This window comes from Pleurodeles waltl, chromosome 4_1 (genome assembly GCF_031143425.1).
Source record: "Pleurodeles waltl isolate 20211129_DDA chromosome 4_1, aPleWal1.hap1.20221129, whole genome shotgun sequence".
In the NCBI taxonomy this organism is placed as follows: domain Eukaryota; kingdom Metazoa; phylum Chordata; class Amphibia; order Caudata; family Salamandridae; genus Pleurodeles; species Pleurodeles waltl.
In genome coordinates this window covers 497,954,222-498,026,310 of record NC_090442.1, presented here as the reverse complement: position 1 = coordinate 498,026,310, position 72,089 = coordinate 497,954,222, and the positions used below count along the sequence as shown (strand labels likewise).

Genomic DNA, 72,089 nt, shown 5'->3' with positions numbered 1-72,089 from the left:
ACACAGCTTGTTTTGCATTGGAGTGGGCCAGATTGGAGTGGGGTAGATTGTTTTGGATTGGAGTGGGCCAGATTGAAGTAGGGTAATTGTAATTGTAATAGTATTTATATAGCGCTTATTACCCCTGATGAGGCATTGAAGCGCTTTTCAGAAAGTAGCACGCTACTCCAGAACCCAAGAGGAATTAGTGGTGGATAATTATATAGAAATATGAGTTCAGTTTTAGTATTCTTTTTATGAGTTAATTTTAGCAGACGATATGTGAGTTTTTTAGTTGGATTTACTGGAGTAATGGAGGGATAGAGAAGGGAAGATTCCAGAAGTGTAAATTGGGAGTTTATAGTAATAGAATGAGGCTTGGGATGAATAAAGGAGTGATGGAGGAGGGAAGAGTCTGTGGAAAGGGTTAGGGAGATCATAGTAGCAGGAGAGGATTTGGATGAGTCAAGGTGAGATAAATGATGGATAATTTATTAGGGTTGTTTGGGAGATCATGGTAGTAAAGTGAGGTTTGGGTGAGCTAGATGTGGAAGAGGATCAATCAATCAATCAATCAATGACACTTATAGAGCGCGCTACATACCCGTAGGGTCTCAAGGCGCTGGGGGGGGGGGTGCCGCTACGGCTCGAATAGCCAGGTCTTCAGCTTCTTCCTGAAGGAGAGGTGGTCTTGGGTCAGGCGCAGATCGGTCGGGAGGGAGTTCCAGTTCTTGGCGGCCAGGTAGGAGAAGGACCTTCCTCCTGTAGTCGCTCTTCGGATGCGGGGGACGGCGGCGAGGGCGTGGTTGGCTGATCGGAGGTGGCGCGTGGGAGCGTAGAAGTTGACTCGGCTGTTGAGGTAGCTCGGGCCTTGGTCGTGTAGGGCTTTGTGTGCGTGGGTGAGGAGGCGGAAGGTGATTCTCTTGTTGACGGGGAGCCAGTGCAGGTCTCTCAGATGTCCGGAGATGTGGCTGGATCGTGGGATGTCGAGGATGAGTCTGGCTGAGGCGTTCTGGATCCGCTGGAGTCTCTTCTGGAGCTTGGCGGTGGTACCGGCGTAGAGGGCGTTACCGTAGTCCAGTCGGCTGGTGACGAGGGCCTGGGTGACGGTCCTCCTGGTCTCGGTGGGGATCCACCAGAAGATCTTCCGAAGTGTGCGTAGGATGTTGAAGCACGCCGAGGAAACGTTGTTGACCTGCCTGGTCATGGAGAGGGAGGAGTCCAGGATGAAGCCCAGGTTGCGTGCATGGTCTGTCGGTTTGGGTGCGGTGCCCAGGGCGGGAGGCCACCAGGAGTCGTCCCAGGCGGAGGGTGAAGAGCCCAGGATGAGAACCTCCGTCTTGTCCGAGTTCAGTTTCAGGCGGCTGGTCGTCATCCACTCGGCTACCTCTTTCATCCCTTCGTGCAGGTTGGCTCTGGCGGCGGCGGGGTCGTTGGTCAGGGAGAGGATCAGCTGGGTGTCGTCGGCGTAGGAGATTATGCTGAGGTTGTGTTTGCGTACGATGGCCGCGAGGGGGCTCATGTAGACGTTGAAGAGGGTGGGGCTCAGAGATGATCCTTGTGGGACGCCGCAGATGACTTCGGAGGCCTCTGACTTGTACGGTGGTAGGCGGACTCTCTGTGTTCTTCCGTCGAGGAAGGAGATGATCCATTCCAGCGCCTTGTCCTTGATTCCGATGTTGCTGAGGCGCCGTACTAGGGTGCGGTGGCAGACCGTGTCGAATGCCGCGGAGAGGTCTAGGAGGATGAGGGCCGCTGTTTCTCCATTGTCCATCAGGGCTCGGATGTCATCGGTGGCGGCGATGAGGGCGGTCTTGGTGCTGTGGTTGGCTCGGAAGCCGGACTGTGAGGGGTCGAGGGATCCGTTCGTCTCGAGGAAGGCGGCCATCTGCTTGTTGACGGTCTTCTCGATGACTTTGGCTGGAAACGGGAGAAGCGAGATGGGGCGGTGATTCTTGAGGTCGGTGGGGTCCGCTGTTGGTTTCTTGAGTAGAGCGCTGAGTTCGGCGTGTTTCCAGCTCTCGGGGAAGATGGTGGTGTCGAAGGATGTGTTGATGATGTCTCGCAGGTGGGGTGCGATGACAGCGTCGGCCTTGTTGAAGACGTGGTGAGGGCAGGGGTCGGTCGGTGATCCGGAGTGGATGGAGTTCATCGTGCGGATGGTGTCTTCGGTGCTGATCGGGGTCCAGGCGTGGAGGGTGGTGGTGGGGGGTGGTTGTTCGGTCATGGTGTGCGTTGGTTGGTTGTTGAAGCTGTTGTGTATGTCCGCGATCTTGTTGTGGAAGTATGAAGCGAGGGAGTTGCAGAGGTCTTGTGATGGGGTGATTTCGTTGTTTCCTGCGCTGGGGTTGGAGAGCTCATTCACGATGTTGAAGAGTTCCTTGCTGTTGTGTGCGTTGTTGTCCAACCGGTCCTTGAATGCTGTTTTCTTGGCGGCGCGGATCAGCTGGTGGTGTTTCCGGGTGGCAAGTTTGTAGGAGGTCCTGTTGTCCGGTGTTGGTTCCCTTTTCCAGACTTTCTCGAGGGCTCGGAGGTTCTTCTTGGAGCACTTGAGTTCGTCGGTGAACCATGAGGCCTTCTTGCTGCCGGGTCTGCTAGGCGGGGTCCTCAGCGGGGCGAGCTCGTCCGCGCAGTTGCTGATCCACTTCGTGAGGTTATCGGCGGCCTGGCTGGGGTTCGCTGAGCTGGCAGGAGGGTGCTGGCTCAGGGAGGTGGCGAGCTGGTCTGCTGTGATCTTGTTCCAGCTTCTGTGGGCGGCTTGTTGCTGGTGTTGGTGGGTCGTCGTTCTCTTGAAGGTGAAGTGGACGCAGCTGTGGTCCGTCCATTGAAGCTCTGTGGCGTGGCTGAAGAGGATGTCTGTGCTGGATGAGAAGACGGCGTCGAGTGTGTGTCCGGCGAGGTGGGTGGGGGTGGACACCAGTTGCTTGAGTCCCAGGTTGGCGAGGTTGTCGAGCAGGGTGCTGGTGTTGTGGTCGTTGTTGTTCTCCAGATGGTAGTTGAGGTCTCCCAGGAGGATGTAGTCAGCGGAGGGGAGGGCATGCGGGCTGACGAAGTCGGCGATGTCCTCGCTGAATTGCGAAGAGGAGGGAAGAGCTTAGGCAGAGTTATTTTAGAGATAAAAGTAGTAGAATGGGTTTGGGATGAGTCAGAGTGGGAATGGAGGATAGATTGATAGAGACATGAAATATGGTGATGGGTAGACACAGTAAAGCTTACAAGAGAGTAAATGTATACATATACATTTTTATTCGTGAGTAAATATACATTTGGTAAACAGGTTTAAAGAGTATGGGGGTCATTCCGACCCCGGCGGGCGGCAGAAGCCGCCCGCCTGGCGGGAACCGCCAAAAGACCATACTGTGGTCAAATGACCGCGGCGGTCATTCTGACTTTCCCGCTGGGCCGGCGGGCGACTGCCAGAAGGCCGCCCGCCGGCCCAGCGGGAAAGCCCCTTCAACAATGAAGCCGGCTCCGAATGGAGCCGGCGGAGTTGAAGGGGTGCGACGGGTGCAGTGGCACCCGTCGCGATTTTCAGTGTCTGCTTTGCAGACACTGAAAATCATTATGGGGCCCTGTGAGGGGGCCCATGCCAGTGGCATGGGCAGTGCAGGGGCCCCCAGGGGCCCCACGACACCCGTTCCCGCCATCCTGTTCCTGGCGGTATTTACCGCCAGGACCAGGATGGCAGGAAGGGGGTCGGAATCCCCATGGCGGTGCTGCCCTTTTCTGACCGCGGCTTTACCGCCGCGGTCAGAATGGCCCAGGAAGCACCACCAGCCTGTTGGAGGTGCTTCCGCGGTCCCCGGCCCTGGCGGTCATGGACCGCCAGGGTCGGAATGACCCCCTATGTGTGTAATGTATTGTTATGACATAGTAGCAATACATATTTACTAAAGAGCTATACATATCTAGAATATACACATATTCAGATTAAGAATATTTATCAACACTGACATATGCAGTCCATTGCTGTTTGAGTATGGTGGTTATGAAGGAAAGAGCCAACTCGTGAGTAATCTTCTGAAGACAAGATAGTTATCTGTGGATCTTATATTTGGGGTAATGAATTCCATAGTTTGGTGCTTGAAAGGAGAAGGATGTACCACCTATAGTCTTTTTCTTTTATTGTGGTTGTAGGAGGCTGGCCTAGTTTGTAGTGGGTACCTTGGGTACCTCCACCTTATACCAGGTCCAGTTATCCCTTCTTAGTAAATTAGTAGTGTTCTAGCAGCTTAGGCTGATAGAGGTAGCTATAGCAGAGCAGCTTAGGCTGAACTAGGAAACATGCAAAGCTCGTGACATACCACTTATAGTTACACACTACTTATACACAAGTAAAGACAATACTCAGTGTTACCAAAAATAAAAGTAGTTTATTTGAGTGACACAGTACCAAAAACATATTAGAGGAAATACTCCTTCTGGAGGTAAGTATTATACACAATATATACACTAGACACCAAAATAAGGCAAGTAATTAGACATAGGATAGTGCAAACAATTGCAAATGCTATAGAATGCAATGGGAGAAAATAGGTCTAGGGGCAACACAAACCACATACTAACAAAGTGAAATGCGAATCACAAATTCTCCCCTAGACAAGTGTAGTGTGTGCAGAATCGCTGGGAGAGTAGGAATACAGTAAAGGTAAGTAAATTACCCCAACCCAGAGCCCAGAAAAGCAGGAGTAAAGTACTGAATGTTTCCTTAGGACATACTACACCTCATGATTTAAATTCTTGCAAGAACTAACCAAGTCTGCAAACAACAAACCATAGATTCCTGGACCTGAAGACCTGCAAAAGAAGAAGACCAAGTCCAGAAGTCGAAAGAAGTTCCAGGAAGGACAGGAGCCCCTGCCAACTCTGATGAGGGTTCAAAAGAAGAGTCCCTGGTTGGACGAAGACTGCAGAAATGCACCCTAGGAAGATGCCAGCAGGTTCCTGCATGATGCAAAGGATGGCCCACGTTGTGAAGTTGGATGCAGGACAGTTTTGGTGCTGGATTCCTCCAACAAACCTTGGTTCCGGCAAAGTCACATTTTGCGTCAACTAGGGGCTATGTGGACCCAGGGGGGACCTGAGGGCCTCAACTCTGTGTGAGGAGGAAGAGGGGGCTCTCAGCACTTCAGAGAGCCCTCAGAGCACCAGATAGCACCCACGGGTGTCCCAGGACATGGGGACAAAGGAGGTGCAAAATGCGGTGGGGGCAGCACTACAAAGGAAGGTCCCACGCCGCTGGAGATCAACTCAGCAAGTTGAGCGTCACAGGATAGAGTGCTGGGGATGTGGGCCAGGCTGTGCATGAAGGAATTTTGCAAACAGTGCACAGAGGCCTCACGAGGTGAAGAAGATGCGGTGCACAGGGGTACTGTTGTTCTGAGGGAAGGAAAGGTCTTACCACCTCCAAATTGCGACAGAAGGACATCAGGGCAGTCTGTGTGGATGGAGTCCACCCTCTGTGTTCCAAGGAGCACGCTCGTCACTGTGAGTGGAGTCCAAGAGAACCGGTCGTTGACTTAGAAGTTGCCTGCTTGAGCAGGGGAGTGACTCCGTCACCCCACAGGAGATCTCTTTGGTCCTTCTGGTGCAGGGTGAAGACAGGGAGTCCTCAGAGCGTGCATACTGTGGAATCTGTTGCAGGTGCTGGCTGGAGATGAAGTTGCAGAAGAAAAGTATCCCTTGTGTATACTTTGTTGCTGTTACAGCGGTTCCTGGAGCAGGCTGCGGTTGATCCGAGGTCAGAGGATGAACTAGTAGTTGCAGAGGATTCCTGCTGGAAACTTGCAAGTAGAATCTGAAGAGAACCCACAGGAGAGACCCTAAATAGCCCTGAGAGGGGTATTGGCTACCTTATCAGGTAAGGACATATCAGGAGGGGTCTCTGATGTCACATGCAAGCACTGGCTACTCAGAGCCCTCCAAAATGCCCCCACACCTTGGAAAACAAGACGACTGAAGTCTGAGACACACTGGAGGAGCTCTGGGTACCACCCCTGGAGATGGGGATGGACAAGGAAGTAGTCACTCCCCTTTCCTTAGTCCAGTTTCATGCCAGAGCAGGGGAGGAAGGGTCCCTGAACCGGTGTAGACTAGTTTATGCAAGGAAGGCACCATCAGTGCCCTTTAAAGCATTTCCAGAGGCTGGGGGAGGCTACCCCTCCCCAGCCTGTAACACCTATTTCCAAATGGAGAGGGTGTAACATTCTCCCAAAGGAAATGCTCCTTATGGGTGGCAAAAGAAATGCTGCAGTCCATAAGGATCTCCTGGAACCCCAATGCCATGGCTATCTAGGTACCATAAACTAGGGACTTATAAGGGGGGTCCAGAGTGCCAATTAGAATTGGTAAATGAAGTCACTAGCCTATAGTGACAAATTTAAAAGCAGAGAGAGCATTAGCACTGAGGTCCTGGTTAGCAGAGCGTCATTGACACAGTCAAGCACTACTGACAACACACACATTAGGCTACAAACTACGAGCACTGGCTAGCTGGATCCCAGTGAGACAGGCAAAACACACTGACATATAGGTTTTTATCTATGAGCACTGGGGTCCTGGCCAGCAGGGTCCCAGTGACACAGTAAACACACACTGACACACACTCACAAACAGGCCAAAAGTGGGGGTAACCATGCTAGAAAGAGGCTACTTTTTCACAGTGGTGTTCTAAGGTGGGGTGCCAATTGTAGGGGGTTAGATGTTTTGGGATTGGAGTGGAGCAGATTGGAGTGTGGTAGATTGTTTGGGACTGGAGTGGGGCATTGGTGGGCTACACTGTATGTTTTGATAAAAGAAAAGAGAACCATGGTCTACCCACTGAGGCAACCGACTTCTAAGTAAGTACTGGGAAGAGGAAGACAAGAGGAGGTAATGCAAGAGTAATGGAAATAAAGAGGAAGCAGAAGCAAAGCATTAATCCATGTGTGTAACAACCAATTGTATTCGTACACGTTTTGTTATTTTTTTGGTCACTTGCTGTAGAAAATGTGCTGTGTGTGCAAAGGAGAGAGATAGCATGTGTCAGAGTATGCGTGTAGGGAATGTCACATAAACATACATAGGAAGTAGTTCTTCTCACTTGGCCACTTTTGAACCCCCCCATGTGAAATCCTTCATATGTGCCTTATAAAGTGCAACCATGTCACTCGAGCCCCTCTAGACCCGCTTTAAGGACACAAGCCTAGAGTAGAATTTGGAAAATACTGATGCAATACAGGGAGAATGCCTTGTGCATCACAGTTTTAGGGAGGACCACAGACTGACACTGTGCATCGCAGTAATCTCAGGTGCGCCTCAATCAAACAGCAGTTCCTTCTAATATGTTACCGCCCTCTCGTGCACAACAGAACAATCGTACAGTCTCCAGATTTTTCCTAGCTATCCTAACTCTTACTCCCCTTCAAGAGTTCCAGGCGTTTTAAAGTTGTTTCTCTCTGGATCTGCACCAAACTCTATTAAAATAGTTAATTGTCAAACTTCACACCTGACTAGTGCTTGCTGTACATGACCACGGCTGGGGAAAAGATTTAACGTGAAGGATAAACTATATTTAGTGGCAGAGAGAGCAGGAAAGGCAACTATGCACATCTGAGACTGCCCAGGGTGGGGGTATATAGGAAGAACACAAGCTGACAGTCTTTGTGCATGATTAATGGCGGTCAGGGTTGAACGTGGTGGCAGCAGGCATCACTGACGTTGAGCCATAGGCCTTCAAAACAAGCAAGGAGATAAATGTTTCCAAAGGCTTCCATAGACATGCCCAGCTTTTGACTAAAGATGCTACCCAGTCCTAGACATCTGCAGTGGCTTTAGGTCATGTTTACCCCATCTCCGTGAACACCGATAACTTTGAGATTCTATTTTCACGGAACCCTTAAACATTTCTAAAGGCTTTCACATAATGTTTACTCCATCGCACACCCTGAAATGAAGAAGCATTACATTAAGCTTTGATGACTTTTAATTATAGACACAAACCAATTATTTACATCTGAAATAATTTTGTAACGCTGTCGCAAGCACACAGCTTTGATATGATGTTTACTTGTAAACATACTCGGAGGCACATGTGCTAGCTTGTCTGCAGTGCATAGCACACAACCTACATATTACAATGCATGGGGCTGCCTGGTAACACTATCTAGCCACGCAAAAAAATTTCCCAGAAGAGGAATTTTCAGAGCGACTAAAGCCGAAAACAGCACAAACACCGGCAACTTACATTTACTGAGGATGGTAATGCGATCACCTGTAAGTTATCCCAAACCTGTGCTTGATGAAGTGCCACAACATGTGTATCTTTCAAAACAAAGAGCTTGCGGTGTCACTTATCACTCGCCAAATACTTCCAGCCCCTTTGAATCACTTGTATGAATCCCAGTGTGAAGTAAACTCTGTTCATTGTCTGGTGAACAGCAAGTGCCCTCATCTTGGGTGATTTCATGGGATAATCTGGGTGTTATTAGGGTGGCTCTTGGTGGCTGCTTCACGCATTTCTCTAAACAGTAAATGCTTCAAACACGTGTGCACTTGCAGGTCTTCGTAGCAGAGTTTGAAAGTCTTCTTGCAGGTCTGCAGAGATTGCCCAGCCACTAACTACAAAAAAACCAGCTGATTTCCTCGGGGGCTTTTTCGCTGACTTTTTATTTCCTGCTTTTCATCTGTTTGTACCCATAAAGTACCTTGGTCATCCCAGTGGCCTCCTGCTGGTGTGCTATAAAGGGGAGTGCTCCTGCCAGGCGCTGAAGAGACCCCCAGACACTCTGACACTCTGACAGTGCAGGTCAACAACAAACCGAGGGTCAGCCCTGACCCACTGCTCCTCTGTCAAGGAGTTAGTGTTTCAAAAGGCGTTGAGAAGACCACAGGGCCCAATGCAGCACTAAACCACATCTACAAGACAGGAAATAGCGGGGTACAACCGAGGTGGAAGAAAAGAGAAGTTAGGTGAAATAAAAACTGGCGATTTTCATGCGATTAGCTTAAAGTTGTAGATACTCACAGATGACTATTGTGTAGTGTTGTATTATGAGCACACACACATTCAGATAACGTACTTGTCAGCAGCCATATACAGACATGCACACGTTGCATACACATTTTCTTTGTAGGGTGTATACTCTGAAAAGTGCTGCAACGTGGTTGTTTCGGTGTACCTTGCTTTGCCAACATTCGTGCACTGTCGATCAGTACACACTTAAAAGTGTCAGACTGTGTAGTGGCTTATGGAATCAGGTAATGGACTAGAGACAGACGGACGCAGTTGGAACCACAAACTCTCACACTTCTCTTTAGTCCTTCTGACAGTAAAGGGTGTTGAAAGGGTTTGTTGCACTTCTGTTTTAGAAATTAGGGGTCCAACATTTATCAGGTGTCTGGTGTGGGGATAGCTGAGGGGAGTGTTGGACACTCACTGGGGTGTGAATACCTCAATGTCCAGATTCACACAAGCGTACACGAGCCCATCCCGGTACGATATGTGCAACAGTGACTTTGTCTGGGTATGTTCGTGCTGTTTCAAATGTAGAACTGCTGCCAGAGGTCAGGCCTCTCTCACTGCCAGATGCCACCCTCGTTCTTTATTTATAATGTGCTGACGGGTTATAAACAGCCAATATTTGGTGTGAGATGCATGGAATAACGCCAGGTAAGGAGTGTATATAATAAAAGATAATATCTGCCTGCAGAGTGGCCAGGTCAGGGAAAGTCTTGTGTGATTTATGTGCAGAGGAGAGAGGGTGGGGCGAGGGGTGTGCGAGGAGCAGTTTTACAGGAGATAGCGGCATGCAGAAGGCCTGTGAACTATTCCTCTGTCCCTGAATGAAAATGACTTCCATGCGCTGCTGTCTTTCCTGAGGCTGCTGCTTCCACTGAAAAGAAAAACCCGATAAAATGAAAATAAATTGCCGACCCTTCCGCAAAGACAAGACTGCACGATGTCTCTTTTGGAGGGCTCTACAGCAGCTGGCAGTGCTAACTCTCTGCTGGATCTATAGCATGCCCTAGGCGACTTAAAGCAGATTTGAGGAGAAAAGAACAATCTTCACAAGCCTGTTTATAGGGGAAGCCTGGAGCAGTGATCCGGTTGACGAGAGCCCTCTTAACAGAAACAGACTGGAGCCACTGAAACATCCAGCGCTCTGGTCAAATGCTATTAGCCTAAGAAAAAAGTAATTCCTAAGCACATGCTACATAGGCACAAGTGGAAGGGTACAAGTACTAGGGCCATGCTCCAGGGGAGTGTACAACTTTGGAAAAGGTGGGACAAAGAGCAAGGATTGACCACTAGCATACAAAGATTTTTTAAGGACACTGAAACAAACCAGTGAAAAAGCAGAGACCCCACAAAGAAGTATAGAAGTATATACCAAAGTATATACAAGAGGTCTCGAATGCTCGACCTAATAATGACGGTTACACCCCGTAATTAAGAAAGATTTCTATTTCTGAAGAGGTCAAAGTAGTGGATGGTTCCTTTCTGTCCTCAGGTCCAACACAGTATTGATTAAGCAGCAAGGGCTGTACATACAACTGGATCCAAATTCTTTTCAGGTTAGTTGTATGAATGTATGTAAATATGTAGAGAGTTGCTCATCTAAAACGCTTGCACTTAATGATGTTTAGTGATGCCTTTGACAAGAAATAAGCAGGTGTGTAACCAGCACACAGATTCTGCAATTTGCATTTGTCAGATTTGAAGCCAGGTACAAAAATATTTTGTAGTCAAGTTTACTGAATCAGAGACAGGATTTCTAAAATACTATTTGGAGGAAAAATGGGATAATTGGTTCAATAGGCCTTAAGCGAGGGAGGTATATTGAAAAAGTGGCTACACTCTGAAACTTACTAAAATTACTGTAAACAAATGTTGTCCTCTGCTATTAATATCTGTTTTGTTAAATAATTTTCAAAGCACAAATATATTCTTAAAACTGGATCTATCGGTGCTTACCGCCTAGTCAGAGTCTGAGTGGCTATTGAGTACAGCATTCCACACAATGTTCAGCTGTTCTAATACCAATGTGTGCTCCTGCAGCGTTTTTTATATACAGGATTTTTGGGTGTGTTCTGTATTGTCTCTCTGATATTTGAAAGTCACATAACACCTGTTAAGGCAGTTCTACAATAAATGAGATAATATTTTTGCTGAGAAGGATAAATGTATTTTCTACACTACTCCTAAAGAGTTTTCAGGATACATAATTACACCAGAGGGCATTCAAGTGGATGGAAAAAAGCAACAATTGTTCAATAGTCCACGCCAACTGTAGTTAAAGCTATTGGTTTTTTGAGCTTTACTAATTTGTACAGGTTTATCCACACATTTTTTACGATATAAGATCTATTATCAAGTTACTATGGAAAAGATCAGTTTTTATTGACCTAGAGCTGGCAGGTTTGGTTCAAATATATAGCAGAGCTGGACCAGACAGGTTTGAAGAAAATCAGGAACTGGAACAGAAACAGGAAAAGAGCAGTAATAAGTCCAAAATTGGAGCAAAGCAGAGGCTGATAGTTCTGAAGCAGACATGGAGAAGCCCAGGACTGGAGCTGCAGCTGGCAGGCCTGGGGTAGATCTAGAGCAGAGCTGGAACAAGCAGGGCTGTAGCAAAGCAGGAGAAGTAGCAGAACCTGGAGTACAGCAGGAGCTGGACGTAGTGCAGAGCAAGGGTAAAGACTCAAACAGAAGGAACAAGCCATAGAAGTTATAATCTGCAAAATAATGTTGCAGAGAATTAAATTATGTGGCAGAGTAGACTCAATTATATGGAAGAAAAGATAAACGAGGCATATTGCAGCACATTTTGTTATAGTATTGCTTATTATTTAGTCACTTTTATGGACAGTAACACTGGGCAAAGATTTCCCCTCATTGTACGTTTAACAACCAAATACAGCAATAATCGCATAAGCCCACTGGCCTGCCCTTAAGGAATGCCCACAATCATCAATTGTTGTTTCGTTGGCAATGTAGCCTCTGGTTTGCTGAATGACAATGAAGTCCCTCTTAAGGGGAATCCGGTGGACTACTGTGACAGAAAAAACACGTCTTGTTATCCACTCATGAAGCATTACTGTTCATAGAGAACCCTGACATTTCTGTTCCCAAGCTGCAGGAGATTTTTTGTAAAAACAAGGCATACTCTGGCTTCAAGATTAACTGCAATTAAACTGTTCCCTGAATGGAAGTGACTAAAGACAGGGAGACATTGCATGAACATAAGCTTCAAAGGCTATTGGAAGTCTTCAGAAAAGATGTAGACCACTGAGGAACATTACCACTCTCATGCCTTGGGCGGTAAGCCATATTTAAAATGATCTTCTTGCCAAAATTATAATACCTAGTGAAGAACACACCATATTCGAATCTGTATTTCTTTTTCCTACAAGCAAATTCCATACTGAGAAAACTGTTATAGGGCAATGAGGTGCCTCGAATGTCCCTAGCCAAACTTGCTGTAGTTGAAGGGGAGATACCACTGCCAATCTGCAGAGATTACTACTAGGCAACACAACTAATGATTTATTATGAATGATTGGTTCTTCAAATCAAGGGGTGTGATGTTAGTAGCGTTAGCCATCAGTTGCATATGCTTGAAGGGAGTACAGATTTGGAAATCCAAGACCAAGTAAATGTCCCACTGTGGCATCAGAAATGGCTTGGCAGAAAACAACAGTCAAACCTTTAATAAATCTCATTGCAACAGCCATTGTTGAGAAAAAGACAAAGCAAGCAAAAGGATCTTTGACAACTTTGTACGCAAGGTGTCAGCATCTCAAGCACTGCATCAGGTTACAAATTTGTCCTAACACCCAGCAGAAATAGACTTCAACGAGGGATGTCTTGGGCAAAGAAGACATCCACCACTTCAGATGCATATCGAACGCAGTAACTTGTTGCTACTTAATCTGCACTCATGGAGATGTACATTGCGTAGATTTGGGTGGAAGCCCCTGTCCTGTTGTTTAGAGAGGGGGTGCTTACCAAGTGGCAGCATCATGGAAAGACAGATGCTCACACCCAGGAGGTCCGGGAACTACAATCTTCTGGCCCCGATCTGGGGCCTCTGGGATGACTTGGGTCCAGTAATTTCTGGCCTTCAGAACTCTGGCAGGAGAGGTAGTTGCAGGAAGGTGGAATGCATCTTTTATCAAGTTTTCTTGCAGAGGCTCCAACACACAAAATTGCAGGCACTACAGTGGCGAAAAGATCTACCTTGGGATGTAGACGCCACTAGTGATTTGAAAGATGTCTGCTCAGTTTTTCTGCTCTTTCATCAGAAAGATGCCCTAATGCTCCAACCAAATCGAGAAGCACAAAGACTCCTGGTGCAGGACCCAGGATCGGACTTTCTCCTGCTTGTTGCAGTACTACATGGAGGTGGTGTTGTCTGTGAGAACTTGCAGTAGCCTTCCCTTGTTGAATGGTAGGAAGGCATTCAGGCCAGACGAATGGCCTTCAGCTCCAGCAGTTTGCTGTACAGCCAGCACTCTACTAGCGACCAGTCCTCTGATGCCCACCTGCCTCAGGTGTCCCTTCCCACTCTCCCCAACCCGAGTGATGCATCAGTCACCGCTGTGGGTTGCAGGAAGAGAGCATGACCCACTGCAAATTGTTGTCACTTAGCTACCACTGCAGATATCAAGTGGTCTCGGAGACATGAATGGTATCAGAAATGCAGCCTTAATGCTGGGCCCACTGAGAATTTAGGTTCCACTGCAGAGTTCTGTGCACCACCTGGCATATTTGGCAAAAAGGATGTACAAGGCTAAGAGACCAATAAGCTTCAGAAACACCCTCGCCTGGCTCCAAAATCGAGCATGAAACATCTGGAACATAGCCTGAAAGCCCTGGAATTGGTGTGGCAGAGAAAAAGCCCTGAACTCCACCATGTCCAGTAATGTGTCAACAAATGGAAGCCTCTGTGAAGGAATCTGGTGGATTTTGTCTCATTCACGGTGAGACCCAACAATGTCAAAAATTCTGCCATCGGTCATAGGTGGTCAATGTGGTGAGCCTGACTTCAGCAGCTGGGTATTCACACAAACACATGAATCCTCAACCTTCAAAGACCCAACCTCCAACGATGGACAGGGACCACCACTGATTTTGTGAGCTATAGAGGAGTGTTTTAAGCACAGCAACGGAAAATGCTCCTGACATGCCTTAAACTGCAGGTAGCATCTGTGTTACAGCAGGATAGATCTATGAAAAAGTGCATCCTGCAAACTTCCAGCCACCCAGAGTCCAGATCAGATAGGATCTAGTCCAATGTAAGGAATTTGAATTTGTCCTTTTGCAGCAAAACGTTAAGTGTTCGACACTCCAAGGTAAGCCTGAGGCCACTGTCTGCCTTCAGCACAAAGAAATAGTAGGAATAGTAACACCAGACTTTTACCGAGTCTGGTACCCTCTCTATGGTATCACTGGATATCCCTAGGCACATCTCCTGCAGCAGAATGGACAAATGGCCAACTGAAGTCCGATGTGGTGAGGAAGGACATTGGGTGGGGAAGAGAAAAAAGTAGAGTGTAGCCTTTTTTGCACAATTTGCAAGACAGACTTCATGTATCATCAATCCGGGAAGAAGTGCTAGATCCTGCCTCCCACTGGGTGGACATTCACCACTAAGGGTAAACTAAAGTAGCTTATTGGCTATGGTAGTAGGAGAAGAGAAGTTAGAGGACTGGTAACCCTGCTACCCTCCATGCTGTCCGCTGGTTCCGTGGCCCCGAAAGGACTGGCTTGTCTATTGTCTCACTGGCTGCAAAAGCTGTCTTCCTATTCACTAGCTCCTAAAATTCCAGAATTGGTGCGAAGTCAGAACCTCTTTCAGAGGGCCACAGGACACGCAATAGCTACTGGGCCCAAATGTTGGGTTGAGGCATTTTACTACTGATGTTCCGGGGCCCAACTTACGATGTATCCTAAGTATCTGGGTCAAGTACTACTCCGTCCAGCACTTGACTGTGGTAGCGTGGGTCGAGTAGTAAAAGGCTCTTTAGGGAGAGGTAGGTGCTAGGCGTACAGAGGCACATAACACAACACACATACAATAAGCAGTGAGATGATTGTCCAGTTAAATACCAGCTTTTATGGAAAAATGTGCATTTAATGTAAACACACAAAGCATGTATGATACATTAAAAATCCACATAGCCATCTTAAGGATAGCCTGTTAGCAATATCCAGGGATTCATCCCAGAGTCCCTCTGTTGCTTTTAGTGGGGGTAATTATTCCTCATTCGAATAATAGAGGCAACTCCAAGAAATGGTCCTCACTAATATCATGCACCTGAAAGTCTATACTTTGTGGTAAGAGTTCACCAAACCTCAGTGCTAAGGTTTTGCAAGTACTCAGCAGCCCTAATGGCCTGGAACAGTGTTACCCAACCTGGTGACAGCCAGTGATCCATAGAGGACCAGGATACTCCAATCTCCCCTTTCCGAGGGTCAGTGACCTCTTGTGGGCTATCCCCAATGTTGTGTCAGGCCTCCTCAGTCCCAGGATGGTCCGTGTTCATGTTGGACATCCTGTGATGCCTTGAGCAGCAATCGTTAAGTGTTCTCTAAAGCATCCTTTGCATTACTAACCGGCGCAATGGCCCTGTCTACATGGTGGTCCCCTCCAGGCACATGGGTCACTGACTGAGCAACGATCCGCATTTCACAGTGCCCCTTTTTGCCACATAAGGTCCTGAATAACAGTGCTCCCAAGGGCAATGGCCCGCAATTCATGGTGTCTCCCTCCCCACACAGGGTCACTCACTAGAGCACTCCTTAGGTGATGGCCTGCGCTTTACAGTGGCCCCCTCCTGGCATATGGAGTCAATGGCTAAAGTGCTCCCACAGACGACCAACACTTTGCCGGTGATGCCAGCCTGGTACACAGGGCCACCAATAAACTCTCCCACGGGTAACAATGTTCACTTCATGGTGACTAACTACATGGCTCACACGCCAGTGACGGTCCTAGCATCTGCAGAACCAGGCAGTCAGCCCACACTCCTACTGTCCCAAAGGGACACCAGGATACATTCGACAGGATGCTGGCTGGGCCTTGCTCCATCCAGGAAATCTCGTCACTGAGGTCTCTGGTCTTGGCAGGCGGGCAGATTCTAGGCACTCTCTCTCTCTTAGGGTACTTTGGTCTTGGCAGGCAGGTAGTCTCTAGGCGCTTCTCCTCACACAAACCTCTGGTCTTGGTAGGCAAGCAAAAGGCTGGTGCTCCAGACTCAGGGCATGTGGTCTTGACTTCCTGGGTGATTTCGCCCCTACTCTTGGTTGCACCAGCAAAAAATCTTGGCGATCTTCCCTCTCCCAATGAGACTGTTGTACAAACTATGGGTAAAATGCTCCCACCTTTATAGTCCAAATTTAGTCATACAATGTGATTTACTGCCTGGCCTTTTATTCATGTTTGAGGGTATTAGCTCATTTCTAGTGCTCTCTCCTCACCACTGCCTTTTGTCAAAGGGAAAGTCTGCCACAATCGGAGTGGCTTCAGTTCTGAGTGACCCACAACACAGGCTGAGGGAGTAACTGGGGATCACACTTGGTTGTCTCCTGTGAAATATGCCCCATAAAAAAGGTACAAAGGACTGTTTTCCACCATCAAGTAACCTGGAAGGGCCAAAATGATCAGTCCACTATCTCCCCGACAATCAGCCCAGGCTCCACTGACTTATAACTGTTCCTGGAATCAAAGAATCCTTTGATGTGGACAGAGGATGCTCAGCTCCTCCCCTTTCACTATTTGCGAGACTCACCCCAGCCCTCAGAAACTTCAGCAATACACATCTCCTGTTTGGGTGTTGCAATCCTCATCTCTCCAGCTTCTGCAGGTTCTGTACTTCCACAGTGGAACCTACAGGCTTCCATATTATGTACCATCCACAGACCCATGCAACCCAGCAGGCACTTGCAAGTATTATTAGCTGTCTCAGAACACACATGATCCATGCAGGTCAAGGGTGTGTTAAGTACCCAGGAAAGGAATTTTACACAAGTGGGTCACTAGGACCCACTCCAATGACACAGGTAAAAAGGAATGTTCACATTACTGAGAATACTGAAATCAAAAACAGGTATGGCTGATGCCACCATATTTGTGTTATGGAACTCCAGGTAAGGGCAATAGCTCTCTAGTTTCACAGGGATAGCGCTTCTGGTATAAGGATTATCGTGAGACAAGCTTAAGAAATGCACACACGCATGTTCACCCATGACCAAAAATCTGTACTAGCATTCCATGTAGCTGGCACACTGAGGGCAAACCACCACGCAGGCAACTTTTCTGTCCCAACATGCAGACCTTTTTTAACAGGCGTTAACATCCCCAAAGAAAACACTGTAACTCTTTTGTCTTCAAAGCATTCAAAAGCGGAGACCACCTTCTGCCCCAAAGGGTGAGACCCTTCAAAAAGACCTATCCGTTATCAAAGCCTGTACATGGCTTGAGAAATCAGTGGACATCATCTAGGCATGTCTGTGGATGACAACACTGGCACTGATTGCATTTTAAATGCGTTCCATGGTATTCAAACCAGTGCAGATAACACACTTGGTCACTTCCTGCCGGTCATATATAGCCTAAGCCAAAGATCCTGCTGGCCATGTCCCAAAGGGCATGTGTGTAGCAGCCCTATAGCGACTACGTTCATGGATCAGCGCCAAACTAGCAGAGAAAAATATGTTTACTAAAGGTATCAATCTTTTTGGATTCTCTATCCGGAGGATTGGAAGAAAGTGAGTTAGTATTCACCTTACTGCTCAAGGCCTGTACAATAAGACCCTGCAGTAGACTGCTTAGTGAGAAAGTCTGGATCACCAAGTGTGTATCAAGGACTCTGAGCTACCTGCCCTCTAACAGGGAGGCCAGAACATTGTTTCAACCAAATAGCCATCAAGGTATCCGTGAGGGCACCATTAAAAGGAAGTATTGGCTCAGACATTGCTGGCCCAGGCTGTATAATTTGTCAAAATGTTGTTTTAGACCAGGGATCCACAAACTTTTTCTGTAATAAGAGCTACTTATGCTCAATGAAAATCAGCACAATTACTAGTGTTGTAATAGTGACCACACCAGACAAGATTACATTAGTGGCCACCAAAAGCAAGATTACCAGCCATGATCACCTCAATGCATCAGATACTGTAGCCAGCAGTGATGTTAAAAAGGCCTTGTACATTTGGAATGCTTCTATGTGAGTAAACTTAACACCCATAGTTGCAATGCTCCTGGCACCAAGGTAATCATTAGTAATAAGTCTCCCCACTGCTGCATAATTTATCACTGAAATATATTTTGGAAATTCAACCGTTTTTTTACCCAAACATTAGCTTAAAAATTCTGAAAATAGACATTTTCTTCTCAAATACATGCTTTAATTGGTATACATATTTTATTTCAGCAAAGCAAAAGCTTCTGAGACAGAGCTTGATTTGCCATAGTGCCACATTTGCAGTGGTGGTTTGGAGGGCAGCTAAAGTACTAGAACCCCAGGTGCCCACCAATGATTTTAGAACAGGCTTCTCCCATGAGTAGCTTGTAAGCAACTGCTAGCTGGAATATCTTTTTCCACAGGTGTCATTGGTATCGGCATCTGGGGAAGCAGAAACAAACATGGATCATGGGGCAGAAGTGGTAGTCTGTACCAGAACTGGGCCCAGTAAAAAGTCCCACGGGGCCAGATGGTGCCTGGGAAAGTCCGTTCAATTAACCTGACTGGAGGCCCGTGTGATTCTGGAGTATCCAAAGTCATGCTAGAGGCAGCAGAAAGCTAAAATTTGCATGGCCCTCTTTGATGTTGTTAATCTGCTTTGGATTCATCAACAACACCCCTCTCACGCAAGTCCCCCCCCCCCCCCCCCCCCCCACAAAAATTATCAGGGTATGTTGGGACCAGCTGGGGAATTAGATGGTGACCTCAATGGCGAGTTACTTACATCTTGATAATCTCACACCTTCTCTCTGCAGTCAGAACGGCAGGATAGGAGTTCAATCCTACTTTACTTTCTTATGTTTGTGCTTGGACTTGTACTTATTGGAGTACTTCGAGCGGGAAGTGAAGCGGTCCTGGAAGCGACCCGTGACTAGAACCGAGACCGCAACTTACAGCGAGATCTGCTTGAAGCCTGTAAGTTTTATTGTGTTTGGTGACATAGAAATTCATCTCACCATCTCTAATCGCCTTCGGGTGTTTTTGGGTACTCTTATCTCATGACATTAGTTGTGCCTGGAACCCAAGCACCAAAGGCACATCTTGAAAGTGTCACAAAGGACTGACACTTACTTGCTGAAGTTGTGGTGCGGCTTGAAGCTTTTCCTTTTCTGTGAAGAAATTGTCTTCTGTAAAACAATGTCAAAAACAGTCTGAAGAGTCATCTGAGGACTGTCAAATGTGGAAGCTTAGCTCTGGATTTGTGTTAGGAGGTTGGGAAGCATATGTGGTTCCACTCTGTCACTTCAGGTGTGGTATGGAGCCAACGCAAAGCTGCACAGTGCCACCTAGCATCACGCAGGAGCACTACTACAAAATTCTCCCAGATCCAGTTTAGCACCTGGGGAAAATTCTAAGGATGGTAATCTGCACTTAGAAGTGTCCATTCAATACCCTGCTTTTCAATGTATGGTACAAGTGAAATAAAATAAATAAAAAGAAAGGAGTACACTCTTTATTTGTATGTTTCATCTTTATTTCTATTTTGTAGTTTCCAATGTCCTTTATCAAAAAGAATGTGCTTGTAATTAAGTTACATGTAAATAGCTATAAAAACATAGCTAAGTAACAAAAAGGTAGTCATACCTAAACAGTATACACTTACAAGCAGCAATAAAATTAATATATCTATAAAACTAGCAGTGCAATGATACAAAAGTAAGCAGCTTTATATCACAAAATACAGCTTTTAAATAGAATAGCACCATCTTTTAAGATGACATTTAGAAATGTAAACGTGATAAGTCGATTCAAGTATATACGCAATACACCCCTCCCCAGACCAAAGAAAAAATACTTGTACCAGAACACTAGGTTTTACAAACCCTGCACAACATAGTACATAACTGGGCACTTTTCAGTGCAAATAAAAGCTTGTGTTATCCTTATATTATCGTTGAAAATCACATTCATTAACATTTAAGACTGCAAGGTCTTCAATTTATTTACGTTTACGTCCACGTCCCCTAAAAGAGTCACAAGAGCAGCGAAAGTCAATTACCTTCATTGTAGAATTTGTTGTGCAAGCATTGCCTGTGTTTTTCTGTTGCATTCGCCCAACACCTTGCTCAAAACTATAAACTTGATTAAATTAATCTAGTTTACTACAAAACCTATATATTTTTTAAAAGCAACAGTTTACCAATACAGTTCTTTCCTTGCATATTCTAGGCAACTGGGTACCGTTTTTAGGGTTTCAATTATGCCTTACACATTGAAGGCAGTGTTCACAAAGCGTTAGGTTATTCTTTGGGCTTCAAGGATCTGATGAGCTTCATCACATTGCTCCAAACCGAACACATTTCAGGGAGTTATCACAAAACCATCTATACCCCATTAATGCGAAATGCTAGGTTTTAATTAAGGTATAGAGTTAGGAAACAGGTGACAGCTACATTTAGAGTAGTTTACCTGGGAATTTGACCCATCAGTTGGACCCTCAGGGTCCACTAAGGGGAATTACCGATTTCCCTGTGGTAATTTCAAATCAGATTTGTTTAGCAACTACTCATTTTCCCTTAAACGTCCACATTGACATAATGTTGTAAGCAGCCAAAAGCTATGTTTGGAAATAAAGAGATCCACAATGTTCCTGCAGATCTCTTAATTCTTAGGGGCCTTGTTTTGCTTACATCCGTTCTAAACAAATTAGGAGGCCACTTGTAAGGAGGGTCCTTGTTACAATTGCTCTACTGACTTGCAGTAGACTGATAATCTCCAGTTCTGCTTTCTTTGTCTTATGAAGAGAGTAACCCGAGGAACCTCCGTTCTGGGGCTTGGCACAGGTAGAGATGGCCTCCATATGGCTGACACAAACTGTTAAAATATCACCCACAACATTAATGAACCAGCTCCTGGTTGCACATAAATACTACAGTAGTAACTGTAGGAAAACTAATCATACAACGAAGGAACCATAGTGTTACAACAAGGGATTGGCAAAATATGTAAGATTTCTTACATTAAAGAAACGCAAAAATCTATACTGTAACTGTTGGTGGGCACAAATCACACATTGCAGCTTAAGTTCATATGAAGACATTGCTGCTGCGAGCCTTCTGTGGATGGCCGAAGCCATCAACGTCCCCGACACTGGGGGGGGGGGGTTCAAAACGCCCAGCATACTCGCCCGGATTTATTTTTATTTTTTTAACCAATGCAAAAACCGATCTTATTATTTTTCTTTAAAGTCAATGATTAAACCCAGGCACAAGATGTACACTTACAGAGGACACAGGACCTGGTGAAAAATCACTGTTTTCATGTGGGTCATAAAAAAAAACCCAAGAATTTTCTTTCAGCAATAACGGCTTAAATGGATATGATGTTACTCCTGACCTGTAAAACTCGAGCATCAATCAGTACAGGAGTACGATCCAGAAATATTTACCGCCGAATCATTTTGTTTAATGCAAACTAATGAAGCTTTGCAAGTGCACAAAACATTTTTTCTGAGGCACGATATGCTAACTGGAATGTCTGCGTTTACAAAAATACAGGGCAGGATTTAGCATTGTATGGTCCAATGACCCTGCTTTCCTTTTACTGAGATAAAACAAATGCAGCCACATGTTCTGTGATCCAACATCCCTCCAGTAATTGTTGTTTTTCATTTTAGTCGGGTATTAAAACACCTGCGATCTAACGGCTGAACCATTCTAGGACTCATCTCGGTAATGCGTTTGCTAGTTCTGCCAGCGCTCACGTGCGCTAGGGATGCCCTCAATGACCTGTGATTACAGTAGGCGGTGACTGGGTGTGTGGCTTCTGCATATGTATAAGCGGGATACCACATGCCGCTTTGCAAGCTCGAAATCAGTGAGAATTAAGGCACACGGGCATTCTGTGGTATCTGCAATAAAATAATTAAACCGTACATTCGCACTAATTTCGGTAACTGGAAATCACAAAACATAGTGAGTGACTCACCACATCAACTATCAGTTTCAAGTGTAAATAGATTCAAAAACTAACTTACAAACACAGCCCATAGCGGGCATTTCACAAATGACATCAAAATTACGGGGCAAAGGAGAGAAGGCATTATCTTTTGTTTGGAAGCTACTTGGTAGCTAAAATATTACATTTTAAAAAACAAATAGTCTTTCCTTGTGTATTACAAGACATTTTGATTTGCTGCTTTGGGTCTGCCCGAGACCTTCTTTAACTACAAGCCATCTTGTAATTACAAGTACAATTGGGTAGCCTCAAATACATTTCATTCATCAATACTGGTATACACAAAATTATATTTCACAGTTATTTTGGTCCACAAGTTTTTCCTACATACATTCAGTAGAGGAATGTAGACTTTGGGTAGTAAGTGCAGGGCAAACATTAGAAGTGAGCACGTTCAAGTGGAGCCATAACCCGAGAAACACATTTGTTTCCAAGCTGTAAACTCTCGCACGAAGGCTGCCGTTTTTCCTTCAGACACTGCAGCTGCACACACCATGCACTACAGCAGCGCTGCACCGTGTCAATGTTCTGACAAGGGACTGAGAGAGCAGCCCAGAGTTTTTTTCAAGTATAGTAACTAGAAAAGGCACCAAAACAGGCTTTAATGCCAAACATTAACTGAGGAAAGAGTACATGCTCTGATATAAGAGGTTGGTGCACGGATGCACATGACCCACAGTAAGATTTACAAAAACATTCCACATTAAGTTGAACAAAAAAGCTACACTTGGGTAAGAGCTCCATCGCTTTCCAAATTATGGTACTCGAACAGCCAATTCAGTTAGACTCACAGTAGTAAAATGTTTTCTTAAAAAAAATAAAACAAAAAAATAAATTAAAAAAACAAAAAATACGCATCTGATACTTCTATTAGATGCACAGTTCAACTTTATCTTATCATTTTACTATCAACAAAGCACACTTTCAGCAGTTGGAAGCTACATGGAGGAACAGGCTCAATGGAGTCACGACACAGCCAGGCAAGGTGCTCAGCGTGGTGTTCAGGCGTGTCAAGCTCCTTTCTTGAAGAACTGATCATTTAGTAGAAGTAACCTTCCGAGCGCCAGTGACACCTCGGTGATGATCAAATCACTCACTCAGTGCCAGCGCCTGAGATCTGCAGCCTCCTCTGAGCAGAGCTGCTGGATCTCAGCGCCCCCTCACTTCTTCGCCACGATATGGGGCTTCCAAAGCTTCCTGGGGTTTTGAAAAAGGTTTCGTGTTGTGTCCGATGAATATTCTTGGGAGTTTGTGGGGTTGACGACTGCAGAGAAATGTATAAAAACATGATTATTTCTGTAATACACACCAGGAAAGATTAACTTAATACAACTTTGCATCATTTTGTAGTCAATGGACTATCCCAATAAACAGTTTATTTAGTATTCTGAACAAAGTTCAATGCTTGTATACTTTGGAAACCAGTTATTTACGTAAAACACTCAACCAGCATTTGCCCGGAAAACAGGTGCAACAGCTCTAACAAATACTAACATAAAAATGCTAAATATAAGGACAAGGCAGATAAAAGTAGTCAACACATCCATGAGTTTGCATATATTCCCATGCCAGAGATACGGAAAAGCTATTTGGCATCTTTGCATAGGGACAGCAGCTTTAAATGTGGGGTGACGGGAGGAGATCCTAAGGTAAAGTAGAAGCGCTCCTATGTGGAAGGATATAAGGAAAAAACGCAACCTGGACGTGGTAAAGGTGTCTTTATTGTCGCCCAATACTGTTAGGTTTGAGGGATGAATCGGTAGCACAGAAGAAGGCGGTATGGACAACTCTGGGTGGGTGTCAGGTTTGGAATGATTTGAAAGCAAGCACAGTTCATTTGTACATGAGTGTTTATCTTCTCTCCTATCAACTAGAGAGAACATACAAGTGCATTAGACTATTGCTTCACTCTATCTTGGTTATGGGTGGAGCTGGATTCTGCTTTTGCATACAAAGTGCAGCTCCAAAAGTCAGCAGTAAAGCAGACGAATGTGCAAGTTCAAGGGCTCCCAGGAGAACGGAAAGCGGCCGACTTGAATAAGGACCCAAGTACTGAAGATCGCAATATAAGAATGGGGGTAATGAAAACTGCTGTTGTGTAGGGCCTTTTCACCACCATCCATGGTCAGTTCGTGTGGAGAATGAATACGGTGACCTTTTCCCTTCTCAGGAAGGACAGAATAGTAACAATGGCAGTGTATGGCTATATGTTTGCTCAAAGAAAAAAAAAAAAAAAAAAAAAAAAAATTATATATATATATATATATATATATATATATATATATATAATAATCATTACACCCGAGGCACCAATATGCATTTTCTAAGTCTTTCTCAAATCGTACATTTAAAATTAGATGCTGAGCACATTGCTATGAGAAGGGCAGAGTAGACCCATACTTTTTTTAAATACATTAAGTCAAAAGTTGTATTAGAGTTTCCCTTGTGAAGTCTATCCTTTTAAAAACTATGTGCATTCTCCAAACATGGAAAGGTCATGACCAAAGAATCTACAGATCATTTCCAAACTGAACATCAAAAGTCCACTGCGTGCTGCCAAGTTTAAAGTTTATTATTATTGCTCTGTTAATTAGAACCACTGCAAAGATAATATATTAAAAGACATGATAAAAAAGATAAATTCTTTATCAGACAACACCATGCGCCAGTTTACAATATCAACTGCAGCAACAGTAGATAAAATAAAGGCAGCAATCAAGTAGGTAAAATGCATATAAACCTTTAAAGTGCGTAATAAGCAGATCAGCAATGCTTGTTGCCCTCTACAACACTAAGGGCCAGATGTACGAAAGGATTTTACCCATTCTGTGTCTATGGGAAAAAGCTTTCGTACATATGGCCCTAAGTTCATTAAAACAAGAGAAAACCCACTGGAATAACCACAGACTCATCATGAAGTGCAACTTACCAGGAAACCAATAAACCACATTTGAGACTACCTTGAGGGGTTAGTTCAAAAGTGTGGGAGCATGTGGGGTGACATAATAAAGTAAAATTGCCTAACAGGTGAAAATGTACCTGTTAAAACAAAGTAATGTGCAAATCCGAAAAGGGAAGGCGCAGGAGGAGGGTGTGCTCGGCTCAATAAGATTCGGATTCCCAGACGAGCAGGAGAGGTGCTAGGAATGGTGCAAGGTCTTACAATGCATTCTTAGTGTTCAGACTTTCCCTCCCTCCCAGAACCTCGACATGCCCAGGGTCTTAGTGCTGGAGCTTTTCCATCTCTTCTAGAGTCTCATTAGTTTAGACAAAGCCACAGGGGTATACAAGGTAAGACCCATGCAGAATAATACTACGAATTCCATTCACTGACAGCCCAACAAATATGCAATCAAGATCAAGAATAACATTAGCTACAAGCATGCCTAGGTCCCCCTGATGTAACCCTCAATATCAGCAATGCAAATGTGTCATTTAGAGGAGGACCCCTTTCCACACTGTCGGTACTTACTTGCTTTATACATAATTAGTTGGAATACACAGGTAAACAAGTTACAACAGTGGTTCCCAACCTTTTGACTTCTGTAGACCCCCACTTTACCATTGCTGGAACCCAAGGACCCCCACTGAATCATTATTAGACTCCGGGGACCCCCCCCCCCCACTGAGTCATTACTGAAAGCTAGTGACCTAATCTGTTAATATTTTTTGATTCTCTAAGCAGCCGCGGACCCCCCTGATGAGGCGCCGCGGACCCCCAGGGGTCTGCGGACCACAGGTTGGGAACCACTGGGTTACAAGATGGCATGTATGGGCCTCCAATAGGGCGGAAAGTACATGAAAAAATAAATAAATATATATACTTTTTTTTTAAATCAAGGGAACTTAGCAGGCCCCAACGATTGGTCTAGAGCTGCCATTTTCCCTTCCAACTTTTTGAGGAACTTCACTAGGTGGCAGTTCAGCTGTGGATATCCTGGGGCAAAGCAAGCCAACACAGCCTGACTTAGCGTCAGGATTCCCATTTGGTTAAAGTAGTAATCTACTTCATCATTGGCTCCTTACAAGAACATATTAGGTGTGGTAGGTCTTCTTTGCCGCCATCACATAGCAGCTGCTGGAGTCTGTGACGCTACCAAGGAGGTAGATGTAACTGCAAAGGGAAAGGCCTAGGCGATATTTCAAAAACTTCCCTTTGACGATATTGAAGTACCCAATGTGAAAGTAAATTGTGGAGCCGCTGTTCTATTGTTATTCAGAACAAACCAAGCCTGAGGTATTCCTGATAAAACAGCCTTATTTTCAGTCACTGAGGGAGATTAGATTGTTTTGCTGGTCAATATTTTAAATCATAGATGACTAGTGGGGCTTGCCAAAGGTGGGTTAGCCCAGTTACCATTAGAGATTCATTTGGCAGCAGAAGTATCCCTGTTCAGCAACTCCCTCCACAGAGTGTTGGGGGCTGCCTTTCTAATTTTGTTCCAGCAGTTTATCTAGGCCCCCTGTCTGTTCAGAGTCTGCCTCTAGAGACCAAATTCCAGCCTGATCTGCACTGTGGAGGTATATTTGGGAAGATTAAAAATCATTCTATAAGTTCAGACACCTCCCAGGACGTGAATGAACTGGATCCTCACTCTGCCTGCAGGCATATCCAGCAATGGACCTGGACATGGGAAGTGGAATACTGGCAGATACTAGGTTACACTACTGCTGGTAGATCCACTAGGAGCTGGAGAGAAGGTGGTGCAATTGTTTTTTACTTGCCACTAAAGGCATCCAGAAAAAAACTGAACTGAGGAGGGACTTAAGTCCTGAGATTGGATCGGAGGTATATGAAGAGGCGTGGACTGGAGGTGTTAAACCTGTCTGCTACAATACTACTGATATAATGAAATGCCCTGAATGTACAAATCAGTCCATGCTGCATTGGAGTTCTAGGTACTGGTGGCATAATATTGGTACAACACCAAGTGAGAAAAGCACTATTAGGCATAGATGCCTCTAGGTTGGATCTTGAGAAAAATATATACATACATAATATATATTTATTTTTACAAATATTCGTTTGAATAAGGGTTTTTCATTCAATGGTACAAAAATATTGTCTGAGAAATATACTTACAAAAATATCCCCATTTCGGGGTCAATAATAAAACAATCTAAACACAGTCGGCGAATATATTCCTAACAAAGTTCTGGCATGCAACATTTCCATGGATTAAGCTACTGGCTGAGAACTCTTCTTTAAAGTGAAATGAAACTTTAGCTGTTAAGAATCAAGTGTGAAGGACCTGAGCAACATGGGCAGCACACATATGGCATTAAAAGGGGGAGCTGCACATCATTGTGCCAAGAATATCTGAAAACAAATTGTTTCAGAATAAAAAGTGAAGTCAGGAAGATCTGAAAGAAATGAAAATATTATGAAATCTAACTTTAAAAAACTGCCTGCCCGTTGAAGACATGCAAAAGAATAGGAGGATGAGTGATGCATTCAGTAGCGACATCAAAGTCGTACAAACAGAGGTCATTTTTTAGTGTTGTGGTAGAAGGTCCGGTCGTCTGAACATCAGGAGAAGGATCTCTCAAGCACAGTCAAGAAAGAGAGGTTAGAAACTAAAAAGTATATGTCTATAGTATATTTCAGAAGCTAGTTTATTCTCAGTGGGAACCAAAATGATTAAATGGAATTAACGGGGGTTATCCCAATTTAAGCTCATTACTTATCTGAATTATGTGGTTTTATTTCAAATGGTACAGCATTCTTACATACCCATTTATACGTACTTACAATCTTTAACACAAAATGTGTGTTTCAAACTTGAGCCTGTGCATGAAAGGCTTGCCCTATGATTTTATAACTCACCATCAAATATACAAGTTTAACTATGACAAAACCATTTAGCGACATGGTGGTGTGGTATTTGTGGTCACAAACAGGGAAAATGAATGGATGCAAAATCAAGTGAGCCACAGATTTGCAAATTACTTTATCCCCATTGTCGTTCTGCTCATTAACACAACTACAGAGTCTAACTCATATTTCAGGTAAAGGAAGGCTAAACCAGCAGTATAAAACTAAGAATGCATGGTTTAGAGTTAAAAATAAAATTGTATGTTTACACAATTAACAACTATCATGCCCTTAAGAATTATTATTTTTTTTTTTAAATCTGGAAATAGTTATTTTTATTTCTTACCTGTTGCAGATTTTTCATCGCCAAAGGTTGTCCTCTACAAACAGGTGAGCCTGTCTTAACTGAGCTTTCTTCGCTTCCTAACACTGGAGAGCAGGCCTGAAGTGGTTCTGAAGGTGACTCGTCTGTCTTTGAAGCAACCATTGATGCAGCTCCAATTAGAAGGTGAGTTGCTGACGCCATGCCAGGTGTATTAAAATTCATTGACCCAACATTTGTAGCGGACGTAGACGGAGCAGTAGGCAGATGACCAGCGATGGAGGGCGAGCAGAGAAAGGGGAACTGAGACAACGAGGAAGATGGCACCATCACACAAGGAACATTCAGTGGGGATAACTGACTGGGAGAAAGTGCAACAGCACCTGTGGATTGATTTGCAGATAAGAAGAAATTGAACCCATTTAAACCTACGGAAAAAAAGAAGAAGTCATGAGATTGTGACATGACTTAAAAATGATTTTCTGCTAATGTAACATATAAACTAACACATTAATGTTCATGCGCAAGCTTAATTTGTCTTTATTTGCCTAGAAAGCCTTACAATGTACCATGACCACTTTAACAAAAGAGATAACTACGTGTAAAGTAAAAAGGCACACCGTGTTTGTTAGTTTATAAAACAGCATTATTATGTAAACGGCACTTACAAGCAGAGGAAGGCACATAGAGATACTGTGGTATGGAAGCCATATTTTCTTGAAGAAAAGTTTCTTTGAGGTGTACAGGTTCACTGTGGTCCATATGCAAAGCCATATTCTTCTGTCCATTAAAAGCATATGATTTAGTTAAATCCTGTTCCTCTGCAATAACCGGACTGTGACATCTTGTTTGACGGTGATCACCCCACTGTTCCGCTGGCAAGCAGCTATCTTGCTGGAGACAGTTTAGCTCGGTTGGCTTTGAGTGTTTCTAGAAAGAAGAGAAACAATATGCTGTGTTGATATCTTAACTCGATACAGTTTCCCTGCATGTTCTATTAAGAGGGGCAAGTATTATTTAAGATGATAGAGGGGGTACAGAATGATGGCTGCCTGTGTGCAATGGCATCAGATAGATATCAAAAGCCAATCACCTAGTTATTTTAAAATAACGTAGTACCGCAACAAATGTATACACACTAGAGATTTTGTAATTCACATGCCCACGATCAAGTAACCATTCTGAATAACATTGAGAACAGTGGTTTTACTGCACTGTATAATACCACATGTGTAATCCTTCTGTGCAAATATCGAGTTTTTCCTTCAAGGTCTTTCACAAACATTACTGCTGAGATGTACGCCATTTCAAAAAGAACAATTCTATGCAAAACTTTCCTGCTAATCCAGATTTGTCATACAGTTATGGGGTCTAACTACTTTCACCTGAAGGCTGTACCATAAATTCTCATTTTGATACAGGTGGGAGGGAGGAGAGCTTGCTCCGGTAGCAGGGACAGTGTACTCATTCTTCCTGGTCATTTTAGTCAACTCCTACAAGTTATAATCCCATGATAACTCAACTGAAAACCATCTCTCCTGTATTATGAATACTACTAAGTTAAGCTGCACACACATCCAAGACAATTACCCTATGTAAAAGTATTATTACTCATTCTGGAGGGACAATTTGCAAACGTTGTCAGAACTCAAAACGTACAGTGGTGATAACATATTAAATGGTTAATGAAAACACCTTTTTGGTCATTATTGTCTCAAACAGATCTATGGCATCAATATGACATTATGCAACTATTCATTTCTGTCTACATCTGTGTGCAAAGCGAGCACTAGAATTTGACAATGCCCATTTTTTTTATATGGAGACATATTAAATCATGTAGTGTAAACATGCACAAGCTTTACGTGGAATCTTGGCACATCGAACTATATATTTTGTGGCTGTTGGATCAAACATTTGATACTTATTTCCCCCATTTCAAATGCTTATGTACAGCCCACTATTGAGCATACAATACTATGTACCTTGGGTAAAACGAGTGAGAGAGCATCTTCTTGCAGATCAGTCTTTCGGGTTTTAGCAGCTGGCTCCTCATCTTCACCAGCTGAACATGGCGACGCTGCAGAGGAGGCCACTGATGATCTATCTGGAGATGCCCAACTATCATAATCGCTCCGACAACAGTCTCCTGCATTAGTAAGGTTTTCTGTTGCAGGGCTGTCCCTGAGGTTATGGTACAGCATGTACACAGAGGCAGAAGGAAGGTAGACAAATGGCTGGCTTGTGAGCAGCGCAGGTTTCCTATGGTCAGCTGTGGCAGTGGGATGTCCGAGCATGCCATTCTGCAGAGGTACGTGAGACATAGTGGACTGCGGTGCAGGAGAGGTTGTTTGTGTAGATTTTAGGCAAGATTCGGACTCCCCTGGTACAGGGAACACAACAGGGAAAGGCGTAGCAGCACTAAGGTCTTCTGCAAAACGACTCTTTTCAGGGGAAGGCTTTCTACTCCTAGAAATAGCAAAACAAAGGAATTTAGTAAAGATCAGCTTGACGCCTTTGGCAAAAACCGCACACTTATACTCACATTCATTTTTAAGACATAGTACAGTAGAACGAAGTTAACAGTCGTTAATGTGGTTGTTCACAAAGGAAAAAGTCAGTTACAGAACAAACTTTTTTTTCTTCATTGGAAAAGAAGCTTTTTTCCTGTACCGCTGCCTACATTACCCTAACCATTCAGTATCAACAGCCATCTCCCACCATTAAGGCCGTAGTAGGCAGCGACGTGTGCTAGGGATATAACAAGTGTTGAACACCAGAAGAGTGGCTGCAGCTTATGGAGAAAAGAAAACAGTTAAAGATAAACGTAAGCTGGGACTCAAGTGACTTGGGCCTGTTAGCACTTCTTGTGACTGAGCTACAGAGCAAAGAAAAAGAATCATGAACTGTTTATATTTATTATTAGTATAAACCTTTATGCTAAGGTTATATAAAAGCCGTGGTAAAATATCAACTCCAATATGATTGGGGACGGGGGGGGGTGGACTCAATTCTACAGTTCGGTGCCTTTGGCGCAACACTGTTAAAAGGGAAACTATGTACACTCCATACCTGAATTATTCCACTTACACTGGGGAAGCCTCTGCTCTTGCACATTCTGTGTGGCAGGTCACACGCAGCGGTCAAATCCCTAGGCTGCTAGAAATATACTTCTGATACTATAGCCTGATCCAGGCCAATGGTCCCTTTAGAAGTAGTTTACACGAGTACATTGAACTTATTTATTTTACTGTACTGCATTACATACACACCCTAAATAAATGGGCTAAACAGTCGATAAAAGACAACGAGAAAATTAGTGAGAGCTTCACGCAAATATAAATCTGGGCCATCAACAGGAAACCGAAAACAGCCACAGTAGGAATCTGCTATCTTCCTACAGCATCCTCGATCACCGACTCCCATCAGATGTATGGGACCAATAAAAATATCATCAAAAGCCACAGCATTAAAGAAGAATATAACAAACATTCATAGCGCCAAACGAACAATCCAAAAAGGAGTACACAAGCTTACTTTGCATTTCGTTCAGTTTCCTCCCTGCAGACGGCCACCTGACGTTCCTTTTTGGTGCAGAGGTCATCCGAACTCACACCACTGTCTAATAAAACACACGAACAAGCGGTGAGTAACGTTTCTCTAAGTGTCAAACAATCCAGGCATTGACAATCCACACCGAACTGTGGCATGTTGGACAAATAAGAGCGCTTCAGTGAACTGTGTTTTAGAACACTAGGTGTTAATTGTAATTTTAAAATGTAATGCAAGGACGTATACATTTCTATACGTGTTTACCTCTGCTGCCTCCGTCGGGGCTACTGGGCTCCGAGCTGACCGTCCTCCTGTCCTCCTCAGGAACATGAGCAGCATTAAAGGGGGCGTGGCGTGAAAACGTCTGCAATGGATTCGAGGTCTGACTTTGGGAACTCGGGACACTATGAAGTCCTTGAAACGCTGTGGTGGGTGTGACTTCAACCCTTTGGTCACCTGATGGCAAATAGTATTCTACAGATTAATACAATATACGTCCTTCAGGACTGCAGAGGCTGTCATTAGTATAATTGTCAATACAATGCACTGCAGGTCAATTTTTTTTTTTAACAGTCAAAGACAATATATAACAGGAGGACGCATATCATTTTTTACAAACATTCTTAAGAACCTTGAAAGAAAAATCACACTTACTACAAAGAGCATTAAAGTCGGTAGGCCCAATCCATTTAAATGCCGGCTTGCGACCTCTCTCCTCTGTGACATGTACCTTCTTTATGAGACCCAGGCTGGTAAGAACATTGGCAATATCGTACAGCCTACGTACCTTTGCTGAGGAAAAAAGAGTGATTAAAAGTGAATGCTACAAAAGACCAGAAGCATCATCAATTATCCCAACATTTCCAGAAAAAAGATCAGCAGGGAAACCAACGGTTTTCAATAATTATTTTTATATTTAACTGTCTTCGGCAACCTCTCCAAAATGGACAGGGAGATTACTTAAAACATTTGAACAACCTCGGCTGGTTGTTTAATCCCAGATTTCACCCTCGGGTCTCCGTTTAGTTCTTAGAAGTCTGCAGAATGTTCCGATTGAACCACTGCATTTACTTGCTTTGTCACGCGTGTCTACTAAAGTAGTCTTTACCTCAGCTGGACGACTGGACAAGTCGGAAGCTTTATTACTGTACGAACCATCTTAAAATCTATCAGGATTGATTTATTCTAAAGCCATGTCCTCTTGTCACACCTACGTTTGTTGTAAATTTCATTTACAACAAGATATTATTTTCCAAATACATCCACCCCTGAAGAAGTCAAACTACATTCTTTCGATGAGAGAGCAGTATTACTATATCTAGGATGCTCAAAAACATTTTTTTGTTGCAGATCTTTGTTAGTTACAATTGGAGCAACCAGTACAAATTTACAAACCTCCCATTGTTATAATTAGCCTTTGGGTCAAGTTGACAATTATATGGCTAAAGGAACCCCAACGGAAAGCCCATTTGCAGTCAGCACCAGGTGGCCTGGTAGCCTCCTTCCACCACTATTCCGCTGAGACACACTATGCCCTAAACCCCAGTCACTGCTCCCTATGCTGCTGTCTCGCCACACCACACCATACAGAAGGAGTGTTCTCCTGCCAGTTTCCACGCACTTACCCATGCTCAACACTCACTGCACCGGCACGGACAGCACCCAACACCCCGCTCTCCCACTGGCACGGTCCTGCAACCACCTACAGAACACGCTGCCCTTGAACGTATGCTCTTTAACCCCCCCCCACTCACACCAATCTGGTACCTGGCGCATGACGATGCTCCAGACTTACTTTTTCTCACTGAATCCTGACTGAATCCCGCATCCGCACCTAAAATCGCCAGTCATCCCCCTATCCATCTTCCCGCCCCCCTGGAGGCAGAATCGCCATAAAAGATTACCAACTAAATGTTCATTCCGTATCAAGCTGTCATTTCAAAAGTGTCACTGCTGACTACTACTGCCTTGTTGAAAAAGGAAAAAAAATAAAAAAAATTACATAGCCTAGTGCCAAAACAATTAGTGAACGGTTCTAGTCTTGCAGTACGATTGCATATGATCTTACTTTTAAATTTGCCTTGATCAGTCACATCTTGGCTTTCTTCGATCAGTATTTTGGCTGCTATTTCAAGAGTGACGATGTTGGTGGAGGAGACGAGGAACAGCATGACAAACTTTTGACTCATGATCCGTAAAGATTTGTCTTTCCTGCTGTTTGCAGATGCTGGTATGTAGAAATGGACACCAAATTAGCAATAGCACCCGTAAAAAAAAACGTTTGACACATACAGATCACAACATAAGCAAATATAAAGAAACTACCTTTGTGAAAACACAAGAGTGATAGAAATCTACTTCAACTATATTGAAAGAGGCGTCCTAATCTTTATTCTCCCCTTCCAGTTAGGCCAGGAAAACCTATCGGACATTGCACAGGGTTTCCGAGATTTATTTTACAAAATAAGGTTGATGTTGAAAGGCAAGTTTCTTAATCAGATATTCTCCATAACGCCTGGACAAATGCTCTCTTAACATGTTCCTGCCACTTTTGTTCCTCCTTTAAAACATTCAAAGTTGAAAAAGGAATGACATGACAACAAGTGGCAGCCAAAAGAGAAGGGAAACTTCACTTATTAGGAAACTGTGTTCCTTAAACAAGCAACTGAACACCTATCGCAAATCTCCCCTGTGTGACTAGTGTAATAGACCGGTTTATCCAAATTACACCAAGGGCATATTATCTTGTCTTAAATATTGTTTGCAAGCTTTACCATAAGATTATTTGATATAACTTGGTGATTAGATTTGAAAGTGTTCCACTTCGAGTTGCTAATGGGCTACAAAAGGCATTAACTTCATGGTCAAGCCCATGCAAATGTTAAGGCACGATTTGGATATATATCTTAAAATAAACTGAGAACGCTGTATATACACAAAAATTTAGCACTGGATATGGACAGTATTAACCTATGTCTTAAGTGAAATGACTTATTATTCTTTAGAAAATAACGGTTCATATTGCTTTAATGACAAAAAAAATAATGAGCATTAGAGCATTAATTTATAAAACGTTAACAAAAAGAAATTCGGCAAACTTACCAGAATGGCAATCTACTTCTGCTAAGTCAAGAACGTGTCTACTCTGAAAGGTCATGTTGTCTTTTTTACGTCCGCCGACCTTGTGCTCTGAGTCTCCCTCCTTGTGCTGAAAAAAGGCAATCTGTTCGTTGTACTTCTGCATGGTGCCTAGGCAATGCAAGTTTTTCAGAGTTTGTTTCAAGTCATGAAGCCCGTGCCAGCTGTACTGATTTTTTGCCACACGGCTAACGATATGTAAAGATTCCAGCACATTCACAATGTCATATATACGTCGTCTTTCAACACCTATTTCAAAATAAGAAAAGAACAAAAAACAAAAGACTTATGAATTTGTTTCAAAGGGCCATCATTTCCCAATTAATAACAGCAGTAGGGATTTATTGGAAAGTACATCCCATTTACTGTAGGAGGCTGGCTCTCTATGTAAGTGTACAAAAGTGATGTGCACTGTGCAGAATGTCCGAGCAACCCCACCTTGGTTTACCAAGGTAAAAAGTAGACCACTTAATGTGCAAATTTTTACGGTAGCTTGGTCGAGCAGTTAGGCCAATCTTGGAGAAGTGCTAAGCATTTGTTGTACTTACCGTATTAATAAATGGGGACACACTCAAAAGAATAACTACACAAATTTACAAACATCTTCAGATTTTTTATAAACTTTACGACCAAGATAAGAATCGAGTAAGTACTTTTTACCTTATGATTTTTCAAAGTTTAGCAAAAAGTCTTTTTGTGCGTAACTACGCACCATTTGAATCAATGAGAGAAAACATTTTTTTTAAAGCATATAAAATCAGGCAGTGCGTTTATCAATGTCTCCTTTTGTTTACAGGTCAAGGTAGTCGAGATGTCATGTGGACCAGCCAGGGACGGTTGGGCGGCTCCCTGTTACGGCAGGAGCAGCTGCTGAGAAGTCCTTGGATCTGGTGCAGGACCACTGTGGGGGACCACTTGGAAAAGCAATGCACAGGCAAAACTTCAAGGTGAGTTTGATGGGTCCCCTTGGAGTGTGGAGGTTGCAAGGGGGACCCTAAGAACACAGCTGGTTTTCCAGTGCAGGGCCCAGAGAGGCTGGGTGCAGAGCAGATAGAGGAGCCAAGAGCTGTGCGCAAAGGTGCCTTGGGAAGCAGGTCACTGAGGGTGGATTGCAGGTCAGCAGGGCCACTATGGGGGGTGGTTTATAAGTGTCCTGAAGTCCCTCACCTGGGAATTGCTCCTGGTCTTTGGAGAGTCTGGAGTGGACTTTTCTTCTTAGTGTCCAATGTTGGGTGACCAGTTCCCTGGGCTATTGCTCGATTCAGACACTGGAGGTCGTAGTGTCAAACTTGGCACACTTGCAGGGTTTGTCCTCCGGGTCCATCGGGTGAAATTTGATCCAGCTGCTGTGTCCAGTTTCTTGGTCAGCGACCAGTCAGTGAACTAGACATCACTGTTTTTTGTTTCTTTGTTGAAAGAGTGATGCCTTCACTCTGGAGGGAGATCTTTGGCGATTTTCAGAAGGCTAAAGGTCCTCTGGGGTTGTGTAGAGTCCATCCGATCTCCAAGCAATCCATCAGCGGCGATTGTAGAGTCCTGGGTACAGCAGGCAGGGTTTGGCGCCTTTATTTGTGTAGAAGGAATGCAGTCCGAGCCTTGGGTCTTCTGTTGTTGTAGGCCTTCTTGTGTCCTTGGAATCTGATCTGCAGGTCTAGGGGTGCCGACTAAATACTGCATTTAGTGGAGTACCTAGTAGTAACCAAAGGGTCGTCTACCTTAGGGTGGCTACATCCACTATGTGACCACTTCCTGTGGGCAGAGGTCACTTTCCTATTCCTGATAGGCTATTTCCCTACAATACAAGATGGAGGAAAATGAAATGGAGAGGTCACCTTGCATGCAACACCTTGGAGGAGGTGCAAGCTGGGGGTGGCCACTCCTTGCGTCCTTTGTGCATTTTCCTGCTGTTGCTCCCGCCAGAAATGGGGGTCTGCAACAGGGGCGGTCATCTGCTGCTAGCAGCTGGGCTGGGGGTCGAGTTTCAAAGGTGGCAAACCCTTTGAAGCTTGCTGGCAGGGCAGTGCACATTCCTGGGGGAGGAGGCGTAACACCTCTGCCCAGGAAGGGCTTTGTTTTCTGTTCCCAGAGAGCAAGGGCTCTCACCCCAGGGTTCCACAATCGTGTCTGGTGGTGGCAGGCTGGCTGTGACAGACCAGCAACCATGCCAGGGTTAGTTAGCTTTTGCAGGGGTCATCTCTAATATGGCCCCTGGGTACCTTTTGTAATAAATTAAATATTGGAACCAGTTTGGATTTATTGTTATGAGTTGTTTGATACCAACAACCCCCGGTTCAGAGTGGCCTTCATCTAGCTGTGAAATTCATACTGACCAGTGTCCAGCACATGCATTTAAAATATCTGCTCGGTTCACTTACTATGTCCCAGGATTGGCAAGGACACAGTAGGAGCATATTGTCATGAATCTATGCCCACACATGCAGTATAGTGCACCCTGTAGTAGGGCTGGAAGGCCAACCAGAGGGGTGACTTACCTATATTGCATGCAGTGTAGAGTGGACAGGGCCCACAGGCCATGTGCCAAGTCACTTTTGAATTTTGGGTTTGCACCAGGCCACTCAGCCTACAATGGCAGTGCTGGGCGCACTTGGATGCATGGTCCCTGAGGGTGGCACAATCTGTGCTGCTGCCCTCAGGGGCCCACCCTTAGTACCCCATGACCTAGGTACCTAAGTACCATTTTTCTAGGGACCTGTAGTGGTAGCTAAAGGTGTTGCCAATTGTACCAATACATCACAACAGTTTTTGGAGAGATCTGGCCCAGGGAACCTGGTTAGCAGGAACCCTGGGCACTAACAACTTTGAAGCCACATCAAATATCAGACAAAAACTAGGGGGCTAACAATGTCAAAAGGGGCCCTTTCTCACATTTACAAACAATGTAGGCAGTGTGGTGGCTATGAGCAAGACTGGTACTTCAGCGCAAAGTCCAGCCTTAACCCCAAAGACGCAAAAAGCTGACACGCCATTTGTCAAACTGATTGACTATTCCACAGTTCAAACTGTACCATGAGTAAAAATGTAGTTTAGTAAAGCACACATTCCTTTGGCCATCTTAGAGCTTGTTATCAGTTCTACATTTTATTGCATGCCTCTGAAGTACTTTGCAACCAGAGGGTTAAAAGAAATGTTAAATAGCTCTGCACCATTTAAAGTAAGGAATATTATCAGAAAACACATGCCAGGTAGCACATTCCGCAATAACAAATACATTTAATTTTGTATAGATGCCAGAATACAAAAAGGTGCAATTTTATAAAACCTTTATTTTAAAAGCTGAAAGAAAAAAACCTTTGTTGTGAACGTAGTAGGCAGCTTATCTCATTTTCAACTTTCTAGCGACCGTGCTGAAAAAATATGTTTTTTCATAAAGCTAAGCAACAGAAAATTGCAGGCATGCTTACCAAGAGTTGCTGCCACTTCATCTAAAGAAATGGTAGTCTTTTCTGTTGATAGAGGGTAACTTGGATAACGGGCTAGAAATTTCTGGCACAAAAGACCCAAACTCTTTTGCTTTCTGCTAGGGCGCTTTTCATAGTCATCCACGGTGCCATCATCCACTGCATCTGCCCCCGCCTTCAAAAGAGAAGTAAAATAATTAAGCAACTGGCAGGTGCGCCCACAGCTCAATTGTTTTTTTTTAAAGCCCTAGAGAGTCCCTTTTTTACTGTCACACACCTAATGCAAATGAATTCAATATTGAGTGGGCCACAACTTAGCGGTACATCATAGCCTGACGAGTAATAACATTCCGTTTGTGGTGGGTTCTCTAAAAATCATGTTATCTCAATATTGCAAAGCCGATTTCCAAACAGATTTATTCGAAACTAACCAAGATGGTGAGCTTCATTTTGAGGCTTGAGTTTGCAAACGCATTAATGGAAGGTTAAAAGTGCAGAGCCTTAAATGTACAACGCCACCCATTGTATCTCTTCCTGGTGCATTAGGAATTTATGAACTATTTGGACATCGTACACGAAATGTGATTTCTAGCCTAGATGGTGCAACAAGAATAATGCAAAAACTACGTTAGAGGTGAGCACTACAATAATAGTATACTTCATTTCTACTGTTGGTTTATAATGATAAAATATAATGCAACTGCCCTTCAACTGAGTCCTGACTTTTCCGCACTTATGACTATTGCACAATCAGTAGAAAAATAAAAAAAAGAATTTTAATATGGATTTATTTTTTGACAAGTTGATTTTACAATACATTAGGAAAAGCTGTTCAACTCTGGTTTTTAAAAAAAACTATTTTGCAAAAGGAAACGGTGACTAAAATAAAGTTCACTTCAAATATACACGTCCAGACAAAGGAGCACCACGCCAGGCGTCACTAAGATTGTGACAAAAGCTGCACATCGTTGCATTACACACCGGCGTGCAGTCCCTAGCCATGTCTGGACATGCCCGACTTAGAAAGCAGACTCCAAACCACAAATACTATGTGAACTTCTCAACGTCACCTAAAGGGAACACATCCTCTGCGTGCCTGGATGGTAGGCTGGCTACAACTAATCCACAAAAGATAAAATACTTCACTGGTCCTGCTTGGCCTTGAAAAAACAGGATCCTTTTAATTGATTTCCTCCAAAGGTTCTGTAGGAGGTTATGTGAGTAATATTAGAGAAATTATAGATCTATTGAAATCATGAATTACACTTTGCAAAACTACAGGAAAGCATTCACTGACAGCTCGTTGGTTTCTGAACTTGAATGATAAAGACACCTTGATCTGATTACCATAGCAGATCCACATTCGAAGGACTACAATCCTGCTGACAATTCAGCTGAATTAATGATTTGCGTTTTGTTGCTAAAATTTGTATTTTCAAACTCTGCGTAAATTCTACAATGCAAGAGCCAAGCCTCACCCACAATGGTGGTTACTACCATAGCAGAAACAAAAGCAAACACTCGACTCGACTAGGAATGGGCGTTTAGAAAAGAGAGAGCCACGAACGTAGGGAAAAAGGCTCTACAGAAAAGCAACACACAACAGGGCAAGCCAGAACACGCCAACCTGGCAACCACTGAAGTATGGGAAGCCAAGCTCAAAGATGTGTGTGGACTGGAAATTAACAGTAGAATATACAAAACAGCAAGGACAAGGGAATAGCCAGAAAACTAAAATACCCCACACTATAAAACAAAGTTCTGATGGCACCAAGCAAAGGAAGGGAGTCCCCACTCTCCCTAGAAGAGCTCTCTTGTCTCTGCCCTCCAATCACCTATCCAACCATTTCCAATAGCCACTATTTTACCATTACCTTCTGCCACCCATTCAATCAGTATTTCCAATTACGTTCATCGACCCATCCATACATCCACCCACACATTCATCTTTTGACTTGCATATCCACAAATTAATAAGGCCATCCATCCATCCATATGCCCAGATTCCCGTTTACTCTGCCATCCTTTCACCCGTCCATTCATCAACTTATCCATCTGCCCGCTCATTCAGCCACCCCATGCTTCCCATCAAACGTGCCACCTTTCTTACGCTCTTCCTTTCATTCAATATTCTATCTACCCAGCTTTCGTTCTTCCTGACTGATGCTTGCTCTCCTATTGACGCTGTTACTCCTTTTTAGAATTATGAGATTTCGTCTGCAGAGTTGAAGACAGAAGGGGCCAATAAAGAAAACCAGCACAGCTTTAGCATCTAATGCAAGGGGTTCACACCGCCCGTGACAGAAGAAATCCTCTCCCATGTTTGTCCAGGACTATTGCCAGCCATTTACCTAAGCACTCAAGGAGGAAGCTTTCACCTTTGTGACAGGCTGTCATATTTTGCCATAAAAATCCACCATCACCTTGCACAGTTACAAACCAAACTCTCTGCAAAGCAGGGTGGGCTTACCTGCACTGTCTCGGGGGCTCCATCATCCTGCGCATTGTTCTCAATTGGTCGGAACAGCTCTTTCTTTTTCTCTCGGTCCCGAATGTCAGGGCTGGCAGCACTAATAAGCATCTTTAAGTTTGCAGTGGGGGTCCAAGGCTCTGACTGTGTCTTGTCAATTAGCTTAATTGGTGTGATTGGACTTCTTTCGGGGGTGAACCCCTTCTGCTTTGACAAATCAATTGGCTCATTTTTCATCGGAGTTGATCGGGATCGATCAACAAATATGTTTTCCTGAATAAAAGAAAAAATAATTTGATAAAAATACTTAAAAGGGGCAGAAAAATCAATTATAATTCACAATAATATCTATGATCGTAATACACTGTAGACCTTACAGAAGTGAGAAGTGGGAAGGTTTTAGGTTTTTGACAATTACGTTGGCAAAGGGGTGGAGTGGCAACTGTGCCAAGGTGTGGAGTTCCACTGGCATGATGCATCACTTTCTGGCTAAACAATATAATGAAATGTCAGATAATCACGCTTGAAATTATTCTTTTAATCATTTGATGGGCACTTCAGAGCGTTATTTCTATGCTACTGGGACACACACAGTGATGTTGTTGTTAACAAGACTTTGGTAAGTGGCATGACACTTCTTTTGACAACCCGCGAGAGCAAAGAGCAACATAAGAACAATCTAACATGAAGGACTGGCAAGAGAGCAAGTTTTTTTTTTTTTTTTTTTTATATACATTTCTAGGTACCCTAAGAAGCCATCATTTTTACTTTCCACGTGCATTGGGGCGTTTTCTTCATCTCCTTTTATGATAAAAAAAAAGTCTGTAAATGAGTTTGCCAACAAGCCACTCACCCCCAAAAAAACAAAAAACAGTACAACTTGTTTAAGAAAATGTGACTCCAATTCATTGGTTTGCCCTTTCGCCACAAGGGCCGACTACTATAAAGTAACAGTAGCTACGACAACCTGAGGCAGCTGGCTTAAGAAATGGAAACGCACCGTTTTGCTGCGTATGGCAACGCTTTAAGGAAAGGCACGTAGAGTTACTTAGCATTAGCAAAAGACAGTACTGGCTGATTAGATGCAACAAAGCCTGCCTAGTTTGTACGTGGGGATACTAATGGAGTACCTTAAAGTGCACCCAATATCGATACAATTTTGTTCACCAGGGTAACTGCACAGTTTAATATGAACAATCACGTAATTCAGCGGCACAGCTCAAAGCTGCCCACATCTACATCCAAACAAACATTTTGGTAGCATGCAGTACTATATCGGAGCGTGGGGCTCGGCCGTGTATACCATTTGGGGTTACCAAACACGTGACTTTCAACAACATGGCTGTGCTGGATAAGGTGCACTGTCCGATTGTGTCACTCTAATGTAAAGTTAGGGATCTGTTTATCTGGACACAAGTCTCGCCAGCAGGGCACCTGCTAATGGAGCCGAATGCTACTGTAATCGTGTCTGAAACAAAACACCACACAAGGCAGAGATGACACTTAAAGATGTAACACAAAGGTTGTTTTTATTGTACAAGTACGCTTTCAAAGTCTTGTTCAAGTGAATGCTATGAAAGCACTACTGTCAAACATTTGCAGAGAAGGGCCCTTGAGAGAAAAAACTCGACTTCTCGGCAGAGGAAAACTATTAGGCATTGTGCCATCCACAGCCTCATGGACCCTGGAACTTACATTTGCTGCCTTAAGATAAAACATCATACAGCCATTTCTGAAACAAAGACGTGGCTATCTAGGACATTGCATATTTTCCTAGAGGCAAACATGAGTGTAAAAATTGCAATACTTCGATGTGAAAACGGTCTACAGCGTGCCTCAATTAACAGAAACAATGTTTTCGAGCTCGCTAACCTTGTGGGCATGCTTTCCGTGCGAGGTAGTGTCGTTTTTCACCTTTTTTGAGCTGCCCAGGTCTTTCAAGGTTAAGCAATTCATCACCTCCATCTGCAAAGAAACAAAGTGATAAACATCAGGAGCCCGTGAGACTGCGAAAAGTAGAACAAATATTCTTAAAGATCTTTTGATGGTTGCATATTTATTATTGGATTTAGCGTGATGCACTGTGGCATATTTATGCTCAAAGGTTTCCACAACTAAAACAAATAGGGTTGCAATTAAAATAAAAATCTGTCCCGCGTCTACGCTTTACATGGATATGTCCATAAGTCAATGATACAAAGCAATTTTAGTCTTTGGCTTAAAACTCTACAGGCTAGCGGATGATATAATTGTTATTTGCACACACTTCGTTTTTTTAGAGAAGCCGTTTCCTATAAAGTGGACAGAGCCTACCCCCTTCTAAGGAAGTAAACGAGAAATCGTCCCCTTACCGCAGGCATCATATGCCGGTACCAGCAACGGACCGCTTCATAAAAAGTTTTGTCCCGCTTCGTCTTGCCTGCCTCGTAGAATGCTCACTCGTTTGAATTTTCCGAGGGATGGCGCCCAAACCGAGTAGAAACCCCCCCCCCAGAAAACAGTCTCCACCTAAAATGACCCTGGAGTGCCGGGTTGTCTGGCGCGGGAAAGGGTGCAAGCTGTGTGGGCGGGGAGGACGACCTGCAGAGTGAGTTGTGGCGGGTAAGTGACCTGCAGCAGTCTCATGAAGGGGGTGGGGCATGCAGACACTGCCCATCCCTCGGGCTGTGTAGGCGCTGCGTTGCCCATTCCTTCTGACCTCAGGGTGGGGGCAGCCAGTTTTGGCGCTAAGAACAAAGTTTGCAGCTTTGCCGGTTTTCCAAGGCGCCACTGTAATAGGACACCGAGGGAAACTCTTGGACCTCCCCAAAACAGTCACGGGGAAGAAAGTTAAGCAGTGACTGTGGAAGAGACGTTAACAGGGCCCGGGTAAGGTAAAACTTGAGTTCAATGTAAGAGCGCCCCGCAAGGACCTGAGCGCTGCACTGTCGGGGGTCCTAACTGCTGGATCATCACGAATCTTGATGGCGCCACGTCAGGAATGAGGCGATATATATACAAGATCATACAATCGATTGTCAGTCTGTACTGTCTGCCACAAGAACAACTCAATCTGTGGTAACATTAGAACCAAATAGTGATAAGAAAGCACGAGGGCTCACTACACATTGTCTGAAGCAATGCGTCTCGGCGACAGAGAACTGACACGGCGCACCCTGGCAAATCGGCTACCTGAGCCTAGTAAAGCCTAAAGTGTAACAGTCCCAGTTATAGCACATAAGCCCTGGTACAGAACGAGCATTTGCACAGTTAAGGGCCGGCACTGGCACAGTGAAGGCTTGGAAGTCTTACAGCCTGACCCCCGTTGTAGCCGGAGTCTGGTTCTGCCTGTCCTTACATTGTCTGACTGGCACAAGCAATGTGGCCCAACTAAAGCAACATGCTCAGCCTGAGCCCTGGGACAGTACGAGTTCATGCAGATGTGCTCTCCATACAGCCCACGTTTGGAAACAGTCTAATCTTAGGGGGGCACGAGATATCTCCCAACCTAGTTCAGTCATATACTGGCACAGCCCTAGCCTTAACACAGCCCCATTCCTGGTAAACATAACACTGCCAATATGCGGCCTCGGCACTACCAAGGTCCAAACGCTTATACAAGTGGGCCATGATTCAGTCAAACACTTCCAACTTTGCACAATACAGCCCACCCAGACCTTGGTCTAGCGCTGCTAGAGTCATACTTTGGCACAGCCTAGCCCTGATGCTCACATAGACCCAGAGCTTAATTTGAGCCAGTGGTTTCTGGTGCTTGGCACTGGCACTTAAGTGCCAACACAGGAACTTGACAGCTTCCACACGGTGGCGCTGTTTTCTGTAATTTAATGATGAGCAGAATGGCAGTTGTTTACTAATTCAATATACAACTAACACCTGCCACCCAAACCATTCTTATAGCTTTGGGGGCCTAGAACAGTATGGTATGAATTGTCACACTTGTAGCAGTGTGATGGTTAGGAGTTGTGTAGGTACAGCCAATGGCAGTAGTGAGTGACAATATGTGGTCAAACTGCAGTGGCCTCCTGGCGAGGGCCCTGGCACTTTTTTTTTTTTAGACAAATTAAGCACTGCATAGGCCCATTATAGTCTTGACACAGGGGAACACTCTCTCTTATTAAAGCCATCACACGTCCTAACACTGCAAAGGTCAGTGGCACACCCCGACCCGAATCATCCTCTTGTGACTGAAGTAACGTCCTCGCTCAGCCTGGCGCCCCTGTGCGAGCTCCGACAGCCTCAGCTCTGGTGCCAGCCCATACATATAGCGTGCGACCCTGAGCAGCCAGGTATTCGTGGAGCCTGAGACTTCGTCGTCCTGGTCCACACTCAGTACCCTTGTAACTGAAGGAGCTAGCACAGCAGAATCCTAGCAGTTTCAGTCCGACACAACTGTGTATAAGGCAAGTCTTGACAACATTCAGCCTGTCACACTCCCGAGACAGTACCTTCAGTAACCCGCGTCTCGGGCACACATCAAGTCGTGGCCATAGTTGTGTCCGAACGTGTCCAGCCACAAGTACCTCATTCTGGTTCACACTAGCAAACCGGACCTCCTGCATTGCCAGAGACCTGGTATACCCTAAGCCGTTCCTCGGGCAGGAGACGGGGCCGCCCTGCACGTCCCGTCAGCAGGGGCACAGGAGCAGGTATACCAGGTACCAGGATATGCCAATGTTTGCGCAGCATTTCAAACTCACCGCCTGCGTTCCGCCGAGTCGCCAGTTCTGTGACAGTCGGCAACGAGTCCCCGGACAGCTCGGGACATCCAAACCTCCCGCTAAAGTCTCTCTTCTGGCGCCCTAATAGAGATTTTCAGATCCGGCCAATAAGAAGAGAGCTGCAGTTGTGCGACTGGCCAATCAGCGTTCGGGCTGCTGTTGTCGAGGCCACGCCTGCTCCTCAGCGACAGTCGGCGCGCTCTCAGGCCCTTTCCCGGCCGGATCCCCGCGCTGCCCCCTCCCCCGCACCTCCTACCTGGGGACGCGGCTGTTGGGAGTAGAGGACGCGGCGCTAGCTGGCGGGCTCAGGGCGGTGCGTGTTCCTGCCGCCTCGGGGGGCCGCGGCCTTTGTTACCGCTCTAACTGGCCCTCTCACCTTAAGTGAGGGGGGAAGAAATAGCCCAGCAGATGGAGGTGCACCAACAGCTTCTACCTTCCAGGAACATATTGAGGGGAGGAGGGCGGGAGGCATGTCTGAGGGGTTAACTAACCTGAGTGACAATAGGGGCAAGCTGTGAACATCTATGTCCTTACTTGTTCACACGACAAAGATTTTGTGCTGTACGTTTACATAGTTGTTACAATCTCATTCTTGACAACTATTCCAATTTATGAGAAAGTGTGTTTTTTTAGAAAAAAGTGTTGATGTCCTAAATTCTTATATTTTCTATTTTCTTACTCACCCTTTAATATTACTCTCCCTCCAGGGAAATCAACTGGTGAATGCAGTTCTTCTGCAAAATCCTCCCTCGTGGTGTTATCAAGCAATATCATGTATGGTGTCATCACGTTTTCACTTCTTAGTCATTTTTAATAACCATGCAATTCAACTAAAATTTTAATAGTCGTTATACTTAAGGCAAAATAATGGACATCAGCAGTCTTTCGTGACTGCTTAGCTGTGCTGCATATTCGAAGTTCAAAGGGTAATCAAGGAAAACTGATAAGTGATTGCATCACAACTCATATTTTACGTACTAAAATTAGGTATGCAGTAAATGGGATGGCTTTTCAATTACTTGTAAGTTACGTTTTTGACCTTTTGGGTGTTCTGTATAGTAACACTGAAAATATCCAATATAACGTGGCCTCTTGTTGAATTCCATGCATTGGTACCCTTTTGATTTAAGCATTATTACAGTTCCTACCTACTTAAAAGATGCAACCTTGTTTTTAAATCAATAACTTCACTGGAAACTGTCATAGAAGGATCGTATCACTGAAGATGGACCCCCTAATGTAGTGGTACAAGAATATCGAGAGACAAAATATTGAAAAGTACATCCATATAGGGAAGCATAGATCTACTATTCGTAACTCCACATTTACATACCTTGAATATGTACCTACCTTATAGGTACATAAACGTGGAGTTAGGTATAGAAAATCTAGACTTGCCTGTCTTTTTTTTTTATTTTGTCTTCAATATTGTTTAACGTCAGTCTTTTGTGCTTGATAGTCAGGGTGCACGCCTGTAGAACGCATTACACAGTTATTCACTGGACATTTGATTAAAACACATAACAAAAGGAGCAAAACTGTTTTGTATATCTAAAATGCTGACAGTTTTAATCCATCTGTCCCCCATTACAATGCGTGCTTATACACGTAGCAGGTATAAATAATCACTTTGCTTCATTTAATTTCACACCTCTACTTTCTAAAATATGAATGCCTCTGTACCCAGTTCACCTTGGTTGTATACATCGTCAACCTTTTCACATTTAAAATGATTGTAAAGATAACATTTGAAAGATGGCAGCGCCATTTTGGATTAAACTACATGAAAGTTCACCATAAGTTTAAAAGACACATACACACCCCGCCCCCAAATGAAGACAAAGATTAGGATATAAAAGCATAATATTTTGGACAGCGTGTCTGAAAAAAGTGTACCACAAAAGTGGCATTGAGAAGAACATATCAATGTGAAGTTGACGTACTTACCTGCTACCAAAGGAACAGTTAATTGTATGAACTGGTGCTTTGGTTGCCACTCCGAGAAAATTCAGTAAATCTTGTTTGAGAGTTCCCCAGGGACTCACGGATTTATACTGAGAATGGTGTGAAGTTACCACATGCCGTGCCAGGGCTGAGATGCAAATGATTTGAGGGGCGGGGGAAGCTCCAACCAGACGGACAATGAAACAGGTCCAATTAAAACGAGTGAGGGGCAAGGACCATATTGAAAGTGCACGGAGACTAATAAGTGTAAGATTGTCTCCTCATGGATTCTGACTCCTGTGGCGTACCTGCTGTGTATTACACACTGGAGGAACCTACTGTAGGAGGCTGGACTGGCTTGGAGTGAGTACCTAGGGGTGCTTACACCTTGCACCAGGCCCAGTTATCCCTTATTAGTGTATAGGGTGTCTAGCAGCATAGGCTGATAGATATTGGTAGCTTAGCAGAGCAGCTTAGGCTGAACTAGGAGACGAGTGAAGCTCCTACAGTACCACTAGTGTCATATGCACAATATCATAAGAAAACACAATACACAGATATACTAAAAATAAAGGTACTTTTATTTTATGACAATATGCCAAAAGTATCTCAGTGAGTACCCTCAGTATGAGGATAGCAAATATACACAAGAAGGGAATTCTGCAGGAAAGACATAAACCAGCAATGCAACAACAATGGATTTCCAGTCGAGGGTACCTGTGGAACAAGGGGACCAAGTCCAAAAGTCACAAGCAAGTCGGAGATGTGCAGATGCCCAGGAAATGCCAGCTGTGGGTGCAAAGAAGCTGCTACTGGACGGTAAAAGCTTAGGTTTCTGCAGGAACGACAAGGGCTAGAGACTTCCCCTTTGGAGGACGGATCCCTCACGCCGTGGAGAGCCGTGCAGAAGTGTTTTCCCGCCGAAAGGCCACCAACAAGCCTTGCTAGCTGCAAATCGTGCGGTTAGTGTTTTTGGATGCTGCAGTGGCCCAGGAGGGACCAGGATGTCGCCAATTGCGTCAGGGGACAGACGGGGCGTCGAGCAAGACAAGGAGCCCTCTCAGCAGCAGGCAGCACCCGCAGAAGTGCCAGAAACAGGCACTACGAGGATGCGTGAAACGGTGCTCACCCGAAGTCGCACAAAGGAGTCCCATGTCACCGGAGAACAACTTAGGAGGTCGTGCAATGCAGGTTAGAGTGCCGTGGACCCAGGCTGGACTGTGCACAAAGGATTTCCGCCGGAAGTGCACAGAGGCCGGAGTAGCTGCAAAAGTCACGTTTCCCAGCAATGCAGTCTGGCGTGGGGAGGCAAGGACTTGCCTCCACCAAACTTGGACTGAAGAGTCACTGGACTGTGGGAGTCACTTGGACAGAGTTGCTGGATTCCAGGGACCTCGCTCGTCGTGCTGAGAGGAGACCCAGGAGACCGGTGATGCAGTTCTTTGGTGCCTGCGGTTGCAGGGGGACGATTCCGTCGACCCACGGGAGATTTCTTCAGAGCTTCTAGTGCAGAGAGGAGGCAGACTACCCCTACAGCATGCACCACCAGGAAAACAGTCGAGAAGGCGGCAGGATCAGCGTTACAGAGTTGCAGTAGTCGTCTTTGCTACTTTGTTGCAGTTTTGCAGGCTTCCAGCGCGGTCAGCAGTCGATTCCTTGGCAGAAGGTGAAGAGAGAGATGCAGAGGAACTCGGATGAGCTCTTGCATTAGTTATCTAAGGAATCCCAAGAGACAGAGACCCTAAATAGCCAGAAAAGAGGGTTTGGATACCTAGGAGAGAGGATAGGCTAGCAACACCTGAAGGAGCCTATCAGAAGGAGTCTCTGATGTCACCTGATGGCACTGGCCACTCAGAGCAGTCCAGTGTGCCAGCAGCACCTCTGTTTCCAAGATGGCAGAGGTCTGGAGCACACTGGAGGAGCTCTGGGCACCTCCCAGGGGAGGTACAGGTCAGGGGAGTGGTCACTCCCCTTTGCTTTGTCCAGTTTCGCGCCAGAGCAGGGCTAAGGGGTCCCTAAACCGGTGTAGACTGGCTCATGCAGAAATGGGCACCATGTGTGCCCATGAAAGCATTTCCAGAGGCTGGGGGAGGCTACTCCTCCCCTGCCTTCACACCATTTTCCAAAGGGAGAGGGTGTAACACCCTCTCTCAGAGGAAGTCCTTTGTTCTGCCATCCTGGGCCAGGCCTGGCTGGACCCCAGGAGGGCAGAAGCCTGTCTGAGGGGTTGGCAGCAGCAGCAGCTGCAGTGAAACCCCGGGAAAGGCAGTTTGGCAGTACCAGGGTCTGTGCTACAGACCACTGGGATCATGGGATTGTGCCAACTATGCCAGGATGGCATAGAGGGGACAATTCCATGATCATAAACATGTTACATGGCCATATTCGGAGTTACCATTGTGAAGCTACATATAGGTAGTGACCTATATGTAGTGCACACGTGTAATGGTGTCCCCGCACTCACAAAGTCCGGGGAATTGGCCCTGAACAATGTGGGGGCACCTTGGCTAGTGCCAGGGTGCCCTCACACTAAGTAACTTTGCACCTAACCTTTACCAGGTAAAGGTTAGACATATAGGTGACTTATAAGTTACTTAAGTGCAGTGTAAAATGGCTGTGAAATAACGTGGACGTTATTTCACTCAGGCTGCAGTGGCAGGCCTGTGTAAGAATTGTCAGAGCTCCCTATGGGTGGCAAAAGAATTGCTGCAGCCCATAGGGATCTCCTGGGACCCCAATACCCTGGGTACCTCAGTACCATATACTAGGGAATTATAAGGGTGTTCCAGTAAGCCAATGTAAATTGGTAAAATTGGTCACTAGCCTGTTAGTGACAATTTGTAAGAAATGAGAGAGCATAACCACTGAGGTTCTGGTTAGCAGAGCCTCAGTGAGACAGTTAGGCACCACATAGGGAACACATACATATAGGCCACAAACTTATGAGCACTGGGGTCCCGACTAGCAGGGTCCCAGTGACACATAACAAACATACTGAAAACATAGGGTTTTCACTATGAGCACTGGGCCCTGGCTAGCAGGATCCCAGTGAGACAGTGAAAACACCCTGACATACACTCACAAACAGGCCAAAAGTGGGGGTAACAAGGCTAGAAAGAGGCTACTTTCTCACACAACCCCCCCCAAACGAAGGACAATAAGGCCAGTTGAGTCTTTATTGTCTAAGTGGTGATAAGTAGAGAGTAGCTCTGCAATAGACTGGTTACTCCCTTTATCATCCACTATATGGTTACTTCCCTGTGGGGATGTAAACCACCCTGTTTGAAGTTTTTTAGCTAAGCAACAATGTGAAGATGTATTTTAAGAGTTTCTATCAGTAAGTTTTAGTTTAGAGCAGTGGGAATTGTCCACTGAACCTATTTGTAATGATGGAAATGCCAGACAGGGATGCTCTCTCAGTAAAGCCATAGCTGGGCAAAAACTTTGTCCATATGGCTGGAAGAGAGAACAGGGATGCTGTTTCTCTTGAGTTGGAGCAGGACAGGGATGCTGTCCTATGAGCTCCACACTAGGGCAGGAATGCTGTCCTAAGTGTTGTGAGGCAGTGCAGAGTTTCTGCACTAAAGTTTCTCTGGGAGGGTTGGAGGGATGCTCCATGTTAACTAAAATGGTGCTTTTTTTCTCACCAATGTTAGTTATCCCACAGAGAGGTACTTCTACCTCAGGGAGTACAGTTTTGCCAACTGATGATTCCCTTGGAACAGGTTCCACCCCAGGAGAGGTTTCTCCCACCACAGGAATGGTATCCTGAATGGTAGGGTGGTTAGGGGATACTGTGATACCCTTTTTACCTGTTGATGGAGAGGGATCCTGAGTTTTCAGGCCTTCTCTCCTTTGCTTTTTCATTTTAGCAGAAATGAGAGGGAACAGTTCCTCTGGGATGCCCAGCATGGCTGCATGGGCATAAAACTCTACATCAGCCCAACCTGAGGCCTCTAGGTCATTACCTAAGAGACAGTCTACAGGTAAGCTAGGTGATACCACCACCTGCTTAGGGCCAGTAACTCCACCCCAACTTAACTGAATTATAGCTAAGGGAAGAAACTTAGTAGAGTTATGGACATCAATAATTTTATACAGTTGTCCAATGATGTGTTGTTCAGGAGCCACTAGGTTTTCAGTCACCAAAGTGATACTGGCACCTGTGTCCCTGCAGGCCAAGGCCTCAACACCATTTATTGAAACTGTCTGCCTGTACTTATCCATTGTAAGGGGACAAGCAGCCAGTGTGGCAAGGCCAATGCCACTAGGTGTGACAGAAACTGTCTTGGGAGTGACTACCCCAGTTTCTACTATGGACCCATAAGTGAACCCAACTACACCCTTAACTTGACTGTTGCCAGCAGTCCCACCACTAGTACCACTACTGCTAGGGGCACTAGAGCTTGATGTGTTAGTGGTGGTAGGCTCAGGGGGTTTACCTGGACAGGACTTATCCCATGGCCTATGGCCTCTGTTTTTACACACAAAGCACCAAGGCTTTTTAAATTGTGTAGGTTGAGAAGAAGAGGAAGAATTTGTTTTATCCCCACCCCCTGAAGAGTGTTTAAGATTTGAAGTGGGATCTTTGGTTTTACCCTTATCCCCATGCTTATCTTGAGGTTTTTCACCATCTTTCTTCTTATTGTTCTCTTTGTCACCACCTGTATGAACCTTTCTGTTCACCCTTGTTCTGACCCATTTGTCTGCCTTCTTTCCCAATTCTTGGGGAGAGGTCAGATCAGAGTCCACCAAGTACTGGTGCAACAAATCAGACACACAATTATTAAGAATATGCTCTCTCAGGATCATGTTATACAGGCTGTCATAATCAGTAACTTTACTGCCATGTAACCACCCCTCCAAGGCCTTCACTGAATGGTCAATGAAATCAACCCAGTCTTGTGAAGACTCCTTTTTGGTCTCTCTGAACTTTATCCTGTATTGTTCAGTGGTTAAGCCATAACCATCCAGGAGTGCATTCTTAAGAACTTTGTAATCATTGGCTTCACTTTCTTTCACAGTAAGGAGCCTATCCCTACCTTTTCCACTAAATGATAGCCATAGGATAGCAGCCCACTGCCTTTGAGGGACATCCTGTACAGCACAGGCCCTCTCAAGTGCAGCAAACCACTTGTTAATGTCATCCCCCTCCTTATAAGGGGGAACTATCTTGTGCAGATTCCTGGAATCATGTTCTTTTGCAGGATGACTATTGGGAATACTGCTGCTGCCACCATGGTTTTCTAAACCCAATTTCTGTCTCTCCTTCTCTACTTCTAAGGTCTGTCTATCCAAATCCAGCTGTTGCTTCTTGAGCTTCAGTCTGGTTTGTTCCACTCTCAATCTATTGAGCTCCCTTTCTAACAATCTGTCATCAGGGTGGGTGGGAGGGACATGCCTTGAAACAGAAGTATGGTGAGAATGGACAGAAGGAGACCTATCCCTTACAGAAGGCACCCTAACAGCTTGGTTAACGGAAACATCACTTCTACTGTGGTGAGAATGAATGCTTTTGCTATGATGTGAGACAACACTATCTGTATGGTGTGACTCTACATCAGTACCAACTATGCTAGACTGTCTAGTAATGGGCAGGCTCTGAAGTTTCTTTCCTGAATCTTTTCCTAGGGGGGTCCCTGGATCAGATTGGGAACCATTAGCTACTTTTTCAACAGATGGGGTCCTTTTGGCCTTATCTTGTTCTCTAAGGATGTTAAGCAATAATTCCAAGGAAGGATTCTTCCCTACACTCAAACCTCTTTCTACACAGAGACTCCTTGCTCCTTTCCAGCTAAGGTGGTCATATGCAAGTTTGGACAGATCAACATTTTGGCCTGTGCCAGACATTTTAGGAAGAGTTTAAGTGACAGAAAAAGTGAGAAAAAGTTTTTAGAACTTTTAGAAAGACAGAAAAAAACTTTAAAAACTTTTAAAGAACTTTTTGAAAGTTTAGAAGTACTTTTCAGCACTTTAGAAAAGAGGTGAGAAAAGAAATGCAAAACTTTTTGGTTATGTGTACACACACTGAACTTGTTTTATATATTTTTCTCTTATGAAAAGTACAATGACAAGAGTGGTAAGTAGTCTCAAAGCACTTATCCCACCGCTGCACAACCAATGTAGGAGGCTGGACTGGCTTGTAGTGAGTACCTAGGGGTACTTACACCTTGCACCAGGCCCAGTTATCCCTTATTAATGTATAGGGTGTCTAGCAGCATAGGCTGATAGATAATGGTAGCTTAGCAGAGCAGCTTAGGCTGAACTAGGAGACGAGTGAAGCTCCTACAGTACCACTAGTGTCATATGCACAATATCATAAGAAAACACAATACACAGATATACTAAAAATAAAGGTACTTTATTTTTATGACAATATGCCAAAAGTATCTCAGTGAGTACCCTCAGTATGAGGATAGCAAATATACACAAGATATATGTACACAATACCAAAATATGCAGTAATAGTATTAGAAAACAGTGCAAACAATGTATAGTTACAATAGGATGCAATGGAGACACATAGGGATAGGGGCAACACAAACCATATACTCCAAAAGTGGAATGCGAACCACGAATGGACCCCACACCTATGTGACCTTCTAGAGGGTCGCTGGGACTATTAGAAAATAGTAAGGGTTAGAAAAATAGCCCATTCCAAGACCCTGAAAAGTGAGTGCAAAGTGCACTAAAGTTCCCCAAAGGACATAGAAGTCGTGATAGGGGAATTCTGCAGGAAAGACACAAACCAGCAATGCAACAATGATGGATTTCTAGTCGAGGGTACCTGTGGAACAAGGGGACCAAGTCCAAAAGTCACAAGCAAGTCGGAGATGGGCAGATGCCCAGGAAATGCCAGCTGTGGGTGCAAAGAAGCTGCTACTGGACGGTAGAAGCTTAGGTTTCTGCAGGAACGACAAGGGCTAGAGACTTCCCCTTTGGAGGACGGATCCCTCATGCCGTGGAGAGTCGTGCAGAAGTGTTTTCTTGCCGAAAGACCGCCAACAAGCCTTGCTAGCTGCAAATCGTGCGGTTAGTGTTTTTGGATGCTGCTGTGGCCCAGGAGGGTCCAGGATGTCGCCAATTGCGTCAGGGGACAGAGGGGGCGTCGAGCAAGACAACGAGCCCTCTCAGCAGCAGGCAGCACCCGCAGAAGTGCCAGAAACAGGCACTACGAGGATGCGTGAAATGGTGCTCACCCGAAGTCGCACAAAGGAGTCCCACGTCGCCGGAGAACAACTTAGGAGGTCGTGCAATGCAGGTTAGAGTGCCGTGGACCCAGGCTGGACTGTGCACAAAGGATTTCCGCCGGAAGTGCACGGAGGCCGGAGTAGCTGCAAAAGTCGCGGTTCCCAGCAATGCAGTCTGGCGTGGGGAGGCAAGGACTTACCTCCACCAAACTTGGACTGAAGAGTCACTGGACTGTGGGAGTCACTTGGACAGAGTTGCTGGATTCAAGGGACCTCGCTCGTTGTGCTGAGAGGAGACCCAGGAGACCGGTGATGCAGTTCTTTGGTGCCTGCGGTTGCAGGGGGACGATTCCGTCGACCCACGGGAGATTTCTTCGGAGCTTCTAGTGCAGAGAGGAGGCAGACTACCCCTACAGCATGCACCACCAGGAAAACAGTCGAGAAGGCGGCAGGATCAGCGTTACAGAGTTGCAGTAGTCGTCTTTGCTACTTTGTTGCAGTTTTGCAGGCTTCCAGCGCGGTCAGCAGTCGATTCCTTGGCAGAAGGTGAAGAGAGAGATGCAGAGGAACTCGGATGAGCTCTTGCATTCGTTATCTAAGGAATCCCAAGAGACAGAGACCCTAAATAGCCAGAAAAGAGGGTTTGGCTACCTAGGAGAGAGGATAGGCTAGCAACACCTGAAGGAGCCTATCAGAAGGAGTCTCTGACGTCACCTGATGGCACTGGCCACTCAGAGCAGTCCAGTGTGCCAGCAGCACCTCTGTTTCCAAGATGGCAGAGGTCTGGAGCACACTGGAGGAGCTCTGGGCACCTCCCAGGGGAGGTACAGGTCAGGGGAGTGGTCACTCCCCTTTCCTTTGTCCAGTTTTGCGCCAGAGCAGGGCTAAGGGGTCCCTGAACCGGTGTAGACTGGCTTATGCAGAAATGGGCACCATGTGTGCCCATGAAAGCATTTCCAGAGGCTGGGGGAGGCTACTCCTCCCCTGCCTTCACACCATTTTCCAAAGGGAGAGGGTGTAACACCCTCTCTCAGAGGAAGTCCTTTGTTCTGCCATCCTGTGTCAGGCCTGGCTGGACCCCAGGAGGGCAGAAGCCTGTCTGAGGGGTTGGCAGCAGCAGCAGCTGCAGTGAAACCCCGGGAAAGGCAGTTTGGCAGTACCAGGGTCTGTGCTACAGACCACTGGGATCATGGGATTGTGCCAACTATGCCAGGATGGCATAGAGGGGGCAATTCCATGATCATAGACATGTTACATGGCCATATTCGGAGTTACCATTGTGAAGCTACATATAGGTAGTGATCTATATGTAGTGCACGCGTGTAATGGTGTCCCCGCACTCACAAAGTCCGGGGAATTGGCCCTGAACAATGTGGGGGCACCTTGGCTAGTGCCAGGGTGCCCTCACACTAAGTAACTTTGCACCTAACCTTTACCAGGTAAAGGTTAGACATATAGGTGACTTATAAGTTACTTAAGTGCAGTGTAAAATGGCTGTGAAATAACGTGGACGTTATTTCACTCAGGCTGCAGTGGCAGGCCTGTGTAAGAATTGTCAGAGCTCCCTATGGGTGGCAAAAGAATTGCTGCAGCCCATAGGGATCTCCTGGAACCCCAATACCCTGGGTACCTCAGTACCATATACTAGTGAATTATAAGGGTGTTCCAGTAAGCCAATGTAAATTGGTAAAATTGGTCACTAGCCTGTTAGTGACAATTTGTAAGAAATGAGAGAGCATAACCACTGAGGTTCTGGTTAGCAGAACCTCAGTGAGACAGTTAGGCACCACACAGGGAACACATACATATAGGCCACAAACTTATGAGCACTGGGGTCCTGACTAGCAGGGTCCCAGTGACACATAACAAACATACTGAAAACATAGGGTTTTCACTATGAGCACTGGGCCCTGGCTAGCAGGATCCCAGTGAGACAGTGAAAACACCCTGACATACACTCACAAACAGGCCAAAAGTGGGGGTAACAAGGCTAGAAAGAGGCTACTTTCTCACACCTACTATCACTTTTCTTAACACACATTTATAGCTTATCACAAACAGAAACAATTAAATGTGAATGCACCTTTGTACAGTGACATCTATTCACCAAATATATTTCTGGCTTTAAGTGGAGTCTTAACATTTTCTGAGTAGAAACCTGTAAGTTTGCTGCAACAGAGAACATTTTCGTGTTTTTGTAAAGCTTTGATCTCAGCTGATAGTTAAAAGGATTTGTAGTATCAGGAATTTCACAGGACTTTGGAGGGCGCAGTAGATAAATCTAAATATAGGCCCTCATTTCAACCTCAGCGGTCTTTTCCTAAGACCTCTGAGGTTCCGCCGGGCCGAAGACCGCCAATGTTGGCGGTCTTCCGCCAACCATATTATGACTGCTGGCAACCCTCTGCCCTTTTTTGGACGGAGAGCCGTCAGCAGCCATACTGGCGGTCGGCAGTATAGTGGAGGCTGCTCCACCGTCACCGTCACGTCATCAGAACACCGCCCACTGAATTACGTCCCAGTATTCGGCGTGGCGGTGTTCTGGTGATGGGGTGCTGGGGCGGAGCAGCCCCCATGGATCCCGTTCCCTCTCGGAGGACCACCGAAACAGGTAAGGTGATCGTCCGTCAGGGGAGGGGGGATGTGGAGGTGTTGTGTGGTATGTGCATGCATGGTGGTGTGAGTGTTAGTGTTTAGAGGGAGTGTGTGAGTGCGTGTATGTATGCGGGGGTGTGATGTGTGTAGTGGCAATGTTCTGTGTATGTATGTGTGCATTTATGTGGTCGTGTATGTGTGTGAGTAGTGTGAGCGTGCATGAGGGCGGGTGGGGAGGGTGTCCTGCTACCTTTGGGAGGTGGTAGGGGGGTTGTGGGTTTTGGGGTAGACTCAGGGGAGGAGGAGAGGGGAGTGGGAGACCCCTATCAGTGCCAGGGAACAAATTCCCTGGCACTGATACTGCCTACCGCCATGGAGTTCGTGGCGGTTCAAAACCCCATGAAATCCATGGCGGTATGTAGGGTCATGATACTGCCGGCGGACTAGTGGTGGCCGCCGGGCTGGAGACCGTTGTATCCAGCCTGGCGGTTGTTACAGCTGTGACGGACGGTGTGGTACATTGCTGGTTTGGCATGTGCCAAACCGCCAATGTCATAATGGGGCGGTAATGACCATGGGCCTGTTTGTGGTCCTACCGCCATCATTGCACCGTCTGCCAGGGTCGTAATGAGGGCCATAGTCATGTGTTGTTAATCTGGGTCATGCTTAAAAGGACCAAGAGCCAGACACAAACAAGTGGTCAAGAGGGAACAGGAAAAGTCGGTGGTGCCCTATGCACATGAACAGTGAAGTCGGCTTGGGTAAGATTAGTCTGATGATAAAACATAGGTAACCTGAATATCATGCCATATTCTGTTGCCCAAATAATTTGGCACGTGACAACAAACCGTCTTAAGAGCACATAAGTATTCACTATGCATAGTTATGGAGGGACCTGAAAATTGCCTATGTAGCAGATGATTGGAAGAATCAAGATTGCCTATTGTATCAATAAGTCATAGGCTGATAGAAAGAAATGGGTTTCGATGACTCTGTGAAATCTGAGGAAGTCTTTAATGAGATGTATGTTAGGGGCATTCTACAGTGTCAAGCCTTGTACTCGAAGGAATACTCCACACTTAAATTGTGCCTGACTATGTGTGCCACTAACTTTGAAAGCTCCCCAAGGAAAGCATTTGTTAGACCCTCCAGGTCGAATGTACCTATTCAACCATCTTCATACAGCAACTGCTACTTCCTCTTCTGACAATTAGGTGCAGATGTTGTAGTGCATTAAGAAAAGTATGGAAACTGTGATGTGCTCCCTGTGGGTGAGTGTGCATGGGGGCGAGGTTAAAGACATAACTCAAAAAAAAAATATTCTGTAACTTTTTTCGTCTTTTACCTTAGGTACTTCCATATAAAATAACACACAGTTTAAATGAAAAATAAATACAAGTTAAGTTAATCAGTGGGAATTGCACTCTCGTACATTATAAAACCTCTGTTAGTTAATACGCTGCCAATGTCTGTGTGTGTAATCAGAGAGCCACATAATTGAAACCTGGTTGGTGCAGTAGAGAGTAGTGACTTGTGTATCTAGATTTTAGTAATGCTCAGTCTGTACATAGTGCATTGTTTTTTAAATAACTTTGTTAAAAGCACACATTTCACAGCTGAGAACTCCCTTGCAATACCACTCAAAATGAATAATTCTGTGTCACCAGGAAACTTCAAGTGATTCCATCAATTAAAGCCAATACCGGCTTCCAAGCACCCTTTACAATTGCAGATTAACCAGTTGCATACATTTACGTTCCTTTAAGCAAGCAGACACCCTGGCAAGAAGGCTTGTTTAGTTGGCTGCCTGCCCTCCCTTCAGCTTTACTTCAGCTAAATGATTTAGGCTGTCTGAATTAACCTTTCAGGGATGGTTTTCTTTTCTGAAAAAGAAGGGGAACTGTTTTATTAAACTAAGGAAGCATGGGGTCGTTGTGCCCGTCAGATCCCACGCACTTCGACCGCTGATTAAATGGCCTAACTAGAGTCCACTTGTGAATGTAAAAAGGTGATAGTCTGATAGAGGCTGTCAAGCCAGCAAACCTATGGAGAGAGCCGAGCCAGAGTTTCACCATACGTAGGCTGGGCTCTAAGAGCATAATATGAGTTGTACAATCAACATATTTGGCAAGTAATCATGCAAAAAATGTCAGAGTCCTCAAAGTTCATAAAAGTATATTTATTTAAAATGCAGAAATGTTTACATTTCATACGTTAGATTATATTGCTGAATTCAGTGGAATTAATTAGAAGTGATAGCTTCTAAACCAGTGGTTCCCAACCTTTTCATTTCTGTGGACCCCCACTTTAACATTGATGGAACCCAGGGACCCCCACTGAATCATCATGGGAATCCGGGGACCCCCGCCTGAGTCATTACTGGAAGCTGGGGACCTAATTTGTCAATATTTGTCAATATTTGTTAATTTTCTAGGCTCTCACGGATCCCCTGAGAAGGCTTCGCGGACCCCCAGGGGTCTCCGAACCACAGGTTGGGAACCACTGTTCTAAACATTAACTTGGAAACATTCATTCCTCTCCCACCGCACTGCCGGCGGTGCAATCAATGAACCAAAAGTAAAACTAGTTGTTATGTGTATCCTATATGTGGCATTGGTTATTATTATAGGTGGATCAGCACTATAGTCTTTTAAAACAAATACAAGAGATATTTTTGTACAGTGCACATCCTGAACTGATTTATTTCAAGGTGCTCGATGTGATGATAAAGGAAAGCCTACTTTAGTGTTTCAGTCACCTGCTTCCCCTGACCTTGCAAAGATACTGATTTCAGGAGAGGCTCAACTCTATTGATGGCACTTGCATACCTAAACAAAACAAAGGTCTGAAAGAGTCCACAGGGTTCACATGAAACAAGTGAACCCCAGGGCTAACCTGACAGCAGATTTTCACATAGACCATAAAGAGGCTAGGCTTTTAAAAAAAATAAATTTTCCATTACTTCCTGGATTGGGGCAGTATTTATTTTGGGCTGACCATCAGACTGTGCTGTGGGCTGTGAAAGTGCTCAAAGAAAAGTAATTAGTATAACATCTCTCTCTGAGCACTTTCACAGCTCTCTTCACAGTTCTCACAATCAACCCTTCTGCAAACGAATGTGGCACAGTGCTGGGCAGCACCTGCTGTGCTGCAGGAAGGTTGGGGGGATGTGAGTAGGACTTGGTGATTGAGGCAAGAGGCTGGGCGTCAGAAACCACAGGCATGCTCAGCTCATTTTTTGCTTGAAATTCCAAGAAGTCCTTGAGCTGAGTCAGGCATATGGCTATGTACTTGTTTGTGTCTTCAGTGGGCCACCCACCTCTATAGCTTGTTGTGATATTGGTCGAACCCTCACTCACCCACAGACCTCTTGCATGCTTCATCATGGGCTTCAGTCTTGTATGGGAATTGATGTTCACCAGAACCTAGTGAAATGTGCAATGCTTAATTTGTAAAAAAAAAAAAAAAAAAAACAGTGCCAGGGCCCTTGTCTGGGGTCTGCTGCAGCTTGCACCACCCATTGCCCCCACTAGTCATTAAAGAATGTCAACCCTCACCCACAGACCTCTGGCATGCTTCATCATGGGCGTCAGTCTTGTATGGGAATAAATGTCCACCAGAGCTTAGTGAAATGTGTAATACTAAAACAAAATGTCAGGTCCCATTGCCCCCACTAGTGCTGCCAATGACAGTACCATAACAAATAACCATTACACTTGTGGGGATGTGTGTGTACTATATGATATGGCTGTGGGGCTTTATCATACAGTACACTCTCAAATAGCATCTTGGGTCCAGTCAGGTTTCTTACTTAACCTTAACCTCAACCCTGGATAGCTGTCCCTGCGAGCAGTAAGGTTTAGCAAAGTAACAACGTGTAAAGCTTTTAACAGCACCAAACAACGAAACAAGAAAGCAACAACACACAAAAGAATGAAGACACCAATTTATACAATAGATAATATTTTAATTAATTTTTAGAGACTTTGATGAAAAATACCCATCAGAGGGTTTCGGAGATTCTGATTTTATAAGATATTATCACTTTTAAGTGCAACCACAACCAAGCATTGGTCAACAAAAACTTTGGAAACCTTTGAAAAGTTTGAAACGGATGTTCAGCTACTTCGGCCCAGGTTAAGGCAACCAATTCCAGCAGGACAGAGATTTAGGGGGGCAGAGTGGACACTTTGGACAATTACCTGGCCACCAGAGCGATTTTGAAGTACCCTTAAGGAAGATCTGTGCTCTGCAGCTGTCCTAAAGGCAGCTGACTGCAGTAAAGAGTTTGCAGACTGTATGCAATTTGTGTGTGGGTCTCTCTGGGTGGTATAAGATATGCTGCAGCCCTTAAGGATCTTCCTTATTATCCATGTCCTAGGTGCAAGGCGTACCATTTACTAGGGGTGCTAAAGTTCTGTGCCAGTTGTACAATAACCAGACTGTAACCGTGCGGGTATGGATGAATCACTCTAGACCACGTGATAGTCTTGAAAGAAAGGATTTTTATTGATGATTTTGGATGTGGTATGAAGCAGGTGAGTATACGTCAGTCTTTGGTTGCTGGGTATAGGGTGGTGGGATGTTCTTGAGGTTTGGTCATCACTCTTCTCTTTCTGTCTCCCTTGTTCACAGGTCGTCCCCCGGGAAGCGCATGTGGAGAGAAGAGAATGAGAGCAGTAAGTGAACGTGCTACTGGTATCTATTTTGTTTCCTTATGCTTTCTTTGTTGTCCCTGTCTCACTGTTCTTGCACGGTTACTTTCTCAAACTGGTTCAGGTTAGTATGTGCTTTCTTCCATCTGTTTCTTAGTGGTCTAACTCCTGTACTTTCTGTCTTTTTATTTTCTTTCAGCGCTGTATCGCTCCTGTGCGCGAGTCTTGGCTGGTCTATTTAGTGGCAGTGCTCTAAGGTGCCCGGTGGTAAGTTATTTATCTCTCCCTGTTGGACCTCTCCCTTGTCTGTGTTTGTTTCCTTTTTCTCACCCACCCCTTTCCCAGTGCTCGTGCGTTCGTTTCCTGGTGTTGTCCTCCCCCCTCCCTTCCTTCCGTGTTACCGTTTCGTTCCCCCTCCCCCCTTTCTCTCACTCCGCTAACTTTCTCTCAATCACTCGTTCAGGGACGTGGTCCCACGCACCTGAATGGCCATGCTTCTCCTGAAGCGTGGCAGGATGCAGCACTCCGTCCTCCCGGTTGCCTGGAACAGGATCTCCCGTCCCTCGCCTTCCGCCTTCTCCTCCTGTACTTGGACGGTACCGCTGTCTCTGGATCTCGAGGGGGTTCCGCTCCTTGTTCTCCTCGTTCGTCTCTTTCTCGCTGGGTTTCTCCTCCTCCGACGGCTGGTTCACGGTTGTCTTCTGGCCTCTCGTTTTCTCCTCCCAACCTCTGAACGCTGTAAGTGCTGGCAGTGGCTCTTTTGACCTCCCAGCGTCCCGCCACTGTGGGTCATCCCGCCAATCAAAGGCAGAGAAACTAGGAAGTCTCGGGGTAACAAGGGCAGCGTCAGCACAAGTAAGAGTCATGTGCGGGCGAAGAAGGTACCAGCCCGTCACATACACTCCCCCTAGAGAGCGGCCAGTCGAGACGCTCCAGGACTGGATAACAGGAAAGAAAATCCGCAGTCACCATATGTTTTCCCGGAAGATGCTGAATTCGAAAGGAGAAAGGCTGTAAGGAAAGGAACCAGCGGAGAACACGGGAATTAGTGTCCTTATGATGGGCGAGCCATGTAAGAGGAGCGTGATCAGTAATGAGGGTAAAGGTCCTGCCGGACAGGTAATATCTGAGAGATTCAATTGCCCATTTAATCGCCAAACACTCCTTCTCTATAGTTGGATAATGCACTTCCCGCGGTAGAAGTTTCCTGCTGATGTATAATACTGGGTGGAGGGAATCATCATCCTGCGGCTGGGATAACACAGCCCCAAGACCCACGTCGGAGGCATCGGTTAGTAATACAAAGGGTTTATCAAAATTAGGACAACAAAGTACAGGTTCAGATGTGAGAGCGGCTTTTAACTTTTCAAAGCTACGTAATGCAGTCACAGGGGGGGGTCCAAGGGTGTTGGGACAGGTGTTTTTTAGCATATTAGTAAGAGGTTCCGCAATGGTGGAGAAATGGGTAATGAAGCGCCGATAATAGCCGATCAATCCCAGGAAAGCCCTAATATCTTTTTTTTTCTTGGGGAACTCCATTTTAGAGATGGCTTCTCCTTTTTCTACTTGGGGACTAATCCTACCGCTCCCCACAATATAGCCCAGATATTTGATACTAGTCTGTCCAAGTCTACATTTTTCAGGATTGGCGGTTAACTGGGCCTTTCGTAGAGCTTGTAATATGGTATCTAGATGTGTCATGTGCTCCTCCCAGGTCTTACTATAGATGACAATGTCATCAAGATAGGCAGCAGCATACTGCTTAAAAGGTTGTAGGATTTCATCCATGAGTCTTTGGAAGGTGGCGGGGGCCACGTGAAGCCCAAAAGGGAGGACGTTAAAGTGATACAATCCCGAAGGGGTGGCAAACGCTGTTTTTTCTTTGTCTTCCTTTCTTAGGGGTATTTGCCAATAACCCTTCGTGAGATCTAGGGTGGTTAAGTACTTGGCTTGGCTTAATCTCTCAATGAGCTCATCGATTCTAGGCATGGGATAGGCATCAAAATATGTTAAGTTGTTGACGCCCCTATAATCTACACAAAACCGAGTACTGCCATCTGGCTTGGGCACTAAGTCGACTGGCGAGCACCAAGGGCTGGTTGATGGCTCTATGATGCCAGCTGCCAACATGGCTTGAACTTCTTCTTCAATAATTTTTTGTTTTGCTTCGGGGATACGGTATGGCCGCTGTCGTGAGACAGTATTCGTTTTCAGGCGAATGGGATGTTGGACTAGGGTGGTTCTACCCGGATATTTAGAGAAGACATCTTGATTGTGACGCACTAGGCGGTTTAGTTGATTGTGATACAACCTAGTAAGATCGGGATTGATCCATGGTTGTACCTGGTCGGACAGGTCATGGGAGGTAACCTGGGATACGGAATGTCGTCAGTAATATCAGAATTTATAAAGTGAACAGAATAGTCTCCTGTGGGTGCTAGCCATAAGAAGATTGATGTGATATATCTGCTCCCTACCACTTCCTTGGGGAATGGCCAGCTTATAGGTGGTGGGGATGATCTGTGCTATCACTTCAAATGGTCCCTGCCATTTGGCCAATAATTTATTTTCAGTGCTAGGGAGTAAGACTAGAGCTTTGTCCCCTACGGTTAGGGTGCGAACTGCGCTTCGGGTATCATATATTTGCTTCTGCTTATTCTGTGCTTCCTGTAGGGCAGTATGAGCTTCATCCCATACTGTATGAAGATTCTCTCTTAAATCTCTGGTATAGGTTAAGAGGTCTTTTACTTCCTCTTCTGTGTCCTCCCACTGTTCGGCTAACATATCTAACAGTGTGCGAGGTTGTCGACCGAACAACATCTCAAAAGGGCTATGGCCTAAGGACGCTTGTATGTGGGTGCGGATAGCATATAAAACCAACGGTAGTTTCTTTTCCCAATCCTTACCAGCCTCAGATATACTTTTTCTTAGTAATGATTTAATGGTTTTGTTGTATCTTTCTACCAGCCCGTCTGTCTGCGGATGATATACTGCTGTCCGAATTTGTTTTACCCCAAGCAATCAACATACTTCAGCCATTAACCTAGACATAAAAGAAGTCCCTTGGTCAGTCAATATCTCTTTCGGGAAACCCACCCTGGAAAATAATTCTATCATTGCCTGGGAGATAGCTTTAGTGTGTATACTGGGAAGGGGAATGGCCTCGGGATATCGCGTGGCATAGTACACCAAGACTAACACATATTGTCTACCCCGAGTGGAAGGGGTGAGACGACCGATAAGGTCCATTCCAACCCGGGTAAATGGAATATCGATAATAGGAAGAGATTGCAGTGAAACGGGTTTGTGTGGAGAGGGGTTGTACAACTGGCATTTGGGACACTCAGCACAATGCTTGCGTATTTCGCCATAAACCCCTGGCCAATAAAATCGTCTAAGTACCGCTTCCTCAGTTTTCTCCCTTCCCAAGTGCCCTTCCCCGTTATCTCCATGTGCTAATTGTAACACTTGTTGGTGGTGACTTTTAGGCACTACTAATTGTAGATCATTTCCTCTTGTGGGGGTGGGATTTCTGTATAATAGTTTATTACGAATCAGGAATCTGGGACCTACCCCTTGTGCTGCCCCGGACTCGACCTGCTGCCATGCGTTTTTTAAGGTAGGATCCTCATTTTGATTCTGCCTGAAATCCCTGGTGATTGTGCAAACCGGCCCGCCAATAGGACCGTCTGGGGATGGGCAGTTCTGTATATAGGAACGTCGTTGCTCTCTTTTTTGTCTCTTGCTGAGGGCAATTCGTACCCGTTTGGGTTCTTCTGAAATCAGTCCATTAGGTGCGTCCGTCCACCAATCCCTCAAAAGGTCCTCTTGTCCGTCTTTCTCTAATAAAGAGGGAAAATCCTCATAATCTGTCCCGGGGATTATGTCCTCATCTAGGTGTGGAGAGCACCCCTACCCGGAGACTCTCGTTTCGTTCTCTCCATTTCAACCTTATAGTAGCAATGGGATAATACAGTTGGTCACCATGTACACAGGTGATGAGGACCTGGGTTTCTGTATCCTCTTGCCCTGGCAATACTAAATTTCCCCTGATCACGCTCTGGCTACATCCAGAATCGATTAGAGACATTCGTTCTACATCGTTGACGATGATAGGGAGGGTATATTTAGGTTTCTCCCCTCCAGTCCAGAACACCCTTCCCTTGGTCAGGCCTATCTCCATGGGCTCCTCTACATCTTTTTTATGTGGGCAATATCGGGCAATATGGCCCCACTCTGAGCAGTTGTAGCACTGGGAACCAGAGCCTGCGTATCCAGAGGGACCCGGGCCCGCTGGTTGTGATCGGTCCGCTCCGGGAATTACTACCGGCCGTGGTGGCTGTATTCTAGGTATGGCCGGTCTACCCGGAGGTGGAGGAGCCCGACTAACGGTAGCCCTGGAAATCCGATCCTCTATGATAAGCACAGGCAAGATCTACAGCCGTCTCATTCGTGAGCCCAGGATGTTGTCGTACCCAGTTCCGGGTGGTAGGTGGTAAAGCATCCAAGTATTGTTCTAAGACTATGATGTCAAACATGTCTTCTCTTGTTTTCTCTGTGGGATGTAACCACCTCCCGGCTGCATGTTGGACTCTATAATATAAGGTACGGGGATTCTCCTGATGTTGCCATTTGATTTGTCTGAACCTAATGCGATAACTCTCACTATCCAAACCTACTCTTTCTAAAATGGTTTTCTTAAGGTCCTTGTATGGAAGGTTACCGCTCGGATTAATAGCTTGGTATGTTGTTTGTAGGTGGCCGGTGAGTAGGGGGGCGATATACTGACCCCATTTGTCCTCCGGCCAATTAGCAGTACTGACTACTCTTTCAAAGTTTGTGAAGAAGGAGTCTGGATCTTCCTGCTCCTGATAACGTTGCAACACACTACTTGGTACTGTGGGGTGTACCTTTGTATGGGCGATGGTATTGGTAAGCTTACCCAGGGCCGTCTCATGTACCAGTTGGTTATTGGCCATAATCGTTGCCTGGCTCTTGAGCGCTGTTTGTAATGCTTCCCTTTCCTCTTTGGCTTCTTTCATTTGTTGTTCCCATATCAACTGGAGATGCCGTTGTCCTTCTGCCAGTTGTGCAATTACATCTGCCATTGTTGCCTTTTCTTCCATGGTGGCGGTTTCTCCAATTATCCCACTTCTGACACCACTTGTAATCGTGCGGGTGTGGATGAATCACTCTAGACCACGTGATAGTCTTGAAAGAAAGGATTTTTATTGATGATTTTGGATGTGGTATGAAGCAGGTGAGTATACGTCAGTCTTTGGTTGCTGGGTATAGAGTGGTGGGATTTTCTTGAGGTCTGGTCATCACTCTTCTCTTTCTGTCTCCCTTGTTCACAGGTCGTCCCCCGAGAAGCGCATGTGGAGAGAAGAGAATGAGAGCAGTAAGTGAACGTGCTACTGGTATCTATTTTGTTTCCTTATGCTTTCTTTGTTGTCCCTGTCTCACTGTTCTTGCACGGTTACTTTCTCAAACTGGTTCAGGTAAGTATGTGCTTTCTTCCATCTGTTTCTTAGTGGTCTAACTCCTGTCCTTTCTGTCTTCTTATTTTCTTTCAGCGCTGTATCGCTCCTGTGCGCAAGTCTTGGCTGGTCTATTTAGTGGCAGTGCTCTAAGGTGCCCGGTGGTAAGTTATTTATCTCTCCCTGTTGGACCTCTCCCTTGTCTGTGTTTGTTTCCTTTTTCTCACCCCCCCCTCTTTCCCAGTGCTCGTGCGTTTGTTTCCCGGTGTTGTCCTCCCCCTCCCTTCCTTCCGTGTTACCGTTTCGTTCCCCCTCGCCCCATTTCTCTCACTCCGCTAACTTTCTCTCAATCACTCGTTCAGGTACGTGGTCCCACGCACCTGAATGGCCACGCTTCTCCTGAAGCGTGGCGGGATGCAGCACTCCGTCCTCCCGGTTGCCTGGAACAGGATCTCCCGTCCCTCGCCTTCCGCCTTCTCCTCCTGTACTTGGACGGTACCTCTGTCTCTGGATCTCGAGGGGGTTCCGCTCCTTGTTCTCCTCGTTCGTCTCTTTCTCGCTGGGTTTCTCCTCCTCCGACGGCTGGTTCACGGTTGTCTTCTGGCGTCTCGTTTTCTCCTCCCAACCTCTGAATGCTGTAAGTGCTGGCAGCGGCTCTTTTGACCTCCCAGCGTCCCGCCACTGTGGGTCATCCCGCCAATCACAGGCAGAGAAACTAGGAAGTCTCGGGGTAACAGGGGCAGCGTCAGCACAAGTAAGAGTCATGTGCGGGCGAACAGGTACCAGCCCGTCACACAGACATACCCTGTTTTAAAAGAAGGAGCACTGGTATTGAGGTCTGTTTAGCAGGCCTCAGTGCACCGTCGGAGTCGAAAACTGGCATCTAGTAGTTCTAAAGAGGGCAAAAAGTGGGGGGACATCTGCAATGAAGTCCAGTTTTGTACACCCTCCCCCCAGCCAATTCGCCCAGGAGACTTGGCCCACACCCTGGAGAGTTTTCCTAGTGTGTCAGGCAAGGAAGAGGTAAGGAATCTGGGTATGCTATTGCAGTGCCTACTCTGTCTCACGTCCTCCTGTCAAGGTCAATGCCTCTGGGCAGTTGACCTATCCCAACAGTAATAGGGCCCATTTAAACTGGACTAGATCTGATTGATCTTTTCTTCTTTCCTTGGGGTTAGATGTATCTGCCTCTGCTAACCATATCTTAACTAGGAAAACACACAGCTTACCCAAACCGGTTACCCATAACTGGAGTAACCCCACCATGACAAGCAGGGTCAGGGGGCCTATCTTGGTATCTTACTTTGTCACGATCCGTCTTTCTCTTACCGCCCTGGTTGGATGGAACTGGAGTGCGACTTTGGTTCTTGCTCGTTCTGGTCAGGCCGAGATAGAGGTGACCCCTTCCGGTAGCCACGGTGCTGCTGACAAGAAAATGCCTAGGCAGTCCGTGCCCTCCAGAAGAAGTCCCAGAGGAAAAACCCCAAAAGGGGAAAAAAAAACAATTTCGCAGGAATTTCCAGAAGCAGGAAAAAGGTGAGCGTCAGGATACCAGGACTTCAGCGAGCAACAAGAAAAACGGCGCAGTGCAGCAGGTGGCCCGTGGTGGGTCCGACGGCCCAGGAAACAGACCGCAGACCTCAACGTGGGCTGAAAATGAGAGGTCATAGACACCAGTGGTGTAACAGTAGGGCCCCCCGAAGCTCCATGCTTGTCTGGAAAAAGACAGAAAAAACATCAGACAAGAAGAGGAGCATGAACAAAAGAAGTGTCTTCCCAGGAGCACTCGCTAAGGGGATAATCCTTCCATTGAATGAGGAATCGAAGACGGTTCCGGACGAATCGCCAATCACAGATTTATTGCACCTCGTATTTGGGTTCATCATCCTCCAAAAGAGGAGGGGGGCAGGAGTATAGTCTGAAAAGAGTCAGGAACATAGGGTTTTAACTGGAATAAGTGAAATATTAGGTGTATTTTGCAAGTATGAGGTAAACGGAAACTAAAGGAGACTGGATTTACCACTTGCAGGATCTTGAAAGGACCATAGTAACAAGGTTTGAATTTGTTTTGGGATAGATGGAGAGGAAAGAATTTAGAAGAAAGCCAGACCTTATCTTGTACTTGGTATGATGGTGCTACACTCTGTCTAGCATCAACGGTCTTTTTCATGTGTTGTTTTGCAGCCAGGAGGTCGGAATGTATGATCCGACTGATATTACAAAGTCGCTGAGAAAATTAGGTTACTGCAGGAACAGTAGGTGATTCTCAGATAACCGTAGGGAAGGCCTTGGGATGATAACCATATGTACAAAAGAAAGGAGTGGCCTTTGATGCACTATGTACTGCATTGATGCAAGAGAACTCTGCTTGTGGTAAATATGTGCAGTTACTCTGTGTGGTGTTACAAAAACAGTGTAGATGTTGTTGGAGTCCCTGATTTAGGCGTTCTGTTTGTCCACTGGTTTGGGTACGGAAACCAGATTATAAGGCTACTACAATATGTAGGGATGAGTAAAAGGCTTCCAAAAATGTGAAACATATTGAGGGCCTCGATTAGATATAATGACCTGAGGAAGGTGATGAAGGCAAAAAAATTCCTGTATGAAAATATGAGTTTAGCAGTGGGTAACTTCTTTTGCACTGTGAAATGGGCCATCTTGGAAAAAGAATCCACAGTTACCATTATTACACGGTTTCCTGTGGGAGGTGGTAGTGAACACAGGAAATTGGTGGACACCATATGGAAAGGGGCTGGAGGAATGGGTAAGGGTTGAAGCAGCCCTGCTGGTTTGGTACGTGGTATCTTTGCTTGTGCACACAGAGGAGAAGAAGAAACATATGCTTCGATATCATCTTAGATAGTTGGCCACCAATTAGAACAGAGTAGTAATTCTTGGGTTGCCTTGACTCCACGGTAACCGGCAATATATCAGTCCTGACACATATGTAATGCTTCTATTTGGACCTTCTTGGTAGGAAGGAATAACGTATGTTCATGATAGTAATACCCCTTAGCCTTACGTTGTTGAGGATTCAATTCATCCCATTCTTCTTTAGGGAGAGACACATACTCTGATATTACTTTGTCTAGGAAGGATTGTACAAGACCAATGATTCGATGTGGTTCTATGATATGCTGTGAAGGAAGAACAACACCTTCTGGTTAATGACAGGATAGGGCATCCACCATGATTTTCTGAGATCCATCTATATAAGTAATGACAGAGTCAAATTGGCTAAAAAAGAAGGCCCACCGGGCTTGCAGACTGTTCCAGCACTGAAAACTGAGGCGTTACTGCAAATTTCAATGATTTGTCTATTCTCAAAGGTTTCTCTAGTGCCCATTAGAAACTGTCTCCACTCATTACAGGCTGCTTTTATGATGAGCAGTTCTCGTTCTAATACAGAGTCATTGCGTTCGGAATCTGTCAAGACGTGATAAACAAAAGACTGGGTGTTCTAAACCATTGTCGTCTTGTCTTTGTAGAAGAACTGCTCCTATTGCTCTGTCTGAAGGATCGTTTTCTACCATAAACTTGTTTGTGGTATCTAGATGCCATAGAATTGGAGCTTGTGTAAAAGCTTGTTTAAAATTTTGAAAAGCTGTCTCTGTGGTCTTTGTACAGCAGAATCCACTCCAAAGACTTTCATTATGGTCTTAGTAATGTAACTTCTCCGCTGAGTGAGATTTGCTATGAACTGTCAATAGAAATTTGTCAAGCCTAAGAAGCATTGAGTTTCTTTTTTAGTGGAAGGAGATGGCCAATCCTGGATAGCTCAGACTTTCTCTTGATCCATAGCAATGCCGGTCTTGTTAATGGTATAACCAAGGAACTCCACATCGGTCTTATCAAATTAAAAAAATTATGGTTTACAATACAGCTGGTGTTGTCAGAGTCTTTCCAGGATTGAGCTTCATGTGTTGTATGTTGTTTCGGATGAGTAGAATACACCAGGATGTCATCTAGATATATTAACAACAAATTGGTTTAGGAGATCTGAAAACACATAGTCCATGAACATCTGGAAAATAGATGGAGCATTGGTTAGGCCAAAGAGTATTACCCGGTCTTCGAAGTGAGCCAAAGGAGTTAGAAAGCTGGTTTTCCACTCATCTCCCTTCTAGATTCATAGGAGGTGATAGTCACCCCTTAGATCCAGCTTGGTGAACATTTGTGCTCCTCTAGCTGATTCCAGGGTGTCTTTGATAAGGTGCAAAGGATCCCTGTCCTTTATTGTAATTTTATTCAGCCCACAAAAGTCTATGCAGGGGCGTAAATCCGTTGTCTTTTTGGGTACAAAAAAAGGAGGAGCCCCAGCGGGTGAGGAGGAGGGAGTAATCAACCTACTCTGTAAGTTTTCCTTGAGATATTCTATAAGCGTCTCTTTTTCTGGTTCAGAAAGTGAGTACTTTCTCCCAAAGGGAACCACCGCTCTGGGCTCCAAAGGAATGGCAGTCATATTCTCTAAGCAGTGGCAAAACCATCTTCTCTGGTTTGTGAAGACATCTGCAAACTCCAGGTAATGACTTGGTACCCCTTGCACAGCGTTGATATAACAGCCCACTTCCTTATTCTTTAAGGTCATGCTGTTAGGTGACCAATAGGTTTCTGAATGATAGCAATT

General features: G+C 45.2%; 1 protein-coding gene across 2 annotated transcripts; it reads right to left on the bottom strand.

Annotated features, from left to right (window-relative positions):
- Nucleotides 1-19,669: 19,669 nt before the first annotated feature.
- On the bottom strand, nucleotides 19,670-45,713 carry E2F7 (E2F transcription factor 7). Of its 2 annotated transcripts, none has more exons than XM_069228792.1 (13): nucleotides 45,578-45,713; nucleotides 42,753-42,845; nucleotides 40,881-41,153; nucleotides 38,414-38,585; nucleotides 34,956-35,240; nucleotides 33,922-34,080; nucleotides 32,508-32,645; nucleotides 32,118-32,309; nucleotides 31,839-31,923; nucleotides 30,287-30,770; nucleotides 28,970-29,231; nucleotides 28,326-28,729; nucleotides 19,670-23,428 (listed from the first exon to the last, which is right to left on the bottom strand). In XM_069228792.1, the coding sequence occupies exons 2-13, from the start codon at nucleotides 42,843-42,845 to the stop codon at nucleotides 23,258-23,260; spliced, it is 2,718 nt and encodes a 905-aa protein (XP_069084893.1). In that variant the 5' UTR covers nucleotides 45,578-45,713; the 3' UTR covers nucleotides 19,670-23,257. The 2 variants fall into 2 exon arrangements, with proteins under 2 accessions (XP_069084893.1, XP_069084892.1); XM_069228791.1 differs by lacking the exon at nucleotides 45,578-45,713 and adding an exon at nucleotides 43,232-43,483.
- Between the last annotated feature and the right edge of the window lie 26,376 nt (nucleotides 45,714-72,089).

What these genes read in the sequence shown, in the direction of transcription:
- E2F7 (XM_069228791.1), bottom strand. An exon ending in ACGGAAAGCATGCCCACAAG is followed by an intron (nt 41,154 to 42,752) that starts GTTAGCGAGCTC and finishes TCTTTTATTCAG; the next exon opens with GAAAACATATTTGTTGATCG. An exon ending in CCCCGACGGAGGCAGCAGAG is followed by an intron (nt 31,924 to 32,117) that starts GTAAACACGTAT and finishes GTGTTTTATTAG; the next exon opens with ACAGTGGTGTGAGTTCGGAT.